This window comes from Dermacentor variabilis, chromosome 8 (assembly GCF_050947875.1).
Source record: "Dermacentor variabilis isolate Ectoservices chromosome 8, ASM5094787v1, whole genome shotgun sequence".
Lineage (NCBI taxonomy): Eukaryota > Metazoa > Arthropoda > Arachnida > Ixodida > Ixodidae > Dermacentor > Dermacentor variabilis.
In genome coordinates, this window is record NC_134575.1 from 123,012,087 (window position 1) to 123,084,175 (window position 72,089).

At 43.3% G+C, this 72,089-nt stretch overlaps 1 protein-coding gene across 3 annotated transcripts; it reads right to left on the minus strand.

Annotated features, from left to right (window-relative positions):
- Window positions 1-6,789: 6,789 nt before the first annotated feature.
- On the minus strand, window positions 6,790-55,618 carry LOC142590567 (uncharacterized). 3 transcript variants are annotated; one of them, XM_075702852.1, is made up of 4 exons: window positions 55,276-55,618; window positions 41,219-41,586; window positions 23,924-24,485; window positions 6,790-6,963 (listed from the first exon to the last, which is right to left on the minus strand). In XM_075702852.1, the coding sequence occupies exons 2-4, from the start codon at window positions 41,223-41,225 to the stop codon at window positions 6,924-6,926; spliced, it is 609 nt and encodes a 202-aa protein (XP_075558967.1). In that variant the 5' UTR covers window positions 41,226-41,586; window positions 55,276-55,618; the 3' UTR covers window positions 6,790-6,923. The 3 variants fall into 3 exon arrangements, with proteins under 3 accessions (XP_075558967.1, XP_075558968.1, XP_075558969.1); XM_075702853.1 differs by having other exon boundaries at window positions 41,219-41,597; XM_075702854.1 differs by lacking the exon at window positions 6,790-6,963 and adding an exon at window positions 7,647-10,268 and having other exon boundaries at window positions 55,276-55,613.
- Between the last annotated feature and the right edge of the window lie 16,471 nt (window positions 55,619-72,089).

The following is a 72,089-nucleotide window of genomic DNA, read 5'->3' on the forward strand; positions in this document are numbered from 1 at the left end:
ACACAGCTTGGTTGCTCGATCTGGCTCTGTGTAGCTGCACTATGGTAACATTGATTACACAAGCCTGTCATTGCTGGCTGTGGACATGCCACATTGCAGTAATTTGGCGGTCCTCCCAGAAAAAAATATCTAGGACTGTTTCCGGCTACACAGTGTCCGATATGGCATAGCCCCTATGAGGAGTTATTTCGAATGTTCGAAAGATGCCTCGGCAGCAGTTTTAAAGGAATCCAAGGATAAAATTTGTTTTAAAAAGTTTTTCTGAATTCAAGGGTTTTCAAGGATTTCAAGAATGTGTACAAACCCTGATTAAATAGTCAATACTTTTGTCACTAGAAAATGTTGTGTCATCAGCGTAAAGAATAGAATTAGTGTTAAGAAAAGCTGGCAGGTCATTCATATATATAAGAGGTAGGCCCACAATGGAACCTTGTGCAATGCCCTGGTTAGCTGTTACAAGCAGAGAGAAGAAATTCTGAAGTTTAACAACCTGAGTAGGATCAGTTAATTAACATCAAATAAAAGTTATGGCTGGTCCGCATAAGCTTAAGGATTCAAGTTTCCAGAAGAGAATCGAGTGGCTAACAGCATCAAAAGCTTTGGTAAGATCAATGAAAGAAAGCCTCAGGCTATAACCTGTTATTGTTTCATCCAATTGGCAAATTCCAGTAAGGGAGTTCTGAGGAAAAATTCGACTGAGAACGTTACTGCTTAGCTGTTAATGAATTCAATTTAGTTAAGCAATTCATTAGGAGAGTTACTAATAGTTTCTCAATTTTGCTAAGGGTCAGATAGCTTTGGGATGGTAATTAGAAAAGATTTTTCATTCATCATTTCTAAACACCAACATACATTAGGCTGTTTAAGCCACATAGGAGAAATGCTAGTAGGAAAAGTTGTGTTAAGATGGCAAGTACAGAAGATGTCACGATCACAATGTTTTAATTTTCAAGGACGAACTTCGTCAAGCCCACAACCAGTTGTCCTTAGACTGGGTAAAATGTTATCAAACACCTATTTTGCTTAAGTAGGCCGAAAGAAAAGTGTTGAGGTGTCTTGTTAGTTGGGGTAATTGGACATGATTTAGTGCCAGGCTTATACAAAATGATTAGTTAAATGTATTGGCTATTTCAGCGGGGTCAGTCAAAGCATGAGCGCCATCTAAAAGTTTAGTTGGAAAGGCATCTGGGTGGTAAAAGTTCCTTCACGAGTTTCCAGTTCATCCAGCTATTGTTTTTATTTCAAGTAAGTGAACCAGAGTGTCAGATTATTCCCTAAAAAGGTCCCATAAGGCTTGATGCTTCATTTTCTAATGAAGGTTATCTTTTTTTTACGTATACTGCATAATAATCCTCCTGAAATCCACGGGAGTCTAGGAGCAGAATACCATCACAGAGCAGCAGAGACAGAGCTAGACAAGTTTAAAGCTTTTAATATTTTTTTTTACAAAATTATTAAATGCTGCTTTTCCAATTTTTTTTTTTCTATTTGGTTCGGGATATTATCTTAACAAATTTGTTAGAACCAAATGCGTATCCGCTGCTTTTGTTTGACATTTTGACTGAGTACCCAAGACGAAAAATGCAGGGTAGTGGTTGATGAAATTGAAACTAACGACACCCACAATCTGTACAGAGAGAACATTCGTTAAGATATGACCAGGGTGTGGCAGCCCCAGATGGCGATCCCAGAGAGGCCCCGCACAGCAGACGCAACTGTTGTGTGTAGACCAGCTGGGCAAAAATGAAATAATATATTTTTGGGGATTGCAGACATACATATTTATTTCATTAGTTTACCTCAATATTGGCAATTATAGTACTACTAGTACTGAGAATGCTCTCACAATCGCAAAAGCAGCCGATAGCTGTTGGTGAATACAGCCGCTTGCGATGACGCTGCACGACGACATTGCGGAGGTTACAGCAAGCGATTTTTCACTGATTTTTGACACATTATAAATTCCCTGCTGCACGTAATGCACTAATGTTTGACTTATATGTTCACAGGAGCCTCTTCTACATATCGGCGTTTTCTTACTGTGTTCAAAAAGTGTTTGAGGGTCTCTTTTTAACACTTAATAAAAAAAAATGAAAGGGAAAAAATTGTTATCCACTGCACTGCAGCACGAAGCTCAAAGGACACCTATACAGTCGAACTCACTTCTAAAAATATTCAAGTGCGATGAAAATTCCGCTGTTATAACCGATAATTGTTATGACCGGGTTGCATGAGAAAAAAATATCAGAATGGAGGATGGCGTAGCTGTTCCGAGAAAACTATAATGGCGGGAAGGCCAGTTCTTCTCCCCACCACTTCCCTCGATCCGGCTCCTGATTGTGTGGACTTCTGTAAGTGTTTAACAGTCCTTACTGTGCGCTCCGATCGCATGTTGTTAACAAGCCGCGGCCGTCGGTGATCAAGAATGGCACTGGTATAACAAGTGCAAAGAGGGGTCACGGGCGGCAAGTTATATAGGAGTTCCACCGAGGTATTGCTTTGGTGGCCCCAAAAGACACCTTTTAAAGAATGCGGGAATGTTGCCGCGACAGCATCTCTGCTTGAGAAATCCAGAAGGCTGGGACGAGGTTGCCACAAGCATCATCCCCCGTACTCCGCATAGGCTTGCACGAGGAAACCCCATCTCTATCAGCCTAGCTTGCTTTATGCTAAGTTTGCCAACCTCTTTCTCCAAGACATCCAGGTGCTCCACGTAGTGCAGCAGAAGGTCCCTCGTGATAACAAGCCCCCAAGGGACTGAATCATGTACAAGGCCTCCCGCAGGAATAATGCTGAGGCAGACTGCCCTACCGCGTCAGTGCTGCCGTCGTGGCCGTCATTGTCACTATCTGATGCAAGCGAGTTTGTGATGATCACCTCATCGGTTAAAAGCACTTCCACTTCCAAATATATAGCAGTGCATTTTCTTTTCATCAACAACGTTGCACACTGCCGATGGCCAGTGGACACATCAGCCATCTTCCGTTTCGGTAGCGAGGCAAACGAGGCTGAAAAACCACGTGGCCAGGAATGAATTCGATGCAAAAAACAGACGAGCACAAGCGACTCAGTCCGTTAGCAGAATTGCACAGAATAAGAGCCCAGCCATGTCCAACTAGCAATCTGGGAGCAGCATTGTCAGCACAGTTGGCGCAGTCCATTAGTGTTCCGGAGAGTGGCGCGGCACAGAGCTATGGGCGCAGCGCAGAGCTATGAGTGCAGCCAATTCGTGTTCGGAGGCGTGTAAGGGCAACGAGAGAGATACGTGCGAGGCTGGCGTAGCAAAAAAGTGCATGGCGGCAGTTGGGGTGGCGAGCAATTGTGCAGGGGCCCGCATGTCTGTTTCTTTTCAATGATTTTGCGTTCCATTACATTTCCTCATGGACACCCAGCAGCCGACTTCATCTTTATAACCGACAATGCGGCATGGAGGCATTGTAGTAATCAGGTTATTTCCCCACAGAAAACATACAAAAGTTGATGGTGCAGCAGCTTTTCATTGTTATAACCGATATATTGTTAAAACCGGTATCATTATAAGTGGGTTCGACTGTATATGGGTTTCCCAAAGAAAGCTTCGAAGTTTAAGAAAAGTTTATCCAGGGCCGACGTAAAAACTACATGCAGTTAGGTGGACTGGTGCACGTGTGCGCCTCTTAAAACACCTCCCATTAGACCTTATCAGATATTTTGCTTAGACAGTGAACCACTGAAGCATTTCACCACAGTAAATTTTAGAACTGGTTCATGATTAGAGGAGATACAAGAAATTGAAATGCGAGGTTACCATGTTGCCAGAAGGCAAGCTTCATTGCTAACAAGGACACCCCTTTTACTTCTACTAGTGTCTGAAGTCGCGTTTCTAGCCTTCTCCGATATACAAGACGAGAAACCACATCACAGGTATATCAGGAGCCCCCAGCGTGCTTTCTTCCCTTGCTGCCATATATCTATAAAAACAATCCTCTATTGTTAGCAATGGTGCTAACTCCAGCTTCACCATCCTTGCCAATGGCTTCGTAGTGTGGAAAGCATAGCAAAAGTCTCGTTGCATAATGCCCCTTTCCCTAAAGTCGGCTTCGCCGCGGTACAGCAATGTTATGCAATCAAACATACGCAATGTACTGCAGTGAAGCATACTAAGAGCAGAAAGGGGCCACTGTCACAGGACAGATGTATGCGTTCCTTAATGATACACATGCGCACAAACACAATTTCGTGCCACAGTACGAGCGCCCAGACACTAAATAAGTATACTGGCAAGCGTTCAGAGCAATTCTGGATGTGGCCGTCAAAATTTGAGCCCTTGAGGGTAGTAGAAGCCAAGGATTTGTTTTTTCGAACCGCACTATCTTTTTACACTCTTGCAGTCCTTAAGAAATTTTTTAAAAATATTGGACTGTAATTGGCAAGGCCTTTATTTGTGTGACCTTGATTCACCAGCTTAAAGCAGGGCCCCCTTTATAAGAAGGGCACACAGGCTTTCACTTGATGTTTGAGGTTTTCCTGCTGTGGCATGCTTACATAGTTTGCTGAATAACTGTCATTGCGTGACCACTCCACCATGCTTGTTAGCTATACCCAAACGTGGTGAGAGGCCACTTACTTTACAATAATGTTCATTTACGCAGCAGTATATACGGAGGAGACCAACAAGTCTCGATGACTGCCCTAACATTCGAAATTTATCCCAACAATCCCGCTGCAAAAAGCAGTGTTGGAATGTCTAAATTTGTGTGCCTGCACACGAAGACAGAAATATGGGTAGTGCAATGAAAGGAATAACAGCACAGTCTCCCCGTAACTTGTTAGATTATGCCAAAACATCTTGCGTAGTCGCCTGGCAGCTTAACATATACCCTATCCACTCGCATAATGATCGATTTTTCTGTAAAAAAATTTGCTGCAAATTTAGAGTGCGATCATTACGTGGGTTAAATTCCCCGCGAAAACAAAAAAAAATTTTTCATCCTGCATTTTCTGCAGGATGACAACAGGTCAACAAACAGGCGGCTGCTGCTGTAACAGTGCGGGACACCAAAACAGAAATGGCAGCCAGCGGGGCAAACCGAACACGTTTTTTCTTTCCTTTCGTGAGTACATTACGCGCATTGAACCAGTTTCTTCCATATCAGTAATGAATAATATCGCTAATATCAGTAAGTCTTAAGTCTGTAGACAGACTTAAGTTTCCTTTTTTTGCTTTGGAAAGGGCATTTTAACATAAATACTACTCCCTATTTAGCACCAAAACAAGGCAGAACCTCAAGAGGTACACATGAACGCAATTTCCGGATATCTCAACTGCACATTAATGCATATGCCAATTCTTTCTTCCCGAGAACAATAAATGAATGGAACAGACTACCAATAACCATTATTCAATGTGATACCGTAACACAATTTGAAAACAATCTGAGGCAAATCATGTCCTAAATAAAATTATGTCCATTATGTTAGATTAACACATATTGTGTTTATTGTCTCTGCATATTGCTTTTGTATTTGTGCTGTTACTAGTTTCCTAGTTCTTTTTATGAACGTATGCTCAAAAAGAGTTTTTTTATGTATAATTTGCATGCATTGTGTATGATGTACATTATGTTTTTCATTTTCTGTGCTGTACCCCACCCCTGTAACGGCCTCCGGGCCAACAGTATGACTAAATAAACTAAATAAAATAAATAAAAGTCTGTGGCAATAGCACAGCCATGTCTACTTTTAGGGGACAGAAAACAAAGATGGGCGTGCTTAGCTGCCAGTGACATAGAAACACAGGGCGGGTATGCTGTGAAAACTGCGGAATTTGTCTTCACTACTATCCTAATACGGCAAGTTTCAGTTAAGGGTGGGCGAATATCTTTGCTGTGTTACAAGCGTCGGCGTTATGAATAGGGTACACTTCTAATGTATCAGTGTAAACCCGGCTACTATTGCTTCCGCTCGCGATTTGTCGTGTGCTCATGAGTGCAGACGAGAAGAATCGAAAGGCGCCTTTTTTTGTTGTTGTTGTTGACCACAACCATTATAAAGCCTACAAATAATAAAGCCAAGGCAAGTTTGGTTGTAGCTTTATTTTTTCACGGAAGTGTGGAAAGTGATGAAAGGAATAAAACGGGGCATCTGCTTAAAAATGTTTGGTGCGTGCAGACCATTTGGTATGTCTTGATGAGTTGTTCGCATAGCATTCGACAACATTCGACAGCTGGTAAGCACGATTATCATTAGCTAGACTTGGCACACGACATATCACTGCGGCAAGTTCGGCGTGCGATCATTACATGGAAAAGAAAAAAAAAAATCGGATTTTGACGACAAAATTCAGGGGTGCGATCATTATGCAAGTAAATATGGTAGAAACATATCAACATTTGCTTCCTGATGCACCACAACACCATGCAGCATACTGAGCAGGTATATAGATTCATAATTTTAGGCTGTTTAATACATAATGCAACCCTACAAAGCTGGTGACTTACTCAGTACTGTCATGGTGCTTTGTTTTCATATGTCTCTTCAAGTGAGTAACCAGCGCAAAGGACTTGGGACAGATGGTGCAGCAGTATGGTCGCTCACCTGAGTGGATGCGTAAATGAGTATTCAGGTTAGATCTATGCGAGAAGCTCTGAAGGCACAAATGACACCGAAACGGCCGCTCCCCAGTGTGGACACGCACGTGTGTGTCAAGATGGGCTTTTTGCGAGAAGCTCAGAGAGCAAGAAGTGCACTGAAATGGCTTCTCGCCTGAGTGAATGCGCAAATGCCTAATCAGGCTGGATCTGTGCGAGAAGTTTTGAGGGCACAAATGGCACTGAAATGGCCGCTCCTTTGTGTGGTCCCCGATGTGCGTTTTCAGATTGGACAGTTTTCCAGTTTCACCGTCACAGCTATCACCATGTTGGAATTGTCCTTGTTGGAACTCGTCATCCTTGGTAGTTGTCGGGCGGGATGAATGCTTTGATCCTGCACAATGAAAACCAAATTGCACTTAAAAAATGCCAAATCAGAGCACACGGATGCTAGTGCTAATGATGAGCCCTTTGTTTGTTCAGTAGTTCTTGAGGGTGAGCTCGAAACATATCAAGCAAGGAATTGTTCTGACTTGCTCAATATTTATATTCCCTTCAGGTGCCAATGAATTATCTCCACTGGAAATTGAGTTTCAGCACCTTTACTGCATCTTCCCAATTGTGAAAAAACGTAAAGCTAGAGACTGGTTCAAGAATTTTAAATTCAGCCAGTTTAATCCAAGTTTATGGAATACGGACTACGCGTGAGAACTCTCTACAGGAGTGCCAAGTGTGAGAGCACCAGCTATTTATTGTTTAGCATAATTGGAAAGCCCCTATCGAGCTAATTCAAAAATATGCCTGATGTAAAAGATTGTCAAAAACAATAAAAAAAGCAGGCACACACTACATGACATACTCTTACTGAAAGCAAGACCCAGCCATCTACCTCACTCTTCTCACTAAAATACTTTACACTTGAAACAATGTACATTCTACCCAATATTCAAACTTTCAGCACAGGGCAATCAGAAGCATATCATGGTGTATGCAACATGTTCTGCACATTACTTTCATCAGTGCTCTTGCCTTTTCATGAAATATCTTGGTGTTCAAGATTGTGCATACAGCACCCAATAGAATATGTTTCTTTATTGACCAGGTTTGTGAAATGTGAACATACCTTTACACACAAGCATACACACAAAGAAAGTTTTGTATTACAAAAATTATTCAACTGAAAGTAGGTAAAGTACAGCCCTTGTATGTGCTGCCGCTTTATTTAAATGAAATAGCAATGTTTTCGTGCTTTTTTAAAAGCTTAATGCTATCCTCAATATGTACCGCATATAAACAGTATACTACATGTACCAAAGTGCAGATAAATAATTATGTAACTGTCGGCTATTTAGGATGCTTTCTGTTTAAGTGACAAACTTGGTGCACAGCCATTTGTACACGGCAGTATTTGCCTGTGTCAACCATTGTGACCACGTTGGCCCTCTCATTTAAGTTTGTGCCTTTTTCCGCAGGCTATGCACCAGTAACATGTGCTACACAAGTGAGCATGCTATTACTGAAACAGCAGAAATGCTGAGCATGTGGTGTTAATACTATTGGAATGCCAAAATAACCCTTCTCTTGGACAAGCATGTCATGCTCAATCAAATAGTCTGTAGCAACACAAACCTAGGAACGCGAGGTCACCCCTTTGCACTGGTGGTACAAAAGTAATGCAGCCCCTCCCCCTCCTTTTTTAATGAATGCAATGCCACATGGTTCCCGAGATAACAAGGAACACACTTGAGCAATGAAGTGTTGAAATGACACCAGATTCCTTTTATCAAGCACGCTTCATTATTAAAGGTGTATTGTGATCTTACGCTGGTATTGCATTATCCGAGACATTTACTACATACATAATAACCACAACAAACAGCAACACAGAATGATTATCTCTGCATAGTGTTATCTCTGCTGCTTCAGCATTTACACCTGCTCATTTTATCACTCGAGTTGTTTTTATGTGTCACTCCTAGCAAGAGACATCAATACCAATAAACAATTACTAGATGAGTAAATAACACTGAAGAAAATAAATGGCACTGTCTAGCAATGCAAAAGCCACCTCAACAAAGAACAAGCAACACAGTCCATCAATGCACTTTATGGCCACATTCATCGTAGAAAACAACTAATGATGCACCATAGTAAACCACTGCTTTTACCACACGAAAGAATAGAAAACAGCAGGCATTGTACAGCATAAAATAAATTGCGTATGGTAACTGTCTAGTACTCCATACAATATCTTAATAGCATGGTATAAACATAGTAAGCAAAAGTAGAGCTAATTCTTCGAGATTAGAACGAAAGAACACATGCTATGAAATCAGTGATTTTAGCGCTTACAAACTCACCAATCAAAGGCTGGCACAAAGGCCATCATGGAGAATCTTTTCGAGAGATAGAGTACGGTACTGACGCATACTCTAACCACTTGTACAATGGCATTATGCACAGTATTTAGCAATGCATTGCTGTCAAAATACGACCTTATACAAACATAACTACAGAAACATGGCCCATCATTGAAAGCAGGACTGGTACCCTACCAATGACCAAAATGAATTTTAAAGATCTCTTGCGTGTTCCTGACTCATGCCAAAGAATGTAGGATGTTTTACTGGCCACCCTTTTAACTTTGTTGTACTTTCCCAACCAGTTATAGCACATAAATATGATTAATGTTTTGCAAGCAGTGTCCATACAACAAATTTCCTAGCAACTAGTTAAGCCATGCTCAAATAAACGTTACTAGGCAGTTCAGCATATACACAAACACAGCAAAACTTGTGCCCATTTCCTAATGCAAAAGAACATGACTCAGGACACAGCGCTTGTACAGTGCACGTCACTCTTCTGTAGAGCGAGTGAATGGCGGCCACCGGGGTTGCTCAGGAGCAAGCCAGAGGCGCCTAACAGTAGTTGCTGGGCCCTAGATTAGATGCGTCTGGGCGCGCTTTGCCAAACAAAGAAAAACCTTGCTCCTTCACTACCTACGAGAGCAGTCGCTTACGCAGTGCCTTTGTCTTGGTGCTGCTACATGCATCCAGGGTAGTTTCACTTTCACGTGAAGAGAACCCAGCACGAGCAGAGACCAGCATTAGTTTTAAGATAAGTGCCTTCATACTGACGCTCAGCTAATCGTCTGCTTCCGCGAGCAGTGAAAGAGCAAGGCTTGTCTGTAAGTGTGGCCATACATTCCCAGACGCATCTAATCCAGGGCCCAGCAACTACCGTCGGGCGTCGCTGGCTGGTTCCGGAAGCGCGCTGGCGGCCGCCATTCATACGCTCTACACAAGGGTGATGTGAACTGTGCAAGGTGTGTTCCACATTCAAACTACATTTATCCAAAAAGTGCACAAACATAACCACAGCCTCTTCTGCACCATCATAGTGTTGTGTTTTCATATGTGTCTGTCAATTTATCGGTCTGTACAAAGGACTTGGAGCAGATGTTGCAGTGATATCATGGCTCGCCTGTGTACATGTGCAAGTGTCTCTTGAGGTAGCTGCTTCTCACAAAGGTCTGAGGGCATGAGGGGCATTGAAAGGACTCCTCTCATGTTTGGACCCCTATGCATGTTTTCAAACAGAACAGTCGTCCAGTTTCAATGTCACAGAAGCCACAGGGGTGGAGGAGTCTCTGTTGCGACTTATCTTCACTAGTTGTTGGTTAGGATTGATGCCTATATCCTGCATAATGAAAACCAAAATCAGAACACACAGATGCTAGAGCTAATAATGAGCATCTCGCTAGTCGAGTACCTTGAGGGGGATCTCACAAAAATCAAACAAAAGCACAGCTAGTCGACCTGTTGGATTTCCTCAATATTAAGATATATATAACTGCTCAACGACCAGTTTTCTACAATCCGAACACACTTTGACAAATAAAAGGTTCCAACTCTAAAATTCATTAAAGCGAGGCAGCACAGAGAGTAGAGATTGCATGCCATGCCATGGGCTTCCGCTTCAGTCAAACAGCAAAGTTTTCAACAAGTTGTCATGGTGACAACAAAAGTTTCATAACTTTGAAAATAACAAACAACCATACACATACTACAGTGCAGCAAAAACATTTGTAAGGAATGGTTTCGAACCATGTTCCCTTAGTGCATCAGGCCAATTCACTATTTCTCGACGAACTACCTGGTGACCTGGATAGGAGGAAAAACAGTTAGATACAAACACACATAGATACACAGATGCTTGGCCCCCTAAAAAGGTGTGAAGTGCTGGAAGAATGCTAACGCATTAAAAGATGCGAACAAGACAATCACAAAAGGGCTTGTTCGAGTGCACCCACACTGTTCATGTTCACTACTCAACTCTTTCAGTGCCAGTGACATACAGATACTTTTTCGTCTTTCTGTCTCGCCATGTCACTGATGTTAGGAGTGGAAGCAGAATAACTGGAGAGTACTTGTCATTATCCGCATCATTTCTGTCCTTACGCAAAAACGAAAATAAACTGTTGTGTTCGTTTTACATCATCCAAGAGAAAAAAAGCCTTGATGCTGCAGGTGCGTGACCTCAGCAAAAAGAACGACAGTGAAAGGGTTAAAAATCCCGTTTGGTAAAAAAAAAAAGCATTCACATAATCATGTACCTCAACAAACAGGACTTTCCTACAAGTGAAGCCACCAAGAGCTTAGAAAGACAGCACAGGATTAGCATTTCTTATGCACTGTAAAGATTAATGAATTCAGAAGAATGCTTAAACTGGGAGAATTTCATTAGGGGCACACTGACATGCTTCAGCGAGACTTATCAAAACTTATCACGACTGAGCAATTTGCTGCATACACGTCGTCTGAAGGAATAGTTCATGGATTAGCTTTGTTTTGCCTTCACATAAAGGAATGCCGCATTAAGATGTTTACAGTAAAGCATGGAAATGTCCCTGCGAGTTGCTAGATTATGCAGAAGCATGCCTTGAAGTTAATGGACAGTTTCATATAATAGAGTATACTTTGTACTAGAGTATACGCTTGTACTACTGCATTTGACACAAATAGTACGTTGTCATAGCCAGTGGCCTACTCCAGCAGCATCACAGTGCTGCGCTTTCATATTTCTGCTCAAGTGAACGGTCTGCACAACGAACTTGTTGCACTGGTATGGCCACTCGCCCATGTGAATGCACAGGTTATCCTTCAGAATGGGCATGAGCAAAAATGTTTTAGGGCACAAATAGCATTTAAACCGACACCCTCCTGTGTGGACACTGCTGTGCACTTTCAACTCAAGCAGGATTTCAGTTGTCATGCCCTTTTATTTCCCATTTTCCTTCCTTCGTTCTTGCACGTCTATTTCACATCAGTTGTCACATACCAACTAGCCTGGCAGCTTTACGAGTATTTCAGTCTTCTTGTGGGAAGTATATTTCTTTTAGAAATCTCTTCACAGGCAGTGTGACCGGCAATATATGCTATACTAATTTTTTAAATGCTAACGAATGAAATGTATGTCCACTAAAGCATAGGTTAGGTCTTTCTTATTTTTACTATCTAGTAATTAAACTTAAGTAGCAAATTTAAGCAACAAAAGTAATCGGTTCGGAAGGCCTTGTAGCATGTATACTGTTTGGTAGCAAATGAATTATTCTTGACCATCTGGGGTTCTTTAATGTGCACCCAAAGCACAGTGTACAGGTTTCTTTTTCTATTTTGCCCCATAAACATGAAGACGCCGTGGTCCGGATTGGATCCCACGTCCTTGGGCTTAGAAGTGAAACTCCAAAGCCACCACTCCACCACAGCGGGTGAACTTTTTTTAATTTTCTCAATCATTAAGGGTGCGCAAATACCAGTTTTGGAATCCAAATTGAATTGAACATTGCTACAAATAGAATATTTCTAAATAGTTTTTGATTTACACAGGATAAGCTTTTCACTATATTGAAAGACAATTTTCAAGTCTTGGCATTCAGAACCTTATAATATTTGCCATTACAGTGCACAGTATGAGGCACACTTAATAAAAGTACAAAGGGAGCATTAGCAATAACTAAGGAATTCGTTAACAACCTCAAAAGCTCTTCGGGGCATATCTGGTCATGCCCCCATTATCAGATATATATATATATATATATATATATATATATATATATATATATATATATATATATATATATAGCAGTTTTGGCGAATTATCTGTGTATAACATTACGAGCAAATCAGAAATACTTGCAGTCTGCGTTGATGGCAAGGTAAAAAAATTGGAGGACGCTTAAGCTTCGCCTTCAAGAGTGAAACGCGACAGCGTTCCCGTCGACACGCCAAGGTGTGTAAGACAATGGGCTACGGCGCAGCGATCACTTACGAGGCGCACCGCATCGGACGCAGCAAGCGTCGAACAACGCAGCGTTCGGCGTGGCAACGAAACGTGCGCCTGAGCAAGCAGAACAAACCAAAGAACTCGGTGTCTCGGAGGGGGAAACGATGCACGCCAGCCAAACGTCGTGATCAGCACGGGCAGAGAGATAGACAGATAGTGATCTAAAGAAAGGAAGGATGCTTGATTCTGCAACCCGTGAGGGAGCAAGGTGAAGTGTCGTCAGGGGAGAGGGAGTCCGCGCTGCGACGCGCCTCGCACTGGTCCCCGCACAGCCCCAATGCGGGCGTGGCGCGCCACCTGTCGGGGCAGCGCCGTACTTCGAGAGGAGGGGATCTTCTGTGCTTGCCGCAAGATGGCTCTGCGTGTGCGGAAAGCGCAGAAGAAATGTAGCGGAAACGCACTTCGCTACTCGTGTAACTGCGACTTGTGTAAGTTACATGTTCATAATTACTGATATACACTGCAGTATAACTTTCTACAGCTCGTTTCTAAGGCAACACCGCATTCACTAGAGGCGGTTTCGTACCGCTTTGAAGCATCGAACTCATGGCTGAGTGGTAGCGTCTCCGTCTCACACTCTGGGGACCCTGGTTCGATTCCCACCCAGCCCACCTTGCATGTTGTTTTTTATTCCTGAAGTGCCTGCCGGGATTTATCGCTCACGGCCAACGCCACCGACACCGACGACACTGGCTTTTCTGCGACACGAGCCCCTTAACGCTGTTGCGTTAAAAAGGCACTTTAAAGCGAAGCTTTCCTTGCCTATTTCTTGGACTTTCCCACTGCTGCTGCTGCTGTCTGGCAGGCCACGTCGGGGAGTGGTTCAGAGTGTGTATACATGACAGGACTGTGGCAGAGAAGGTGACCCGTTTTGATCTCTGCACCCCCTCGCATTTGCACAATGCCTTCTGAAGCTCCTTGGGTGTCAGAGTGACATTAGCTATTTGACAACTGTACATGACCACTCACAAAAGCATTTAAGAAATTGCAGTGCTTACCTCTGTATGGGAAAAGGAGACATGAGAAGGCGAGGAAATGTTAATATACTATAGACACGACAGTGGTTGCAGGCAAACAGGATAAATTTGAATTCGAGGTACAGTACAGTTGAGCTCTGCTATTTCTGAAAAAAATATATATATACCCTACAAATTTGTTAAGCGGACAACGTATGAAATTCAATTAAGTTTAATACTTCTGCCATGATGCGATGTGCCATCTGAGGCACTGAATATGCTAAACCGTCTCGGAGGTTATAAACAATGGCGCACAACAACGCCTCAAGCAAACACCTACCCTTCTGTGTTCTGTATACCACGCAGACAAACAGCAGTGGTGTATGCTAGGTAACATTTAACGTCAACTCGCCACTCTCGTGTTGGACTAAACGCTGAAGAAATAAAACACTCACCATCAACATCACTGCTAATTATCATCAATCACAGCAAACAGCACAGAAAACTTCACCTACATCTATTTCCACAGTGCATTTATTTATTAATAGTACCAAACAATACCGAATGCCGAATGCCCTGTCTCAAGAACATTTTATTGCGAAGAATTCTACCCAGGCAGAAAAGTCTGGCCATCTGAGTGATGCTTCATGGTCTAGTATGTTATGTCAACTGTGGATGAGATCAAATTTTTTTGCATTTTTGCTTGGATTTCTGTTTGGTCATGCACCGCCAATAATGTGAAGTATTCAAAACCTACAAGAAAAATATTTGTTTTTGTCAGTAACAAGTATTCGATTCAATGGTCGAATAAGAAAGTGAGAAATGGATTCGAAGAACAAATTGAATACAACATTTCATTTGTTATAGAAAAAAATTCAGATAGTATTTGCACACCCTTATCAGTAATTCAATGTGACAGCTAGATATTAAGGTTCGTAAAACTCCCACATATTTTCACACAGAAAGAAACGATTCACTTGTGAGGAATGCTAAAGTGAGGGAAGGTTGACTATACTCGCAGACAACTTTCTGTGGCTATGAAGCGAAAGCTATGGAGGCAAAGTGTGCACATGTGAGAGAACTTCTGAAAGGAATCCTGCATTTTAATCCACGTTAGTTTATGCTGGAAAAAAGAAAAACATAAACGGCTTATTACGAGGGTGAATCAGGAAGTCTTTGCCCCTATCTTTTATAGACAAATTATGGCTGTAGATGTAAAGTCAACATATCCGTTCCCAGCAGTGGACCTTTCTTGGACCGGCCCGGTCTTATCTGCCAGTAGCTCCACGGCACGGTGCTGCGGTCAGTTGTTGAAGATGGCGGTTGTGCTTCACAACAATGCGCGGCCACATGTGGCAATCAGAAAGACCGACAGGCTTCGGTCATTTAACTACAAGAGTCTGGACCGTCAGTATGGACAGTCCGGACCTCGCTCTTACTGCCACGTTTTTGGTCTGCTAAAGAAGTTCCTGGCAGGACAGTGATTCACAAGCAACAATGAAGCCAAGACAGCAGTCCGACGGTGGTTCCACAGTCAGCCAGACGAATTCTATCAGATGGGCATCTCAAGTTTAGTGCTGCAATGGAACAAATGTCTTAACAAAATCTTGATGGGCTTCACAGTTAGAACTGAGGTGGAACAGCGCAAATAAAACAAGGACACAAAAGAACAGTGCTCGTCTGTGTGTGGTATATGCTTCTTCGTGTCCTTGTTTTATTCAGGCTGTTCAACCTCTGTTATAGGCTAATGTCTGAACTGGTGGGCAGACTATGTGAAAAAATAGTGTAAGGTACGTAGAATAGCACATATATTTGTAATTACCTGTATGTACCTTATATTAGCTGACAAGAGATAGGGGCAAAGACTTTCTGATTTTTCCTGTAACAACAGTTAGATAAGACAGAACGAACCACTGAGGGTAAAGGTTCACTTATTTGTGGCTTTTGCCTTCCACATCTGGGCAAACATGAAACCGTCATGCAGGGAAGCTGCGTCGATTCAGCGAGAAACTGGAAAGTATCTGAGAAGGAAGAGGGCACATGAAGAGATAGGGAGAAGGAAACAACAAGTAAAAGGAGGCAGACGCTGCTGAACTGGCATTGGTGACGGAGACCGGCATCAGTGTAGATACATCTCTACTTGTGCTTTGGTGACGTGAAGGAGAAGCACCAGGGAGCCGGACCAGGAATGGGCCAACCACGAGATGGCCAAACTAGTGCTAGCTCTACCGCCTCCAGCTACCCTGCCATGGCACTGCTCAAAGACCCCGGTTAAATCTATAGCAGCTGTCACCAGACACTATCTGAATGTGTCTTTTTCACCAAGCTCGAGGAGTGGTTCATGACCCCTTTAATATGTTAGATAGAAAGACGGTCAAGGGTGATTTCCTGGTATCATCTGCTGTTATAAATTTGTCACTATGGATATGAGAAGACTGTTCCCCAAGTGTTTCAGAGCTGTCACAAGAGTGAGCTTGACATGTCATCTACAACATAGCCATTGAATGAGGATTTCGTGCTATGAACTGCAAACATTTTTATGTTGAAATTGGGCAAAATACATTATGGAGTATCATGCACTAGGAATAGGTGCACATGGTCACGCAGTGACGAGTTTTTCCTGCAACTTGCTGAAAAATTGAGTATTTAGGTACACTAAGAATGATGCAGGCAAAAGCCTGCACACAAGACATTCATTAAGCTACTTGGACATCTCATTGGAATGCATTGTTACTTCCTACAACTTGTTTTCTCTTGTACTCTTTTTCAGCCATATTGATATCGCCACTGGTTCTGCGTGGTTAATGATGAGATGTTTTGAATATTTTGAAACTGGGAAAGGTGAGACCACTCTCACCGTGTTTTCAGGCTTATCAGAATTAATAAGATATATCAGGGAAAGCTTTGCTTTTGGTAACCAAAAAATTGGAAGATTTCTTCGGTGTGCCTTCGGTTGTGAAAGAGATCAGGGAGTTTAGGCAAATAACTGTCTATAAGAAAAATCGCAAATTTAAGCAGTAATGCCAGCCACCCACCATGGAGCTCAACAAGGGGATGTCCCAAACTCGTAAGGAACAGCTCCTGTGGACGTCAACCATACGTTTCTGCTATAACGAAATATGTACAGCCAAGACTGGCTGTTCCACACAAGGTTCACCCTTGGTGCCAGAAGATCAGAAGTAAAAGTGAGGCAAGACAGGACAGGTAAGCTGCAAAGTGAGAGAGAAAGGCAGACTGAAGAGATGGACAGGAAAAGGCAACTACCGATTTCAATCAGGTGGGTCAGTCCGGGGGTGTTGTTTACGTGAAGCAGAGGTCAAAGAGGTGTGTTGCCTTCTCCTAGGGGCCATAAGTGTCCAAAAGCCCAATCTTGGCTTAACGCCGAGGATCCCCTTTTCCCGGACACAGCTAAGCCATGCAGGGCTACACACAGGAGGATCCAACCTCCAGATGCTTGAGTCTGTGGTGTCGCAACACATGAAACGTCTGCTGACACAGACACCCCTGTGCGAAGTTTGCAGGAAAAATGATTTGACATTTCGCCCGCATCGAAATGCGGCCGCCATTGCCAGGATTCGATCTTGCGACCTTGTGCTTAGCAGTCCACCATGATAGCCATTAAGCAACCATGGCGGGTGGTAGACAACACTACAAAGCACACTGTTTCTATCTAGGAGTCCACATGCAGCAGGCACAGCTATGCAACTGTTATGTCAAGACCGGCAGTGGAAAGATGAAATCATTTTCCTGTCTTTTTGAGATCGCAGACATATACATTTACTTGATTTGTTTATTTCAATATTGGCAATTAAAGTATTAGTACTAAGAATTGTTAAAATACTATTAGTACTAGTACCTCTACTGATATGACTTCTATCACATTTTGACAAACTTTATCACTGCAGGTCGTCTTTCAGTGCATGCCACATCAGGCCTACCTATCGTATCTTCCCACGCCTCAATCATCCCTTTAAAGTGCAGCCCGTTCTTGCGTGCATTAACTTCTTGAGTAACTAGCCCCTCTTTTACGCAATACATACATGCAATATGTTACCAAATGAAATCGTATCCACTCTAAGTCATGACGATTTCCTAGCAGAACTAAAACAATATTCATATACCTACATAGGATTCTTTTGCTTGTTCACTATAGCATCATGGAGTTCCCGTGCTTCTTTTCTAATTTCTTTTCCCTCACCATAGTTTGATGTTCCTTGTGCAAATGGCTTTGTTTTAGGTAAGCACCGAGTTCCTCATACTGCATAAAATTTTCTCTGGTTGTGTTCTTTCATTGTTACATGCAGTATCTGCTGGTATGTATACCTATTTTGGCAAGCATTTTCCTTGTATGAAGTAACAAAGTAACGTTGATATTGTGTAACACCAATTTTAAAGCTATAGGCATCTTCAACAATTTTAAAGCTATAGGCATCTTCAACGTTTAAGGATGGGTTGTTGAAGCGTTATTAAGGTTGTATTTTCCTCCCTGTTTCTCCGCTTGTGTTCTTGTTTTTATTTTAACATGGATTATCCGTTTAAATGCATGTACTGTAACTATTGCCGATTTATTGTAGTACCCGTATGAGCCTTCAGTGTGCTTGAATAAATACTCTTGTGATCACAAAAGCAGCCAATAGCTGTTGGTGGGTACAGCTGCTTGCAATGACAATGCACGACGACATTACGGAGGCGAGAACAAATGATTTTTCACAGATTTTATTTTGGCAAGAGCTTGTAAACTTCTTGCTAGATGTGGTGCACTCATATTATTTGACTCATATGTTCACAGGAGCCTCTACGGATCTGGAAAGATTTCTATGTTCAAAAGGTGTTTGTGGGTCACTGTAACACTTAATAAAAATAAGGAAAAATTTTTTATCAACTTGACTGCAGGACAAAGCTCAAAGAAACCTTCGCAGTTGAAGAAAAAATTGTCCGAGTCCAATATAGTAACTCTAAGCAGCTGGCTTTTCCGGAGCACATATACACCTCTTAAAACGCCTCCCACAAGACCCTACTGGAAATTTGTCTTAGACACTGAAAACTGCAAGACTTGTCTGGGGAGCATTTCACTGCAATAATTTTTAAATCTGGTTAATGAGTAGAGGAGATAGCAGGAATTGAAATATGAGGTTATCATGTTACCAGGAGGGAAGCTTCACTGCTAACAAGGACACCACCTTTATCTCTACTAATGTCTACAAGTAACATTTCTTTCCTGCCTTCTTTGATACCACAGACGAGAAACCACATCACATGCATATCATGAGGCCCCAGCTTGCCTGCTTTTTATTCCCTTGTTTGCCATATTTTTATTGAGACTCCACCGCTGTCAGGAATGGCACTAACTTCCACTCGACCATCCTTGCCGGTGGCTTCGCAGCGTGGAAATGATGGCAAAAGTCTCCTTGCATAATTCCCATTCCCGAAAGCCAGTTTCGCCGCAGTACAGCACCATTATGTGATCAATCATACGAAATGTATTGCGGTGAAGCATACCAAGAGCAGAAAGGGGCCAGTGTCATAGGATGGATGTATGTGTTCCTTAACAATACATCTGCACACCCGCCATTTCCTGTCACAGTAAGATCACTCAAACACCAAATAAGCACAGTAAAGGTCATGGATTCAGAATACCCTGCTTCTTGGACATTTTTGTGGCCCCCAGGAAGTTAAAAAAAAATCTAATGTAGACTGTAACACGGTGAAGCGTTTATGTGTCTGACCTTCATTCCCCAGCTTAAAGCGGGGCCCCCTTCATAGGAAGGGCACACAGGCTTTCATATTATATTTCAGGTTTTCGTGCCATCGAATGGTTTCATAGTTTGCTGAATATTTGTCATTGCAGATCCAATGCACCATGCCTGTCTGTTGGCAGCGTCCAAACCTGGCGACGAACCATTTAACTTACAAGAATGTTCATCGTTGCGTGTTTCACATCGCGTGCTTCATGCTGTCACATTTTACATGAGGAAATTGTTATTGCTGGGGGGAGACACTGAATCGAACCATGGCCCTATGTCCGATATGACACAAATTTCAGAACAGCTCAAGGACATTGCAGCTGATATGAAAGATATAAAAGAGAACCAATCGGTGAATATGGACAAGAAATTGGGTGTATTAGCAAACCTGGAGAACAGAATAGCATTCTACCAGGATCACACTGACCACATAAGTGCTACAATTCAGACACTTGAGGCAAGAATAGATGACCTAGAAAATCATAGCAGAAGGTGAAATCTCATAATTTATGGCATTCCGGAAGGTGACGAGGAAGAAAGTGTCACAGGAAAATTCGTGAACAAGGAAATATTCCAAGACACTCTAGAACTCGATCCTATATTTATTGAGCACATTCATAGGCTAGGGAAGCAGAGCGATGACTACATGCGACCGGTTATTCTAAATCTTTTAAACACATGAAACAAAACTACAATACTAAAAAGAGGATCTAAACTGAAGGGCAAAAATGATTCAATAGGTGAGCACTTTTCTAGAAGAGTGCGTGATGTTAGGAGGAAACTGTGGGCAAGCGCGAAGGATAATCGTGATAAAGAAAGAGTTTCTCTGGCATTTGATCAGCTATGCGTTAATAATGTGGCCTATGTTTGGGACAGCAAAAGAAATGATAAAGTCCCGCTTAAAAAAAAAAAGACGACTCGATGGCAAACTGGGGAGTTACGCAATGCCAGATGCAGCCAGACCTTTGCAAGCCTGAGCAAACCGACCATAACTTCAGCTTCTTTGTGCAGCGATACGTTAAGCTCGCTAGGGAAAAATAATGTAGTGAAACGTAATGATCAATGCTTAAGAATTGTTAATATTAATGCAAGTAGTGTTCTGGACAAAGAAGATTTACTTGAAATTAAATTATTGGAATGTCACCCGCACATAACATTCCTCACTGAAACTTGGTTACAAAATAACATAAGTGATGATTTGGTATTTCCCTCTCATCATGAGTTGTTCGCAAGGACAGGGCTACAAGGGGCGGAGGCGTAGCAGTTCTCTTGAGACTTTATTGATTGTGTTCTCGTTCATGACGTCCCAGATTTCGAATGTGTTTGCATTATATTACCTTGCTGGGGTCATTATTTTATACTTTCTGCGTTTTATAGGCCTACGGGGGCTTCGCTTGACTGCCTGGTTCAACTAAAGAGCCATATGTGCCAATTTCAAAACAAAAAGGTTTTTTTCGTTGGAGATTTTTAATCTGCCAGGTATGAACTGGGATTGTTGCCAAAGATGTAATAAATCTAACAGCAGCTGGGATATTATGTTTAATATCATGCTCACACATGATCAAGGCTCACGCATGATCAATCCACTCATGTGCAAGGCTGTTCATCCTCTGTATTGGACTTGGTCTTCATAAACTGTGATTATCCTGTGCATAACGTATTTATTGAGGAAGGCGTCTCAGATCACCACCTAGTTAGTGTTACACTACCTCTTTCCAAGAATGCTTCTCGTAATAAAAAGCCAACCACTTGCGCTCTTTTAAATATTATTCTCGGGCTGCTGATACTACAATTACAGATTACATGAAAACATATTTATCCGATTGTGATGAAAGCAATGAGGTCAGCAACCTGTGCGCGCACTTCACTCACATGTGCTTTTATTGCATAAATGCCTTCATGCCAAAAAAGCACTACAAACTGCATAAACACACCCCTTGGATGACATGCAAGATTATTATCTTACATAATACATTAAATAAATAAAACATGCAAAGAAGGTTAACCGCCAGTCTTGTCTTAACCAAATGCTAAAAGAGGAACTTGAATGTGGTGTACATGAATCAAAAGACTACTACTTTAACACGACATTGCCTAGCTTTTTTAAAAGTGACCCCAGTAAGTTTTGGAATTACATGAGCGATGGCGAAAAAATCTGTTGCAAAAATATCGGTAGATGGGAACATAGTTACAGGTTCGGAAGTTATTGCGCAGAAATTCGATGACTATTTCCACAGTGTATTCTCTGAATCAAATTTAGCAGTGACGAGAAACACGGCGCATTTTCAACCCTCAGACACTAACTTTATTAGCTACAGTGGTGTGTTCTCTCTGCTTCTGGAATTGAAGACTAAAAAATCACCGGGGCCTGAGAATTTACCGAATGTCTTTCTTCGGTGCCATGCTGAAATCATTGCACAGTATCTTGTTGTGATCTTTCGTAAACCCATGTTGTCATCAAAACTTCCATCGGACTGGAAGACCACTCGAGTTATTCTTGTCTTTAAGAAAGGTGACCACTTACTAATACAAAACTGCCATCCTATATCTTTAACTTCTGCATGCTGTAAAATGCTGGAGCATATCATTGCAAAATACATAAATGAGTTCTTTGAACAACACCGTAATAAGTAATTTTCAGCATGGTTTTAGAAAAGGCTAATCGATAGTGACACAATTAGTTACATTAGTCCATACTTTTGCAAAAACTTTAGATAATAATGGTCAAATCGACGTCGTATTTATGAATTTTAGTAAAGCGTTTGATAGAGTTAGTCATCTAAAACTAATACAAAACTAAAAGACATTAACCTTTCCGATATTTTCATTTCCTGGATTGCCCATTATCTAACCAACAAAGTGCAGTTTGTTTCAGTGGATGGCAACAACTCGAATTGTCCTCCAGTGACCTCAGGAGTGCCCCAGGGAAATGTCCTGGGGCCATTGCTATTTCAGCTGTATACTAATGATATTGTTACCGCCATTACACCTGGAACACAAATTCAATTGTTTGCAGATGACTGTGCGTTATTTCGTCAAATTACGTGCACGGAAGATCAAAACGAACTTAATGCAAGTCTAGACAATGTGCTTGACTGGTGCAGTGAATTTGCTATGACTGTTAATACAGAAAAAAAAAACTGTTTTTATTCAGATAACCCATAAAAAGAATCTGCTAAACCATACTTATCAACTAGGGTCATCAACACTAAAACAAGTTCATATTTACAAGTATTTAGACGTAACATCAACTATTGATCTTACCTGGAACTTTCATATAGAAAACATATGCTCTTCTGCATTCCGTAAGCTATGTTTTATAAAGCATAAACTTAGAAATGCCCCTCCCCCCATATATTAAACTCCTAACATATTACACCTGCATCAGACTGGAACTAGAATATGCATCTATAGTGTGGGACCCTTTTACTAAAGAAAACAATAAACTTGAAAGAATTCAAACAAAGGCTGTCAGGTTTGTTTATTCCAAATTTAAAATAACGGATTCTCCTACTAATCTTATGGCGACAAACAATATTGAAGCACTTGAAGATTGAAGAAGTAAATCTCGCCTTTACGTCCTTCAGTTGCTACTGAATCGTAAAGTTACAATAGACTCCTCCTTATACTTATCTCCTCTATCTACCCGACATACCCGACACCATCACATGTAGTCACTAATGCCATATTCTGCGAAAACTAACAGCTATAAATTTTCTTTTTTCCCACGTACCATATCTGAATGGAACCATTTTACAATTTTGTCGCAATTTGAATAACTTTTTTCCCCGCCATCTGTAGTGTATTGTGTTCCGTATTCTTATTTTTATTCTTGTTGTACATTTACTATGCTGTGCCTGTCCTGCTTGGACCCTGTTGCGGTCTGCAGTATGCAATAAATAAATAAAATAAAATAAAAAATTTAGGCAGCAGTATATTTGGAGGAGACCAACAAGTCCCGATGACTACCCTAACATTTAGAATTTATCTCGACTATGTCCCTGCAAACAGCAGTGTCTTGAGGGTGAAGTTTAGCGATGATTCCTTGTAAATTTGTTTGGCTGCTCGTGAAGACATACCGCAGGAATATGGTTAGTGTAATGAAAGGAATATCTGCCCACTCTAGCTGCAAATTGTTAGGTTATGCCGGAACGCCTTGTGAAGTCGCCTGGCAGCTTAACATATAGAAACATACCAACACTTGCTTCTTGGTCAATCACAACGCCAGCAGCCTACTGCGCAGGTATGTAGATTCATATTTTAGACCTGGCCTAATATGCACTGCACCCCTAAAAAGCTGTTGACTTACTCAGGGTTGTCCTGGTGCTTTGTTTTCATATGTCTTTTCAAGCGACTGGCCAGAACAAAGGACTTGGAGCAGATGGTGCAGCAGTATGGTTGCTCGCCCGAGTGCTTGCGTAAATGAACACTCAGGGTGGATCTCCGTGAGAAGCTCCGAAGGCACATATGACACTGACATGGCCGTTCGCCAGTGTGGACACGCAGGTGATCCTTAAGAATGCTGTTCTGCGAGAAGCTCCGAGGGCACAAATGACAGTGAAACGGTCGCTTGCCGGTGTGGACAAGCAGGTGTCTGTCAAGATGGGCCTTCTGCGAGAAGCTCAGTGAGCAAGAAGGGCACTGAAATGGCTTCTCGCCTGAGTGAATGCGCAAATGCCTAATCAGGTTGGATCTGTGCGAAAAGCTCTGAGGGCACAAATGGCATTTGAACGGCCGCTCCTTTGTGTTGTCCCCGATGCGTGTTTTCAGATTGGACAGTTTTCCAGTTTCACAGTCACAGCCATCACCGTGGTGGTGTCCTTGTCGCGATTCATCCTCGCTGGTTGCTGGGCAGGATGAATGCTTTGATCCTGCATAATGAAAACCAAATTGCCCTTAAGGAATGCCAAAATCAGAACGCACAAATGCTAGTGCCAATGATGAGCTCTTTACTCAGTAGTTCTTGAGGGTCAGCTCAAGACATATCAAACAAAGCAAGGTTCTGATTTGCCCAATATTTACATCCCCTTCAGGTGCCAATGAATTCTTTCCACTGAAAATTGAGTTTCAGCACATTTATTGCATCTTCACAATCATGAAAAACGTAAAGCTAGGGGATGCACTGATAATATCCAATTCAGCAAGTTTTTATCAAGTTTATGAAATGTGGACTACACGTGAGAACTCGCCATAGGCACGTCAGGTATCAGGACATCAGCAATTTCATATATAACAAAATTGTGAAGCACCTACCTAACTACATAAAAAAATATGCCTGATGTAAAGGATTGCCAAAAACAGTTGACTAACCTCACTGAAAGCAGGACCCAGCCTTACTCATTTTGCTGAAACACTTCACACTTGAATCAATGCACGGGCATGGCCACTGCTAGTGGGAACACTGGAGCATCGCTCCGTGGAGCACCACCACCAGCACCTCGCGAAGTCTTGGCCGACGATTCATCATAGCAAACAACTTGCTGAGCTTTTCATCAATTGCTTTCATTGTGAATGCACCGCAAGAGTTCATGAGGGGCCGATGGTGTGGCTCTCTGTGAAGCGATGCCACAACTCCTGTGTTTCCACTAGCAGTGGCCATGCCTGTACATTCTACCTAAAATTCTAATTTTCAGCACAGGGCCAATCAGAAGCACATCATGGTGTATGCAACATGTTCTAAATATTTTCATCAATGCTTTTATTTTTCATAAAATATCCTGGCATTCAAAATTGTGCACACAGCACCAGAAGGGAATGTGTGCTTCTTTATTGACGAGGTTTGTGAAATTCAAACATAGGTACTTTCCCACACACACACAAAAAAAGAAAGTTTTGCACTATAAAAAATATTGAACTGAGAGACGCTAGAGTGCAGCCCTTTTATGTGCTGCCGCTTTAGTCAAATGAAATAGAAAAGTTTTCAAGCTATTTTCAAAACTTAATGCTATCCTCAATGCTTATCACATAGATACAGTACTAGATGCGTAACAGTGCAGATAAATAATTACATAACTATCAGCTATTTGAGATGCTTTCTGTTTTACTGACTCACTTCGAGCACAAACATTTCTACACCATAGTATTTGCTTGTGTTACCCATTGTGACCACGTTTCCCCCTCCTCCCCCATTAAAATTTGTGTCTTTTACCACAGCCTATGTACGAGTAACACATGCAACACAAGCGAACATGCAATTACCAAAACAGTAGAAATGATGATTGTCTGGCATTAATAGTGGAATGGCAAGGTAACCCTTCTCTTGGACAAGCACATCATCCTCAATGAAAAGTCTGTAGCAACACAAACCTAGGAACGCGAGGTCACCCCTTTGCACTGGTGGTACAAAAGTAATACAGCCCCTCCCCCTCCTTTTTTTTTAATGAATACAATGCCACATGGTTCCCAAGATAACAAGGAACACGCTTGAGCAATGAAGTGCTGAAATGAGACCAGATTCCTTTTATCAAGCACGCTTCATTATTAAAGGTGTATTGTGACCTTACGCTGGTATTGCATTATCCGAGACATTTACTACATACATAATAACCACAACAAACAGCAACACAGAATAACTATCTCTGCTGGTTCAGCATTTACACTTGCTCATTTTATCGCTCGAGTTGTTTTTATGTGTCACTCCTAGCAAGAGACATCAATACCAACAAACATTTACATAGATGAATAAATAACACTGAAGAATATAATGGTGCACACTCTGCAAATAAGGTAAACCAGGTAGGTTGTCTAGCAATGCAAGAGCCACCTCAACAAAGAACAAGCAACACAGTCCATCAATGCATTCCACAGTCATGTCTATTGTCGAGAATACAACTAAGAATGCACCAAAGTAAACCATTGCTTTTACTACACAAAATAATAGCAAACAACAGGCATTGCACAGCATAAAATAAATTGGGTATGGTATCCGTCTAGTACTACATACAATATTTTAATGGGCCACTATGCTGAAAGTGCTCATATACTCCTATGTTTATTTTATCAAAAACAGGTACATATTCCATGGTATAAACACAGTAACCAAAGCATAGGTAATGCTTGGAGAAAAGAACAAAAGAACATGTGCCATGAAATGATAACTGATTTTAGTGTTTAGGAACTCTCCAATTCTAGGCTGGCACAAAGGCGATTCTGGAGAATTCTTTAGAAATAGAAAATGGGAACTGGCCCACACTGTAACCACTTGTACAATGGCATTGTGCAAAGTGCATTCATCATCACATAGCAGTCAAAATACGACTTTATACAAATATAACTGTAGAAACATGGCCCACTGGCAAAAGCACGATTTCTGGTACTGTACTCGGAAAAATGGAGGAATCAAGTAGGCACGTGGATCATAACACTGTTGAATGCCTCATAAAAAGTGCATTCAATGGCAAAAATAAATGAACTTCCAAGTGCTATGACTCATCTTCTCTGGAGAACCCAACAGAGCGAAATGCAAAATGTAGGGGTATTAGCAGAGAGAAGAGTTGGGTTATTAACAAACAATTGCAAAGAAAGTTATTTCTATATACACACAAGCAACAAGAAAACAATGATAATGACCCCTAAGCCCAACAATCTATATGTTGCTCGAAAACAGACAATCGACTGATAATGAATACAGATCATTCAATTAAATTAAGCAGGCAATAAAAAATCTCAGTGCCCTTCCACTCTGTGGAGGATGACCAGCAAAGCTGTGTATGTGGGCCCTTTAATGGCAAATTGCACCTCCACCGCGGGTCAGCCCAGTATTGCACTATTTTTGGAATCGGCCCACATATGGGGAGTGCTTAACGCCTGCTTCACCTCTGCCGTAGGTTGGACCAGTATTGCACTATCTTTGGAATCGGCCCCCGTATGGGGAGTGCTTAACGCCTGCTTCACCTCTGTCACAGGTCGGGCCAGTACTGCACTATCTTCGGGATAGGCCCATGTATGGGGAGTGCTTAACGCTTGCTTCACCTCCGCGGCGGGTCGGCCTGGCATTGCACTATCTTTGGGATCGGCCCCCGTATGGGGAGTGCTGAATGCCTGCTTCACCTCTGCCGCGGGTCGGCCCACAATTGCACATCTTTGGAATCGGCCCCCGTATGGGCAGTGCTTAACGCCTGCTTCACCTTCGCCGCGGGTCGGCCCAGAATTGCACTATCTCCAGGATTGGCCCATGTATGGGGAGTTTTTTGCTTACCACGCCAACGACACGCAAATTTCCTAGGAAGGTAGAGGCATACAGCTTCACTGTAATATGTGAATAAATAATAATTGAATTCTGGGGTTTTATGTGCCAAAACCACGATTAAATTATGAAGCATGCCATAGTAGGGGACTGCGGATTAATTTTAGCCATCTGGGTATCTCTAAACGGCAACTCAGGCGATTCTTCAATGTCCACTTACATTAATAAAATTTTGAACATAAGTCCTCTTTTTCACTCTGATTACCTGTGCCAAATGATATGACTGCAATTAATTTAGTTTTCCTGAAAATGAACATTAAAGATCTCTTGCGTGTTCCCGACTCATGCCAAAGAATTTATGACATTTTACTGGCCATCGTGTTTTTGCGATGTCATAGGCTACACCGTGACCTCGCCGGGAAACAACAAAGCTGGCTTTGTTTTCAACAAGACGACACGCAACAATAATCGTTTTTACAGATGTGATAACTGGTGCTTCTTTTCATCTTGCCACAGCACAACGCAATGAGCTTGGGCCATGTCAACTGCCTCACACATCAGTGGCAGGCTAAAAGCAAACAGCAATTCTTCAGCGCTCATATCGTCGCTTAAATTGTAGTTGAAATCGCTCTGTTTAGTTCGAAAGAGCTGGAAAAAGCCCCTAGTGTCGTCAGAATACCTAGTTGGTTCCACTTTTGTGGCGTGAGCACCACGTCTACTGCTTGTTTATCATTATGGTAGTGCGGGATCTGAAGTCATCGGCTCATTGTAGATGTCAAATGAAACAACTACCTATTTTGGTTTCGGTACTACGTTTATCGGTTATTTATGCTTACTGACGAGTTTCTAATCCAAGTGAACCACCATGCTGGTAACAGGATTATTAATGTCATTTGAAAATTAAAATTTTTTTAATATGGTTGAAAAAATGCCGGAGCTGCCCTTATATGTGCACCCAATGCATTGAACGCAGGCATTATCACATTTCACTCTCATCGAAATGTGGCTGCCACGGCCAAGTTTTCATCCCACGACCTCGTTATTAGCAGGGCGATGTCATAGCTGCTAAGCCACCATGAAGAGGTTTGCGAGATCAATAGAAAAGACATCTTCTCATGCCCCAAGCAAAACTATGGAAGAAACCAGTCTAAAAAACCAAACCAACCTAAAAAAAGCCATCACACATTCTTCAAATGCTACATAGTGTGGACGAGAATACAGCATTGTACGTCCACAAGTGATAAACAAATAGGTAGAGAAAGTGGAAAACATTGTTGCCAGGAATGGACATCTTATGCAGTCCACATTGAACAACTAAATGAACAGCCTTTTTCAAAAATAAGAGCCGTTATGTTATTGATGACAGCTGAATACGAAATGCCTAGTCGGCTTCCTGTTGGGTTTGTTAAAGCATCGAGGAGTACTGATCACAGTATTCCTGCACTGGGAATTCCTCAAAGACAAAGAGCACTTGTGCTCCTATTGGCTTCATTTCTTAAGGCTGAGCATACAATATCTAAAGAAATTTTGCACAATATGATAAATATGATTCAACTAGCTAATACAATCTTATCACACAATCTACAGCAAGGAAGGGAGGATTGGATACCATGATAGTACAAATCTATGAATCTGCTGTTCTTCAGCTTGAGAGTATCTGAATTCATTTAATTATATATGACAGGATTACAGTACCCTGGTGCTGATGAACAGGAGAATCATTACAAAACCTGCAGAAGAAGTGACAAAGAAGAGATGCTGACTTTCCGCCAAAAGCAGTGCAAAGAATGAACACCCTGAGTAAGCCTTCTAAGTGACAAACTGATTAAATTCCAGGGGTAAATAATGAATGGAAAAAATATTATGGGTATTATCCAGAATAAAGTCTGGAATAAGCATTGCTATGAACAAAGTGCCTTCACAGTGTTGAACAAGAGGACATTCATTCTAGTTGATCTTTACTTATTAATTCGGATTCACTAGGTTGCATCTTATGGCATGATGCAACCTGACACAGATTAATTTGGGTTTCAAGAGGGGAAAAGAAGACAAGTACATAGTCAAGCTGAAGCAATAAATTAGTGCTTCAAGGTGTCTTATTTAGAAGATCCACTACTGACAAAATGATGACAAAACAACAAAAAGATTGCTGGTTGTCTCATTTTCAAATTATTGTGTGCAGCACATGAGTGATTGTCGCAGAGAAAAGATGCCAACAAAATGATGAATTACGTAATATGGCTGCACTTATAAAACCTGTCTTGACAACCTGGAAATATTGTTTAATTTCAAAAGGGTAAGGCACCCACATACTGGTCATAACTCAACATTACTGAAAGCATTACGAACTAATGATATGCAGTTAGCTTTTCTAATACACACATAAACGTCTCTAATAGGGCCCCTCACCAGGCTCAATAGAATGTCATGGTTGTATACCCGAAGTTGTGAAGTGCCAGAAGGACAACGTTTTGCTGCAAAAATTTTTCAAATTGGTCATTATTAGGGGAAGATAGAAGGAACTGAAATGTCAAGTTACTGTGTTGCCAGGAGGCATGCTTTACTGCCAGCATAGACACCCCACTTGAATCGACTAATGTCCACAAGTGACATTCGTTCCCTGATTTCTCCAATAATAAAGACGATCGACTGCATCACCAGTATCTTAGAAGCTCAGCCTACTGTTATTTTTCTTCTTACACTTTCACAGCATGATACACCTCCTGTTTAATGCATGCTGCATTCCCCGCTTTACCAGCCACAAGGTTTAATTGATGTTGCAGACAATGCATCCTACATAGAGGCGTTTATGTTTGCGACTGATTTTCCAGTAGGAAGCAGGATTCTCTTGAGGTTTGCTGAATAATTGTCATCGCGTGACCTATGTATTCCTCTTGCTCATTAGCAATGCCAAAACCTCGTGAGGGGCTTTTAAATTCACAAGAATGTTGATTTAGCAGCAGTAAATTTGGAGGAGACCAAGAATTCCCAATAATTGGTCATACATTCAGAACTTATCATGGCTATTTTAACTGCAATCACGACTGTTCTCAAGGCATAGTCGATGGAGGATTGCTATTAAATTTGTTGAGCTTTCCCATGCAGGCATAGCGCATAAATATGGTCACCGTAATGCAAGCAGTGTCACTACAACAAATATTTGTTAGACTGCAGTGAAATAAAAGTTACTCGGCAGTTCAAAATATGCCAAAAACAAAAATTGTGGCCCCTTTGCAATGCACAAGAACCTCATGCAGCCTACTGCGCATGTGCTATGTAGATTCTATATTCAGACTACATTTGTTCCAAAAAGTACACCAACACCACTGCTGCCAACTCTGCCGCATCATGGTGCTGTGTTTTCATGTGCCCTCAAGTTATCGGCCTGTACAAAGGACCTGGAGTGAATGATGCAGTGATATCGTCGCTTTCCTGTCTGGAAGCACGAGTGTCTCTCGAGGTGACTGCTCTTCACAAAAGTCTGAGGGCATTAGGGGCACCAAAATGGCTTCTCGCCTGTGTGAACCCTGATGTGTGTTTTCGGACCTAATAGTTTTCCAGTTTCAATGTCGCAGAAGCCACAGCGGTCAAGGCGTCTATGCTGCGACTTAGTTTCGGTAGTCGTTGGAGAGGATGGATGCCTTGATCCTGCATATTGAAAGCCAAATTGCAATTATGGAATGCCAAAAGCAGAACACACAGGTGCTAGTGCTAACAATGAGCATTTTGATAGTCCAGTATATTGAGGGGGATAAAAAAAAATCAAATAAAGCGCAGCTGTCGGATTTTCTCAATATTCACATATTTGATTGCCCAATGACCAGTATTCTAAAATCCGAACATACTTTAACAAACAAAAATTTTTAACTGTAAGATTTATTGATGATGATGAATTTGGCAATTTGTGGTGCAAAGGCCCAGTGTGGCCAAAGAACACCAGGCTACAGTTAGCGAGTTGACAATGGAGTAATGAGTTACAATAATGGGTTGAGACATTGCTGTAGAGGGGCCCAAAAAACAGCCACTTAATGTCCATAAAATGTATATGTGGTTAAAATTATGGAAATAACCAATGAAGTGTACTACTATAAACACAAAATACACATTAAGAAGGGATGATAGAACAAACTACAATATGTCACTGGCGAAAATTTTGAAGCACTACTACTGCATTTCTAGAGCCCTGGAAATGCAAGGGCCTATAATATTATTTGGGGTTTTACGTGCCAAAACCACTTTCTGATTATGAGGCACGCCATAGTGGAGGACTCCGGAAATTTTGACCACCTGGGGTTCTTTAACGTGCGCCTAAATCTAAGCACACGGGTGTTTTCGCATTTTGCCCCCATCGAAATGCGGCCACCGTGGCCGGGATTCGATCCCGCGACCTCGTGCTCAGCAGCCCAACACCATAGCCACTGAGCAACCACGGCGGGTTGCAAGGGCCTGGAAGCATATGCATTACAAAGCAATCCTATCGCAGCAGTAACCTCTTGCATGAGGATGCCTTATGGATATCTAGTGCTTATCACTTGCAATAGAATAAAAGCAATTAAAAAGTTTATAGAATTGATTTGCTATCGAAAGCGGCTCTTGTCCAAGGAACATTGCTAGATGGCGAGGAATATGCTCTCTGTAAGCTGAAGGGAAGTACTTTTTATGTGGAAGCCCTGCTCCCTGGCATTCTAGCTAAACATGAAGGACGGTGAACTGCTCACCCCATTTGCCACAGGTTGAAGGCTCACCGCCAGTCGGCAGACAATCGTGGATGCCGTATGTGTGCTCTATTCTAAGTCAACAGAACAAGACATCAACGTGCCATGTTTTTGTTGTGGAGGTACAAATGCCTAACTGCGGTTTCATTTCAGCATCCGACAAGCGTTGCCAATGGTTTTTCAGTTTTTTACATAAGAAAGGCTTAATACCTTCAGCGGCCAGAGCTGCGGTAGGATTACCAGCTTCTGATGCAACTGATGTAGTCGTTTTGTTAGCAAGCACATTACCCTCTTTTTCTATGCACAGGAACCCAGCATACTATCACATGTCGATGAGATGAATAAATAGTGCACAATAATGAATAAAGCTTAATAAAAACAGGAGTCTTGTGCTTTTTTTTTTAATACAGTAAAGCTTTTACAACACTTGAGCAAGTTGAATATTTATTGCCTTTTGTAGTTTGAGTTTCTTGATGTGTATTTACTGCAGACAGTACTGCATAGGTTTCTGCTGTAAGATACTTGTCTGAGGGTGCATAACGCGAAACTCAGAGAAAAAGGGGCCGAGAACTGCGTAAGATTCACCAGCATATGAATAACACATCCATGTAAAATTTGGAGCAAGAATACTTCGAAGTTATAAAAGGTGCATTTGAATGTGTGTATGCGGAGCATGTTTCCTGGCCTCAATAAACAATGCGTCACATTCTACCCGCCGCCACTGCCATGGAGGTAGCAGATTTGCTGGCCGCATTATGCAGGCGATGTTGAAGCAATGGGACACCCATTTCATTACTTAGCTTTCTAGCACACTGTGAGAAAGGCTCTCTTGCTGCAAGTCAATTACGAAACAGTGTGGCAGATATGGTATTGCGTACAGTCATGTAACAGAGGTGTTAAAAGTTCAAATGCACTTTTGGAAAATAAATAAAACTGGAGTATGCCTTAGTAAATTAAGAGACCATTCATTCAATTCCATGTAGAGCATTGTACAGGACTGGTTTTCAAAGCACCTGTGGCCAATTGGATGCCTAAATGGTGAATCGGATCCAGCATCTTCAATGTGGCTGATGCAGGGGAGTGATACACCATGGCTTATGACGCTGTAATATAAACATGGTCGCACTAGGCTTTTGTAAAAGTGCAATAAACATTTTCTGTCACTGCCCCATGTTGTAGGCGACAGTATTTTGAGAATGTTGATTGTTTCTAGGCATATAACTTTGAGATACCTAATGTGGGCAAGGAAGGATAGTTTAGTGTCAATTATCATGCCTAAAAACTAGTGCTCCGTGTTTAGAGGTAAGCACTGTCCATGGAGTTTGATAGTGGGCTCTGGCAAGAGGCCTCTCTTTCTTGGTAAAGGGGACACACGAGCTTTTCTGGGGATTTCACTTAAACCCAATTTCATCAGCCCATTTGGACACTGTTTAGGCAAAGCTGAACATGTTGTTCGCAGACTACGAGGTTACAGGACTTAAATCCAATTTGCACGTCATCGACATATGCAGAATAAAACATACTCTGCGGAATTGATGAATGCAACGAGTTCATTTTTGTAATATTAAGGGTACAACTAATCACGCCACCCTGTGGCACCCTCGTTTCCTGTATAAAGAACCTGGACAAATCATTACCAATTCGAACGCAGAATGTCCGCTTTGTTGAGTAGCTTTCAATAGTGTTTAAAATGTTCTTTCGTATACCCATACCTGACAGATCCCACAGATTTTTGTAGCGACATGTGGTGTCTTACGCTTTTTCCAGGTCAAGAAAAACTGACAAAAAGTACTCATTATGCAAAATAGAGGTGAGGCGTGCAGACAGGACACAAGAGTAGAGAAGTAATAATAATAATATTTGGTGTTTTACGTGCCAAAACCACTTTCTGATTATGAGGCACACCGTAGTGGAGGACTCCGGAAATTTTGACCACCTGGGGTTCTTTAACATGCACCTAAATCTAAGCACACGGGTGTTTTCGCATTTCGCCCCCATCGAAATGCGGCCGCCGTGGCCGGGATTCGATCCCGTGACCTCGTGTTCAGCAGCCCAACACCATAGCCACTGAGCAACCACGGCGGGTGAGTAGAGAAGTAGACAACACGTGTTGTCTACTTCTCTACTCTTGTGTCCTGTCTGCACGCCTCACTTCTATTTTGCATAATGAATCCTTACCAACTAGCTCAGCTTTCTGTCGTTCAAAAAGTACTGTTTGTGCGCAAATTTGTCAGAAATTAAAGCCTTGACACATACGCGGGGGTCTGTTTAGGCAGCCCTTCCATGAAATCAGATTGATGTGGGTCGAGCGACTTTTTGGATTTGAGAAAGTACAACAGACGGCGATTAATAATCTTTTCAAACAGCTTACATAGGCGGCTGGTCAATGCTATTGGGCAGTAACTTGATACTGAGGGTGGGTTTTTACCCTGTGTCAAAACTGGGACAATCATAGCTTCCTTCCATCTACCTGGAAGGTGTCCAGCAGCCCAAATTGTGTTAAAATGTGCAAGCATCATCATTTGCGTGTCAGTGTCAGCGCCATTTTGAGAAAAGCTCTTAGGGTAAGAAGGGCACTGAAATGGCCATTGCCTGTATGGAGGAGTAGGTTGTCCTTGAGATTAGACGTTGGCCCGAAGCTCTGCCGGCACAAATAGCATTTAAATTAATGCTCGCCCGAGTGGGCCCTGATGCGTTTTCACACAGAACAGTTCTCCAGTTTCACAGTCAGAAAAATCACAGCAGTGGAGGTGTCCTTGCTGCGACTTCACATCTTCGGCAGATGTTGGAGAGGACGAATACATTGACCCTGCACAATGAAAGCGAAACTGCATTTATGAAATGCCAAGGTCAGAAGACAGATGTTAGTGCTAATATTGAGCTCTTTGTTCATCAAATATTTCTTGAGGGTGATCTTAGAAAAGACAAAAATCACAGCTAGTCAACCTTTCTCAGTTGCACAACAATTATATATGTGATAGCTTAATCAACAGGTTGATAAAATTCGAACATACTTTCTTAAAAAATAAAGTGTTACAGTTGAACTTATTGAAGTGAGAGGAGGAGTATTGTGCTTGCATGTGCTTTCACTTTAATGAAATAAAATTGCAAGCTTTTATGCCAAGTTGCCATGGCGGAGAAGTTTTCATATTTTTGATAATAATCATATAAAAGCAATACACTCATATACTATGGTGCAGTGAGAATACTTATGCCCCCATGACCTATTTAACATATTTTCTTTCTGAAGGTTAACTTTGTACATGGATACCTGTGCACCACACTTGCATGTGTTACACATTGTGGCCGTGTTGATGTTCTCCTTTGGTTTGTATCTTTTACTACAGCCTATTCACCAGTAACAATTGCAATATAAGGGATGTTGCCACTATTTAAACAGTAGAAGCGTGGTATATCTGCTGCTCCCATTGGAATGCCAGAACAACCACTCTCCTGGACAAGCATAACCTCCTACATCACATGGTTGTTCACAATGCAAACACATGGATGGAAGCAGCGAAGGAAGTTTTGGAACAGCTCTGGGAGCAGCAAATTTAGCACTTTGGAGCAGGTTTGGAACATGAATTGTCAATTTTGGAGGATCTTGGTAAATGTAAATTTGAGTGAAATACAGGCATAAGAAGAAAAGGTGTTCCTTGTTTCCCTTTGCAGAAACACTATTAGGTTACGGCAGATCAGTTCTGTAGAAGCCCGCAAGGCGAGCAAAATTCATGACAGGGAAAAATTGTCCTCCACCCGACTGTAACATGAAGCTAGAAAGGAAACCCATACAGGTGTCTAAGAAACCACCATTAACTTGCATACAGCATCTTGCTACTAAATGTGGCCAAGAAAAAAATAACTGAGGGCTCTCCGTGAACAGCACCCATTCTATGTTGATAGGTTAGTGTTAATGATAGACAAGTTCTTTTATTTTCTTGTGAACAAGCAAGTGATATTCATTAAAATAGAACTAATATTTATTACCTTACTTATTCAATAAGGTGCCAATGTAAAGGTTGTGGAATGCGTCGAGAAATGACCAATAACAGCGTATATAGCAATCTAGGTCTTGCGTGATCCTTTTTCCGAAAAGTAAAGCGATATTTTTTTTAAAAATCCACATGACTACGCATCCCCACGTCAATAATATAAGTGTCTCAGACGTAAACGTCGTCATCAGTGCATTGTGTGTATACGAATGTGCAAACCTGGGCTACAGTCTTGCAATGGCTCGGGAAAGCGAACCGTTACAAGACCATGCTATTTCGCTTTTGATAGGGACCGATGTGCGCCAGAAACTGCGGGTGCGGCTCTAGCGCGGCGAGAAATAAGTATGGCCTCTCGTTCCTGGTGCCCCTATTTGACAAGTGTGAAATGGCAACCAATGTTTCGTTCGCCGAACAATAGTTTATTAAAATTTTCGAACTATCTCCACAAGTCGTGTCGTGAACATCATTGCCACAAATGCACTTTTGGAGGCTTACGGTTTTGGCGCATGTTTAATTGTGACCACAATTTGGCCACTAAAGTTGACTAAATATGAAACTTTACATACTTGGCTTGCTTCCTGCGGCGGTAAGAGCCAGATTTTGCGTTGTGTGGCCGGGCAGAAAATACCAAAGCCCCATTGCAAATTTGAGTGGCGATTGTGGTTGCCATTGAATATCTACAACCAAGAAGTTTCATGAAAGCAGGATGGTCATTTGTTGGCGTGCCGTACTATCAACCCAGTCACCGGATTAAATAGCTTTAATTCCTCCTATGCATGCCCACTTATCGATGCAGATGTACCAATAGGGCGCAAAATCGAGTGCTAAAATGTATAATGAATATGCTGAGCAGACTGTACGACCTTAATAATTCAGAGCGGCGTTTCCTCCCAACTGCCCCATGAAATGAGTGCCAGTTCAAGTGAACTTTAGCTGGTGCGCTAACGTGCAATTTTTATAAAACATTCGTAAAGCATTGTGCAGCACAAAACGGTTTTCTTCTTTTTTTGTGTGTGAGGTAATTACAATTATGCCACCAAACACACCCACACTCCAAGGACGCCAATGATGAGACAGATTGTTTTGGCTTTGATTTCAGGGCTAAGCACTAGCCAACGCATGTCTATGGCTGCGTGGTTGCCACTGGACGGGCGCATCCTGCTAAATTTGGCAACTTAATTCAAAATTAGTGTTTTGGCGCAGGTTGGCACAGCTCGGTCATTTGCCGCAAGTTGGCACAATTGGCGCAGCCCTTCCATCCCTGAAACATGTATGTCAGGTGTAGTATCCCATTTACAGTGAACATACGAAAGGAAGTCCCTTTTCTTCTTTGATAGAATGCACAACCCGAGATGACAACAAGAATGCTTGTGAAATTAAGCCTTGAATTAGGACCAGATGGCTTTGGTTGAACAAGCACTATTATTACAAGTATTTTGTGGTTTTATGATGGTATTTCGTCACCTGAGATATTTACTGCATTCTTAATAACTAGAACACACAGCAAAGCTCAATTATTATCATTTCTGAATAGTGTGGTGTGATGCTGCTTCAGCAGTTCCTCTTGCTCATTTCCATCACTCGAGTTGCTTTAATGTATCACCTTGTTTTGCTAAGCATAAAAGATAACAACCAAGAAACAAGCACGTGGATCAATAATGAACATTGAATGAAGGATGACGAACATTTTCAAAAAGGCAAACCAGCATTGTCATCTCACAATACAAGAGCTACCTTAGTTAAGAACAAGCAATGCACTCTATCAATGTACTCCACAGTCATGTCCACTGTAGAGAATGCAACTAGCAATGTGCCATATTATACCATTGTTTCTCCATGACAAAAGAATACAACACAACAGGCATTGCATAGCATAAAGTAAATTGTGTAAGCTATACATATAATACTCCATATAGTATCTAAATGCGCCACTTGGCTTATAATGCTATTGTGCTCCCCCGTTTATTTTACCCACACAGATGCATTGTTGCACGGTATAAACAGTAAGCAAAGCACAGCTAATTTGTGCGGTTCATGAAGAAAAAACATGCTCCAAGGCCATTTTAGTGTTTAGGAACTCTGCAATCAGAGGCTTGCACAAGTGCCATTCTGAAAGAACGTTTCTGAGAAATAGAAATTAGCATTGTCACATCCTCCAGTCAGTTGTACTGCCACCATGAAACTTAACCCAAACACGAGAGCGAGTGGTTTACATGACCACCTGCGTCCTGAAGTAGCAATGGCTCGAATTTCAACGAGAGTGCAGCTGGGAATGTGATACCTGTCAACAGTATGTGCAACAAGTTTCGCTCCACTGATCTAGATTCAGGCGGTGGGTGCGCATCCCCACATAATGGCAAGCTGCTCCACTTGTGGCACTCTGGCAGGCACTGTCTACGCCATTCAGATTGAACACATAGACTAAACTACATGGCCTCCCATTTCAAGCAGGAAGCAGTGTACGTATATGTCCGGATATCTCGTCACCTGCCTTTGTGTTGTCACAGCTATTGGGCTCACCTTGGCCAAGCGCCCACGCAGCCTCCGGCAAATGCGACTCCGAAATGAGGATGTGCGCCCGCCACCTGTCTCTGGGTCAGCGGAGCAACCATCAACAGGTATCGCCTACATGGCTACACTTTTGTCTCGATTGCAGCCAGCGCCCCTGCGCAGCACTGACGGTCACGTGGGTCGCTCGTTCCTGTTTGGGTTAAGTTAAATGGTGGCAGTAGTAACAATACCATTGTGTACAGTATATCATTGCAAGGCTCAGTCAAAATATGGCTTCATACAAATGTGACAGGAGAAATATGACACATCTGTGGTAACAGGGCTCTGGTATTCTAGTTGAAGCAGTGAAAGAATTGATTGATTGATTGATTGATTGATTCCTTATTGGTTTATCACATATACATGTGATGCAAGGCAAAGGGAAAAGTTATTCAAGGATGGCTTCCATACTGCATCCATACTGGCAAAGACAGCAGCAGAGGCACACATATTTTGTTCACATGGTCGCACACTTTCACAAAACCATCATATTAAAAAAAATTGTCATACACTCTGACAAAACCTTAAAATTAAACTTATCACCAATTACTGACTGTCCTACATAGGGCATCATGTGTTAACATACGTCACTTCTCAGTATCGAATGCCAGCACAATATTTAATAATGTACGTGTAGTAATAGTGCCATTAAAACAATATAATTAAATACAAATCATAAACAGCTCCAGAGGTCAATGTTAGGCTAGAAAGAATGTGTACAAGTCAGATATTCTTACTTCGCAAATATTTATGTTTTTCATTAGTCATTTAGTAGACATGGATGTTTGCTGTGAAGCATTTGCCGACCGTAGCCAGTGCAACAATACGAAACATTCCACATTTCTTATGAAAGAACATACATCAAAGATCCAGAGATCCAGCTCAAAAACTAATTCCTCATAAATATCAGCATCAATGGTAATAATTTAGTGGCACCACTAAATTCTCTTGAGGCATGCAACACAATTCATATGAGTTAATGATATCAAAAGAAGATTAGATGCTATTAGTGTGAGCATTTAAATATCAAAAACAATTAAGGTGCACATTTCCTATACACAATCATAAATATTGAACTGTGAAACACATAGTGATGACTAAATTCTAGTCTCACCTAAATACTTTATTGTTGCAAAGGAACATCCAAGAAGACAATGAGCAAGCTCGAACAGAATATAGCAAAATAAAATCTCAAACAAGTAGTACAAGTCCTAGAATTTAGAGACAAGAAAAAGATGAAACTTAAAAAGATCATACACCAAATAATAACATAGAAAGAACTAGTCACATGCGCTGGAAAACTTGCTAAGCCGTTAAAAGAACTAATACCCCAAGTTGTAGATACCTTGTATAGCAGGAGTGTAAATATATTATTTTTCAATACGAGTGACAGACACGCAAGTAGCAGAAGAGGAAAACAAGGGTGTTATCAACAATTAACTTGTCTGGCTAGCATTAAGGCACAACTCTTTGTGCACAGCCTTCGATGAATGGAAGAATAAAGAAGTGCAAAGTTGACAAGGACAGAAAAACAGGCCCATACACACATACTTCTTTGCCTGTTTTCTGTCTTTTTAACCCCCTGCTGTACTAGCATTGCTACATGAACATACCAAATGTGCATTCCGAGTTTGTGATGCCTTCACGTAAAGGAACACTACATGAACATAGTTTCATTAAACAGACATAATCTCATCAAAACAATGCCCATAACCTTCATTCAGCCAGTCTCAGCTAAATTCTAATGTGATGAGACCTCATTAAATACTCCTGGAATATCCTCTGAAGAGACTTTGCAGTGCAGTTTATGACACCACAAAGTCACATTTGTCCTCTTTTATGCACAAGAATGTAAACATGCTCGTGCAGCTTATTGCACATATATGTATGGCAGTATTCAATGTGAGCCGGATGTTAGAGCTCAATGTCAAATGGGCTGAAAACTGCACTGCACGGTGGCACAGACATACGAAAAATTGGTTTAATAAATACAAGTAATTGAGACAGCCTTTAGTTCAATACTTTATATGTCGCTGCTGCCATGCAGTCTTGAAATTCTAAAGACCACGGGCACCGTGATGCATCTCATTTGGAATGCGACTGCACAGTCCCAACTCCAACTGTTTATTCCTCGAGGTGCACCTAGGCTGCTAGTTACTTACCTTGCATGATTCCAAGTTCTCATGATGCCTATTCAGGTTAGCAACCCATCTAATACTGATGTAATTGCAGTGTGCAGTTGCTCAAGTGACTGCTCAAGTGGTCATCCTGCACAAAGAATGTCAACCAGTGTAGAGAAGAAGTTACTTGACGGTATGTGTGTCCAGGTGTAACTTGAAGTTGCTCTTGTGCAAAAAGCTCCAAAAGCAGTACTAATGGCAGCAAAGCGAATTCCCGCCTGTGTGGTTGCACTTGTGTGGGATGAGAGCACGCAGCCTGGTGGTTGCATAGTCACAACTCTCTCGACAACTGAGGCACTTCTGCTGCAACTACTGCTTCTTGACTGTTGCCGGGCAGCGATGACGTCCTCCTGTGACAAGACTTAAAAGAAACGTAACCAGATCAGCCACCTGCTCACTACATTGTTTACAATCGAGGTGTTCAAAAACTACAATTTTCAAATTTACTCAAACACAAATATTCTATAGAAACGACCTCGAAACATTGAATCAAACAGCAAATATTTCCAATTCTAAACACAGTTAAATATAAAAATTTTGGTGGAATCTGTTAACTAACAAAAGGCTCAGTTATGTTATTTGATCAATATAATGCCATTGTCAAATGGATTCCAGCTGAACTGAAGCTTGTAAGCTAGAAACAAAGGAAAGCTGGTCGTTTATAAAGCACCACGACAATGACAGTAATTAAAGAAATAGCATATGTCCAAATGCCTGTGGTACAGAGTAGTTCTTGCTGAAGGAGCCATGTGCAATACACTAATATGCCACTTTAGCATACTGAATCATGCTTAAGTTCAAAGGAACTTAAACATAGCAAAACATACAAAATGATGTCACTGAAACAGCACATTTGTAGGCTGTCTAAGGTGTGACGTGCTTATTTATTGACTGTTTACTATTGCACATAAGTTAGCCCTTTAATGTGTTTACACAAAAAGAGCTGTGTTAGCAAAACAACCACAGGTCTATTGCAGCACTCAATAGTCTTCACTTGCATCAGCATTTCTTCCTGTAAACTGCAAAAACTAGTTTGTCCCTTATAGTATTCAAAAAGATTGTACAATATTGAATAGGAAGGGCTATTCGAATGGTATTAAAAATTTTGTATGTTATCACACCCTTATGCACCACATTATAAGAGTTCACACTATACCAACGTCAGGCCATTATTCATTTATGACAAATAGGGGAAATTAACAGTGGCATGGCCAAGGAAAAGTTGTTTGCTAGAAGCGTGCATAGTTACAGTAAATCAATGTATTTTTCTTTGGTGGCATGACCTAAATAGAGACCATGACAGAGCAATATTTAGCTCTCTCTGCAGAGTCAACTTCTGGTACACTACTGTTAGTCATTCAATTTGCTTCCCTTTGATAACTGTTACGAGTGATCTTCCTTAGGTATGAGTTTTATTGTCCTTAGATTATTTCATTCTTTGTAAATAAACATTATTCCTTTACTTTTCATACCACAGCCTGTCGAACATTTTTCTTGCAGGGGGATGTGGGTTTGAAATGTCGACATTTGAACCTAAATGCCAATTTTAACAAAATTCAGCAGGAGGTTTTGTCTTCTTATCAGTAGAACATGTACTAAATTTGATGACCGTATCAAAAAAAGAAAAAAAGTTATGCATTTCCCACTGAGCAAATTGAACCACTGACCTGCTGTTTGGACCAGCCTCAGCAACGACATTGGAATTCGTGGTCAATTTAGACAGCTGGCGGCACACTCGCCTTTCCAGCGAGCGCTGGAGCAACACCATAAAAATAGCTAGACTATTTATCTTACATTTATCTATTTAAAAGGCGTGTAAACAATTTTCTGTGTATGCAAAGAAGGACAATGACCCATATCTATTGTTGCTCCCTAACCCGTCGTGGTGGCGCAGTGGCTTTGGTGTTGCACTGTTGCAATTTCACAACATTCCAAGAGTGTATGTTGTGTGACCAGATTGTGAGTGGGATCAAGAACGTGCCCATGCAAACATCTATGGATTTGAACTTCGAATTGGTGAAGGTCACTGTCATTAGAGCTGTTGAGTGTGTGGCTGAGTTTACTGAATAGTAAAAGGTGGCATTATTTTTTTTACCAAAGCCAACCAACTAACAAATTCAGTTCCATCACATTGACCTATCGCAATGAATTCCATCAATGCACATCAACTCACATCAATGGTAGTTTTTACACTCTAGTATATTACTTCATCTTAAACAACTAGGTTTTGCACATAGAATGAATGTGGCCCTCAACTTACGAGGGATGTTCCGAAAGTAAGTTCCATCATTTATTTTCACACAGAAATATTATTGCAAAAGAAAAAGAAAAGTAAACTGCACCATGGCATCACCTTTCACTATTTTTCCACATAGTCGTCACCAACACTGAGACATCTGTCGTAGCGCGCAATCAGTTTGAAGAAACCACACTGGCGAAACTAGGTGCCCTGTGATGCAAGGAATAGTTGCGCAGCCTGCTCCACCTCAGCATTGTTTTGGAAGTGATGTCCCAAGAGCGCGGCTTTCAATGCAGGAAACAGGTGCCGATTCATACTGGATAACAGCACACACTTCCATTGGCGACCACGTTACCAAAGCACAAGTCTGTCTACCATCGTGATTTGCACTTGAATGACCTCAGGCACGCCGGTCTGCTAATACTCTCTCTTCTTCGGCACTCTGTGCATGTGTCATTCCTCCTCCGCTAACGCTCATTCTGTCGTTGAACCAGCAACAGCCGTGGATTCCTATGGGGATTGTTTGTTTCACCTGGTGTACCATATTTTCTTAAAAAAAAAAAAAAGATTACGAAACTTACTTTTGGAACGTACCTCGTATATGCACTATGTAAAATACTCGATCGAATTAAAACTTCAAAGCTACATGTTTTACTAACCTATCTTTCCTCCTGTCAAGGTGCTTTAGACAGCGTTCGACAGCTCACAGTATCACACTTTGTCAGATTTCATATATGTTTGTAAAATTCCAGCAGAACCCATCTCGTGATGACCGTTGACATAATCGTGATTAGCATTCAAGCAATGTATTAACTTATTGTCCTGCGGAATACATTCATTTAGAAACTGTAGTGGTCATTGGGAATTTTTATAACTTCGACTATGTGTAACACTGTGGGCTGTGGCTATACACACTGTCCCTGGGATACGCCCATTTCGCTATAACACTTGCTCGCTAGGGTCAGCCATGACCATGGTGCAATGACGACAGTGGAGTCATGATGGTGCAATGATGTCGATGGAATGGCGAAGGCAGTATGATGATCACAGCATGATGAAAAAGACGATTCTGAAATGGTGATGGTATAATGACGATAGTGTGAAGATGACAGCATGAGGACAATAGGATGACGACAATGGTGTGACTACTATATGACAAGGACGGTAGGATGAGAATCAGACGAAACTGGAATGACGATGATGGAACAACCATGACAGCATCATGTTGTTGGTATGGCAACAAATGTATGACAAGAGTATGACAACGCACTGGTGCAATGACAATGCACAAAAATGGTGCATTATCACGACTGAATGATGACATGATCACAATAAGACGAATAAAGAATGACGGCGATGCAACAATGAAGGCGGTATACTATGAACGCATGACAACGATTGAATTAAATTTCTGAAATGATGACAATGGTACAAGAAGAGCGTGATGACGGCTGCACAACAACAATGGCATAACAAGAATCAGATGACAAAGCTGGTATGTTAGTGATGAAATGACCACGACAACATCATGACCATGAGCACATCCCTAGTGGCTTAAGCTGGACAATTTTCTTTTTACATCACCCTGCTTCATACAGAAGTGTATGCAAGAGAGTGGCTTCATGGCAAAATTGGTATTTAAACTGCTTAAGCTATCTGAGATGATCTGGAGAAAGCATTGCTGTTATCGTAAGAACTTTCTTGTGGCCATCAAATATATTCGATGGGAAAGTTTTTCTTTTTCTGAAGCTAGTAAACATCTTCAGCCACTGGGTCGGTGTACGAGGCTAGATAGTTCAACTTAAGCTGCCTCAAGTAGGCAAAGAACGCTTCTTGCATAAAAACCTTTATCAATTTTCCTCGAAAACCAAACTGTCATTTACCGCTCTAGCTCTGGCCAGGCATCCGCCACTCCTTCAAATGGAGGTCTCCAAGGTTAACCATTATCACTGTATGCGCTGTGCAAAGGTGTGCAGTCAACTATATCAATCGCTACATGAAGTGTACCACAGGAATGGAACACCAGGTTTTGCTAAGCTGGGGAAGAACCTACGTCAGCTACACTGGCCACAGCATCAATCAGCAAATGAGGGAACATGTGAACAGTTTAAAGCAGTATTTCTCAAACTGTGGATCGTGACTTCCAAATGGGTCATTAGCCTTTTTCTGTGGGTCATGGAAGTTCCAACTATCACCATCCCCAATGACGTCAATGCTTCTTTTACCAAACTTTGACATCAAGCTTTAAACTATCCACTTCCTTCTTCACACTAGTTTGTTTATTGGTGCTAGACGAGAAAATTTTGCGAGGGAGGTAGCCGAGGATATGCTATCACACTCAAAGTTTGGGCCTCAAGGGCTAAACTACATCTACTACTAAACATTCAGAAGGCTTATAAAGGTGGGGGTTCAGGTAGGTTTGGTACTACTAAAAGGGGTGACATACCAGAAAAGTTTACGAAACACTGGTTTAAAGGAAGATGTAAGTATGCATTGTTCTGCACACTGCCGATCTTGCATCTAGGAACTGCAATTATCTGATGTGAGGATCCTGGGCAGAACCAAAGATGAACCTGTGAACAATATCAAATTGAAATCTGTAGGAAGGTAAGTGTTAGCTAAAACTTAATTTATACAATGTGAAAATGACATTGCTAAGCAACTGCCATCGACGACTCTTCTCCAGCTCTTTGCTGCTTCTTGATGTTGTGTGTTTGCACAGTATTTGTAGCAAGATGTGGTTCCGAATAATCAGTTGCAGGTGTAGCATCTGTTTTTCTACTCTCTTCTTTCGCTGTTTCTTTTCTCCCATTTCCTCATTGTTTGAGCTTCAAAAACTATGCTGCATAGCTCACCATCATGTCTCTTACTATGAAATTACATTACTACTAGGCTTTTGTACCTCCCTTTCCTGCAGAGTTTGTCGACACAGTGTACAGATGAGAGGTGGTTGTCATTTCTGTGACCAACCACTTGAACCTAATAGCCAAGGCACATGAGGCACTCAGCATTATCTCCAGCTGGGCACATCATACAAAAATGACTATCAATGCAGAGAAGTCATGCACTTTGTGCTTTCCCAATGGTCATGCCAATACGTCTACCTATTTTTTTTTTAATGGCGTTACCTTGAAATGCTGATAAAAAATAAACAACATTGGCAGTATTTTTTACTCGAACTTGACCTTTGCTTTATAACTAAACAACCTCCAGACAGATTCAAAAATTATTTCCTTCTGTTATTTATATCCACCTTTAATATCATTGCATCAACCGTGTAGTGGCGAACATGTTCGACCTCCAAGTTTACTTCAAAACACCTCCATAAAGTGCATGGTTCTGGTGCATTCAGGTGCATTCTGTACAATGCAAGTGGAATGCACCTAGTTCTGAGTCAAGCAGCTGCCCACTCATCTCTTTTGTCCTGCCATGTTTTCATCCTCAGCTTTTAACTGAGACCGTGTACCAAATAGCATAGCAGCGGTTTTGTTATATTGCATGTTATCTTAGAAAAAGCTAGGTGCCTCCTTTCAAACTGAACACATACATGGGTTGTTAACAGTACTGACACGTGTACTTCTTTATCTTCTTCAATTGACCGCATTTCCCCGTCTAACAAATGTTACCGCTCAGCGTGGGACGCGCCCTCACGTATCAAAAGTTTCTCAAATGTTATCGATGTTTCTGCCTGTTTTTTGTTGTCGTTGAAGTATGTGTAATCTTGATTGCATGTGCGATGAGAATTGTGCAGAATTTTCTGGAAGACACACGGGCACCAGTGATTACTATGGAACCTTCAATGACCCATGTATAAAAGTCAATGCACTTCACCGACAGATCAAATTTTCGCCGATCACCGACTGTGTTCACAGCTATCGCCGTTCTTCGAATGTAGCCTGTTTTTGAGGGTCACCAGGTTCACCCAATAAAACACTAGTGTAGCCATTCCCAGTTTTGCTGCTTTCTTCACCGTCACTACTTCGTGACATCTGGTGGAGGTGCAGGGGATCGATCCCAGTACCTCTCGCAGAACAGAAAGCAAAGAACAGACGCCGACAAAGAAATCCACACTGACGCCAGTAGCCTAGGCCTCAGTGCCGTCCTAGTCCAGAGGAAAGACGGATTTGAACGAGTGATAGCTTATGCTAGCCAGTCGCTGTCAAAAGCGGAAGGCAATTATTCTACGAACAAAAAGAAATGCTTTGCCATCATTTGGGCTACAGCGAAATTCCGCCCTTACCTATATGGCAGTTCATATTTAAAACAGCGCAAATAACACCGATGATGCCGACTGCCTATCACATGCCCCCATTGACCTGCCGCTGCAAGACGAGGATGACGACGCCTTCCTTGGAATAATAAGCATGGAAGGCGTTGCTAAACAGCAACAAGGAGACACGGATCTAAAAAAGCCTCATCAAGTATTTGGAAGGGAACACCAATGTTGTCCCTAGGCCATGTAAGCAAGGATTGTCTTTGTTTTTGTTTCAAAACAACCTACTCATAAAGAACTCACCAGTCTGTGCCAACTACCTCTTTGTTGCAGAAGTGATAGTTGGGCGAATTGGTAAGTATTCATGGTGAAATTTGTAGCGCGCACAATAGACAAGGACGCAAAGAAGGTGGATGCACAAGCACTTTTTTGCAGATGCCTCTTCCTGGAATGGCACAAAATAGTGGACACGACAACAGAGTTCCTCTGGAACATGGTGAGACCGTTCCGGTGCAGTGTCAAGAAGGCACCTCCTACAAAAGGAAGAGTGGAATGGCTTGGGGAATATTTTATTCCAGAAGCAGACAAGATTCTCAAGCTTGGGCCAAAGTTCCTATTGGAACCGACGCTATGCCCACCCACAATGCTGGCAGCATCGAGAGCAGTCTCCTGATTGGTTCCTGAGGAAGAATGTGCAAGCGTGAATCCCAACTGGCTCAACCAAGTAGCAGGGGACTTGGCTTCTAGAGGGTTGCGTGTTCTTACGGCCAATAAAGAAGGATGTTTTGTTGTCCTACCTGATAGCATGTTTGGTCAAAATGCCTGTGAAGCTATCAATAACAATTTCAAGAATACATATGTTCAGCCCGCTAAAAAAAAAACAGCACGCTAATGGATTACTTCGGTCGCTCAATTTAGAAAGCCTTCGCCTCAGTCAAGAAGGCAAAGGGCCTACATATTGAAGTGTTTTTTTCATGCAAGACGCACAAACTTGGAGAGCCATTCAGAGGCACTGTCACTGAAAGAAACACGTGGCAGCAGCAGGCAGCATCTTTTATCAGAAAACAGCTTTCCATGTTAAGAATCTCCGACCCATAAGCAATCTGTAATTCTGAGCCGATTGTTCAATATTTGAGGGACGATAGAACAAAGGGATGTGGCACCTTCAGCATTGACATACACAATTTATTTTACTCAATTCCACACACAGTTGATAAAAAGTGTAAAAATGCATATTTGCAAACATAACGACAAAGTTAAATCTATAAATGCTAGTGGAATACCTGTGGAAATTTTTACCTTTCCTTTACCTTAATTCTACTTTTGTCGGTTGAAATGGACACAATGTATGTGCAAAAATCAGGCACATGCATAGGCTCATAGGTAACGCCTATACCAAGAAACATTTTTTTCAGCTTGTGTGGACAGAAATATTCACAGTGCATTAGAAAGTTTGGCAAAAAATTTACTGATTTGTTGATGATTTTTTGGTTATTTTCTATGGCGCAAGATCACGTAGTGGTAAATGTACTACAAGTGTTTTATGATTGTGGCCTGGGCCTCAAGTTTACACATGAGATAGCCAAAAAAACAAACTACAGTTTCTAGATTTGTCTTTGCGATTGCCACCCGACCACACATGCTGTATGTACTGCCCTAGATTGATAAAGCCCATACTACAGTACAAATCAGGACATTCTGTACAAATCAGGACATTCAAAGATTGCAAAATGTGGAATAGCAGTACCGTGTCTCTGGTAAAATCTTGTTGCCATGAAATGAAAGAAAGCTTTGCTAAGCAGGTAACAAGGCTAGCTTTAGTGGCATTAGCAAGGATTCTTCAATGGGTTAGCGACGCACGTCGACGTCAAACAAAAGATGTGGGATGACAAGCTTCCGTATGTTAGCTTTGCTTACAACAAGGCAGTGCACAAAACAACACAGATCCTGCTGTTCAAGCTGGTTTACAGAAGGACCCCAACGATGAGTCTAGATGCCATGCTGCCACATGTAATCGACAAAGAAAATGTTGACATCGCCGCTCATCTCCAATGCACTGAAGAAGCACGACAGATCGCCCACCTGCGCATCAAGAACCAGCAAAGGACCAACAACCGGCACTACAATCTTCGATGGCGCTACATGGAATACCAGCCTGGCAACCATGTTTGTGCTTAGACTCTGTTGACTGTATGCCGACGAGGACTGAGCGGGAAGTTTTACGCCGCTATTTCGGACCCTATAAAATCATCCAATGCATTGGTGCACTCAACTATGAGGTCGTGCCAGACTGCATTTCGCTATCATAGCGGTGCTGCTCATGGCCTGAAATAGTCCATGTTGTGTGCCAACAAACTTTGGGACTGGCATGGCTGAACTTCAGACTTTCTTTTTTTTGGGCGGTGTTACTTTGGAGTTTATTTCTTTTTTGTTTTGTTACTTTTGTTTAATAAGTGTCCTTTTCTTTTGCGCTCTCCTGTTTTGTATGTAGCATCGGAACTATGCTTTCTGAGAGGGGGGCATTGACAAATGTACTTGTTTATCTTTTTTGGATGACCGCTTTTCACCATCTAACAAATGCTGCCGCTCAGCGCGGGCCATGCCTGCAGGTATCGAAGTTTCTCAAATGCTATCGATGGTTGTGCCCACTGTCCATTGTCACCGATGCTTGTGTAATCTGATTGCATGTGGGATGCGAATTGTGCAGAATTTTCTGGAAGACACACGGGCACGAGCGATTACTCTGGCACTTTTGATGACCCATGTGTTAAAGCCGATGCGCTTGACCCCCATATCAGATTTTCAACGATCGCCGACTGTATTCGTCGCTATCTCCGTTCTTTGAATGTAGCCCGTTTTTGAGGGCACAGGTTCGCCCAATAAAGTGCTACTTTCGCATCCCTAGTCTTGCTATCGTCACTATGCATGACAGTATTTAAGTGCCTTAGTTCATATTGCGCAGTTTACCCAACGAGTGCATGGAACTTAAAAAATGCAATGCAGGAGAAAATTTGTATTTGGTCGAGGGGTAAATAGGTAAAGCATCACAAATGCACACAGCACTACGAAGCCCAGTGAATGCACAAGTTCTGACCCCTAGTACAACTGTACATGGCACATAATTTTTTAGATAACTTTTATTAAGGTAAATGCACATGAAAAGGGAAGCAGTCTGTCTACAGCAGCTTGACAAAGTTAGTACCTAAGAAACCTGTATGCTGCCCTAAAAGCATCATACCTTTTTCAACTGGAAGCATGCAAATTATTTTTTTTCTTTAACTCGTCTGAACCCATTAACCACACAGAAAGCTCTACACGGATTTGAACCATTATATTGACTGCAGAGCTGAACACGAATTGGAAAGCATGAATCTGAACCAAAACTGAACCCAAAAAGATTTCTGCTCCACACTTTGGTTTAGGCTACGTTGCACCAAGACAGTCATGGCCTTTCTGTGCAACTCGTAGCTTATAATCGTTCTGTCCAGGAAGCTTACAGGCAGACTTGGTAGCCGGCCAGTGATCAGTGGATATGAAAGCAGCCATCAGTGAGCTTGATCTCAACCCCAATCACCTTAATGACTGCCGGTGCAAATGTACTAGAAGCAAGTGTCCAGCTACTTGCCGCCTGGCACCCCTATGTCCAGCAGTGAATTTATGTGGCAACCACATTTTGCTACATTTAAGCACTGCTGTTTCGTGGGAAGTAGGCAACACTGAATATGGTTTGGCACCAAGAAAATGGATTTCTCTTTTCAGTACATGAATGTCATGCAAAAGGACAAGGAATTACTTCACCTATATTCTGGATAGTGCTAACTTTGTTCAAGACTACTACTGTTGCAATATCGCGAGCATGTATTATGTTTGAAAACTTCAGTGACGCACTGCATAAAGTTAGATATTCAGTTTAGTGTAGCACAAGAAAATTGAGCAGCTCCAAAAAATAAGGAGTTCCAATGATAATTTCATAGGTGCAATAGTAATGCACTAATTCTGACACAGCCATATATGATAAGAGCTCTTATCACTGAAATGAGAAATAAACAGCCAAACATGAAACAAGGTCAACAGAAGTGAATTTAAAGACATTTCACTTGCTACTGTTCAGCTTATGATCGACAAGAAGATATGTAAATACAGCTTCCTTTGTGCACTGCGGTAGATGATAAATTGCTGATGAATATTTGCATATAACAAGTGCAGTCAATGGGTGTGTTAAATTCATCCCCACAGCACCAATGAACTTCTCTTTAAGCATTCAACACAAGAAAAGATAAGTGACACTAAAGAAAGTTACATGGTATTATTACAAGCATTATATTATCAACAAGAATTAACAATGCACATTCACAAGACAGTCACTTAAGTAGTACACTGAAAATGAGTTATCAAAGTGATTTCTTAATGCCCAGTTAATTAGAGACCTCTTTTGGAGCATTCAACGCAATAAAAATATTGACGAGGGTAGCTTACACGGTATTATTGCAAGCATTAAAAGCGGATGGATAGAGCATGTTATACTAGAAATATTAGAATAATTTTGTCATGCTCTTTTTCTTGAAGAAGCATTATTAAAACTTCTGTATAGGCACTGAGTTCAACTTTTTCTGGTTGTTCTAAATGTACTGCGATTTGTTATGGATCAAAAGAATACCTGTGGCTACAACCATTGTTTAGTCATCATCCGAGTGTAAAAAAATTTACATACCAAAAACTCATATTTTAAGCCTTTCTTTATATAAACGTCCAGTGGCAACACATTTTACATAGTTCAGTAGATGCCACAAAGATTTAGGAACAATTTGCGCAAAATAAAATCTATTATGAAAATTCAGTGGTGGCAGAGAAAACTTTCCTTTTGGAAGCGAAAGTAGTGTTTTTGAGAAAAAATTGATATGAAGTTTTAGTCTCTTCCAAGTTCGCCTAAAAGGCTGCTGATCTGCAGTCTGCGAGATTATTTCCTTTGTATTGCCTTCTAATACTTTTTATTTCACTCATCCCAATCTTCCTCCGTATATTCTTTTTTTGCTTTCTGCAGAGGTGGTTTAGAAGTCAGCCTTTCTTAAAGGGCCCCTGAAACGGTTCGGACAAATTTTGTAGATGCACATGGTACAGCCAAAGTTAGTCATTCGCACCACAATTTGTGTGAAGCGTTTCATATTAAGAGAGCTACGGATGATTACAAGTTACCCTCCTCTATAGTCATACATTTTCTCCTCAACTTGTTTGCCGAGTGATCGGGGCTAAGCTCCGCCTTCACTGGCTCTGCGTCCGGATGGCACGTCGTGTTGTCGACTTCCAGTTATCTAGGAGCGAGCATGCGAACCCTCTTCAAGCTCTCCGTCAGCTGCTTGGCAGTCGACCCCAAGCGAGATCTATCAAAGCAGCATGGGTTGCGAGCATTCTGTCGAAGCGCCGAACGTGTCTGGTATTCCGGTAACCACAGGCGAGCTGGGCGTTTCGATGGATGGGTGGAGGCATAAACTCAAGCTGATGAAGGAACTTCAGTGCAGACATAAGTGAGCGGCCTGATCGGTCTCCACGGTCCAGCCACCTGTTAGCGCAGAGCTCAATCAGCCAAAAAAAGCACTAATATTGCTCTAACCAAGTGTAAAACATTTTAACATTAAAAAAAAAAAACAATGTGTTAACGATTACACTCCTGGGAAAAATTTACACCAGCAGCAAAGAAGAGTGCATTTCGTTAATGCTACTGTGTGTGGTTGAGCTCTGTGCTACTAGGTGGCTGCACTGTGCACACCATACGCATTTGCACTTCTGCTCATCCCGTTGAACGGCACGGTCAAACGGCCAGGCCCTGTCCCCTTGCTCTTGCGTTTACTGAAATACTGGACTCACAAAACGCTATTGTGGTAGTAATCCTCCGGTGTAAAGTGACGGCCGCAAACGCGCAAATCCTGGCGGCGATCGGATAGCGACAGTTTGATGCGCTGCAGCCAGTCCGCTCGTCTGCTGCCTTGCAGAGGGACACTATGTCGCAGCTTGATATATTGCCAGTCGCTATGCTTGCAGCCCACAACACAAGAATGTCAAATCATGGTGCTCACAAAAAGAATGAGACCAACTCTGACCGCAGAGCTCTCGTCAGAATGGAGCATGTTATAACACAAGCGAATGATGCTTGCTGTGTGCCGGAAGTGTTTAAGTGTAGTGAGAAATTGTTCTTGTGCATTCTCTTTCTGTTACTTTCTTATTATAGAAACAAATTAACTAACATTCCAACTATTACGAAAAGCATTTGTTCACCATAAAGTTGGAAAAATTATTGATGACGTGCCCTGGGCAGCCAATCGGATAGCTCGCCCTACTAACGTCATTAGGGTAAATGACGTCAAATGGGCAGGGGTGGCTTAAAATTTAGCCGAGCAGTGTGCTGCAATCGGCAGTGATGTACATTTTAAAACTCTTATAATAAATTACACGCTTTATGCGGAGCACTTAGCTGCGTCAATAATCAGAAGGACCTACTCTAATGACTCAGTACGTTTGTACAAGTTTGTCAATCATTTCAGGGTCCCCTTAAGAGATGGTTTACCTCGGAGGCTCTAATTACATGGCAATTCGGGAATCTGTTTTCTCTGCAACCACTGCTCCAAATTTGATGAGGCTTGTTGAATTCAAAACAAAACGTTAAAAGCTAGTGACTGCTGGATGCCAATTTTTTATTTAGGTCGTCCATTTTTCTGTAACAGTTGTCGGAAACTGAAAATTTTCAGAAAACGAAGCTAGCAAACTTACAACTGTAACTCAGCAATGCAAAATGGTATCACAGTTCTGTTAATTGCAACCAACAGGACATCGTCAGTGGACAAAACTTATGTATGAAACATGGCTCTTAAATACACCGCTAATATTTGAGTGAAACTTTTGCAATACCCCTGTAAACATTGTAACAAATTCACTTATGATATATTAATATCAAATTTATTTCCCTTGGACGTTCAACGGATGATGTTTACAGAACTGCGATACTTGTTCTTGGAGCAGAGTTACGAATTTGTAAACTTCGTGCTTCTATTTTTCAAGCATATTGATGTTCGGGAATATTTGCAGAATAATTCAGGCACTAAATCAAAGTACCGCTTCCAACAGTCACTGGGATTTTACTTTCTCTTTCAAATGCAACCCATTTCATTAAAATCGGCCAAGGGATTACTTCAGAAAAGCATTTTATTTTTTCGCGTATCTGGGTAGGCGGCATCGCAGTTGGCCCCAGCTGAAGTTTCCTCTTAATATCCCGGCGTGGTCCATCCTGCTCAGCACAGCGTCGCAAAACACGCCTGGTGTAACACCAAGGATCTCAAGGACTTTCATTCTGGCGTTGTTTCCACCAGTGCAGTAACTAAATGCATTATAAATGGAAGCTTTCACTATGCTACAGCAGATGCGGTTTTGGGGCACATAAACCAAGCCGAATGGTCCGCTCCTGGCACTCCTTGCAAGTCGCAACACGCATGAGGAACTCGTTCCCTAGGCTAATGTCTGTTGAGAGGATTCTGCATCCGCAATATCAAACGGGGAATCACGCGCAGCGCCTCCGAACTTTACAGCACTTGCACTCACCAGCGAGGGCTCGACACGTCGACGCTGCATTTACAGGTACTGGTTCCCGCAGGATTGGCGCTTCTTGCACGGTTTCATTGAAACGTGGGGTATTGCTACTGTAGCAGTACGTTTATGAAACAAACTACTGCTGGTAGTTCTACAGAAAGTGCGGAAATGTGCCGCGCACAAGCAACACCGACGAACTGACCACACGAACGCGGATGTACACAAATGTTCGCGCGGGCTCTATCGCGCATACTTTGACTCCTTTGGGGTGTATTCTGCACTAATGAAAACATTGAATTAACCACATACATCATGTTCCTAAATTACTGTACAAGTAAAGACTTTTGTACATTTATATAACAAGAATAATAAAGCAAACACCGCAGCGAATAGCCCGAACGCGTGTGAGTACGCGGGCTCACGGGAGAGGTGAGTGTTTGGCGCGATGTTTGAATACCTTCTGGTGCGCATCTGAGGGCCACATTGTGAAAAAAATTTGCGAAGTTTATAATATACATATCCTGCTATTAAAGAGTGATGCTACAGTGTACTAGAATATGAATATAATGCTAGAACTCTTCTAGTACACTGTAGCGATGCTATGCACGCTACTGAATGCACCCCTGCCAAAATTGCTGGGATGGAGGGATGGATGCTATGAGCGTTCCTTTTGGAACAAGGGGGTGGGTTGCGCCACCAAGCTATAGTTGATATATTGCCCAATGTCCTATTAGGTCACTCTAGTCCTATATATGGTAAAAAAAAGAAAGAAGAGAGGGACAAGATCCCCGAAGAATTCCCATCACCAAACTTTCCGAACCCCTATCGGGAAGTTTGTTTTTGTACGCTTCCATTGTTTGTCGTTTCCACAATTTTCTTCCACCAATCTTCCAATCGCCTCTTACTAATCTCTATTGCGGATATGTTTACTTTCTCCCTGCGCTCGCTGAACCCAAGAGTTTAAAGGAGGCCAGAGGAGCCTAAATCGACCACTGGGCAGACATTTCCACAATAAAACATGCTCCATCGTTTCCTTAGCTTTACCGCAGCAAGCATGTGCTTCTTGTTCCTTCTTATATCTCTCTTTATAGGTGTGTGTTCTAAGGCGTCCTGACCACTCTTCGAAAAGTAATGAGCTTCCATTTGAATTATCATCATTTGTTTCTTTCCTGATTTAGTTTTTCCTCTTAAATAGTTACTATGGCAGGTTTCTTTCCCACTGCCACCACCCATGAGATTATTTCAGCCTCTCTGACTTTCCGCTTGACGCTCTTTGTTGCCGTGTTGCTCACCTTACAGGCCGCATGCTTGCTGGTAAGCTTCCTAATTCTTTTCCGCCACTGTAAATCAATCTTATTCCTGTACAAATATCTTAACACCTTCTCAGCCCATTTCATTTCTTCCATATTCCTTAGTTATTCTCCACAATCAATTTTATTTTGAGGTTCCCTCTCTTCAAAACTCGTCCAGACCGTATCACCCTGCCTAGCTTCATTTGTAGTCTTCCCGTGAGCGCCCAATGCGAGGCGTCCCACTGACCATTGGTTGCCACGGAGTCCTGATTGTACCCCTGACTTCAAGCAAACAACAGCATTTCCAAAACTAAGTGCTTGAACCGTTACACCTTTCCACATACCCCGGAGCACCTCGTAACTATTGTGTCCCCATAGCACTCTCTCTGTGCTTCATTATGGCTGCATTTCTGTTCCCCTTTACTGTTATTGCTTTTCCCTGTGTTTCCATATATCTATTGCCTTCGTTTATCCATATACCAAGGTATTTATATTCTCTTACCCGAGGTATTTCCTGACCGTGTATTGACATTGCCTCTCCACTGTTTTCATTGAATATCATAGCACATGATTATTTAACGCTAAATTTCATACCTAAATTCTCGCCTTCCTGTTCACAGATATTTGGCCAGAGGTTGCATGCGCTACGCTGTACATATGCGTCTTAATTTGCACCCAGCCACTTCCGGCAGGGATGCACTTCGTAGTGCGCATAGCTTCATCCTTAAAATAAGCCGACAGCATCTTACAGCCAAGCCGTTTATGGCTATATGGTTCCGTAGATTTTTCGTGCCCGTCAACAAATCTGCATGTGCAAAAAGTCAGCTCCCGAATTCGATGCAAAATCACCTCATTATATTCAAAACCTCATACTTCTTTCTCATCACTTGGATGTGCATTTTCAGTCGATTATTTATCAATACGCCCAATTTTCAAGATCAGTAGACTCTTAGTAGATAATTTTTTTTTACTTGCTTACGGAGGTGTGAGCCATTCATTGTCTTACGTGACGCACCAATTTTTCGTTGGGTAGGCAGAGTATGAAAGCAGCACGTAAATGCACGCAAAATTGCCGTTACTGGCCAGTCGAGGCACGTTGCGCGTATTCGCGGGCTTCTTTCACGCTAGGGAAACACTTTTGTGTAGCAGGCATTGAGGCAAAGCTGTATCGAGAGTTTTTCATGTGGCTCCACAATTTTCTCATTGATACTTCTAATCTAATTATAATATTTGAGAAGTCGACTAAATAATTAAGACTAATTATTTAATTAGGCGGAATGGAAAGAATAGTTTGAATATATCCAAGCGACGGCAAACAACATTACCATTGTTCTGTCCAGCTACGTGGCATTTGCATATTTTTAAACTCTGGCTAGAGTTTGCTGCGATCCCCTGTATTGGCTGGCGCTGACAACCTGTCTCGTGCGGCACGTTTCAAACGGAGCGAAGTGTGACACGACTGCCTCGCTAATCTGGAGGTTGCGAGAACCAGCGCGTGGGTGACGCGTGGGCACGATTCACAGCAGCTGCGGCAGACAAACCTCCCAGGTGATGCGCGCTAATCTGGCGCCATCTCGTAGCCATCGTCGACGCACTACGCGTTTCTTACGCTTTAGTCATACCCTCCACCTCTGCTTTCCGCCTCTTGGTTCCGCTGCACGCCTTTTCTTTTCGCGTCTTTCACCACCGCTGCGCTCCGCGTTCGCTCTTTCATCCTGTGCTCGTTCGCTAGATTACGCCGACGCTAGCCGCAGGAACGTTCACCTAAAACCTGTTTCACATGCTGCGACTGGAGCGACGAAAATCGCCCCGATCGCACGCGTCGCAATGACATTTTTGAGGGGCCATTTCACATGATTGCGATTTCAACAATGCGACTGGTGCGATGACCAGGGTTGTTTGCTGCTAGGTTTTGTGGCCCACGCCGCATAATTCTTACATTGTAATGAATAACACGCGTGCATTATAAAATTATTGATTTATCTTTATTAGGAGCAAATAATACGCGTCTTTTTCAATTTAAGAACGCTTTGAAATTTCTCAAAACTTGGTTTTCGGCTTTCTCTTGTTGCCCTAACACTCATCACATTTATTTTCTGATACACATTTCTGTTTGTTGCTGGTTGCTCAGCTGGAGCAGTGCTCATAGTGGTAACCCCGAGATACCAGGACGCCTCGGACCTCGCTCCTGTTCAGGGGGGACCGGTTGGCACTGAGTCCGCACCATTGGGGCCTGAGGGGATTTCAGCGGCGTCCGATCTCATTGGCTGACAACCGCCATCTCTCGTCTCTCCACGATTGTCTTGCTAGCGCCCATTTTTGTGTACATGTGCCTTACGCGTGGTCTAATTACCGTACGCTACACGCTACGAGCACCACGAGGTCACCACTCCTTTGAAAACGTCACGCGTTAACTTGGCTAAATCATGATAGACCTCGTCACCCCACTTCATTCGTCGTCCTGCTGCTGTTTTAAGTTTGACGTGTTTTGCGCTGGGCTCCACCGAAAACTTGTCCCATGTACGTACGACACTCGATCATCATCGTGCAAATCCGGTAGATGGCGATACTTCGCGGTTTTCTTCCTGCCTAATGGCTATATATGCTTGCAAGCTAGGAAAATTAGAAAGGCTTCCTTATTAGAGGAACGGTGCCCTTGAGGTCGCCTATTTGTTGTAATTAGGATATCTAGGTATCATTTCTTTTGTCACTCAGTAATCCCATAGAAAAAAAAAGAGAGAATACCCGGCAGCCTGGGTAATAAAGATGGTACTGTAACTGCTCGGAAGTGTCGTGCAGCCTCCATCGGCGCCTACGGGCGGCAACGTCTCTGGCGTTCTTTTGGGGGTGATTTTCCGACAACCGTCACCACTCGGTGGCCCCACGGCGGCTCACCCAGCGAGACCCGTAGCTGGCGTCCACCTCCCAGGAGCGCTGGGATGGTAACAGGATGGAAGCATTAACCGATCAGATAACAGAGATGTTTGGAGTATCGGTGAAAAAAAAAGGAAGCAGGGAAGAGATTTATAGGACCGAATCCAATGCTGGCATAGGTAGGGTACAAAGTAGGTATAGAAGATCTGAGAAAGAGAAGGAAAATTAAGGAGATGTAGGCAAAATACTAGCCTAAGAAACATGTCTAGCATATCTGGTTAGCGCAAGCAGGATAAGTGAATATTTGACACCGAGCAGTTTCTGAGGGGTGGTAATCAATAATCATCATGGCCTGTTTAGCGCATCTGCTCACCTTTGGACACCTGAGGCACTCTAACGTAAAACTATTTTCCCTCGATTTCTTCAATCAGCCTTTCTTGACAAGCCTTCCATGCCGAAAGAAATTTCGGGCTGCCGCCGCTTCACCTGTCTGTCATGTACGGTGTCACGAATGCCGCGAAAACTTCCCATCCGATATGACGTGCGCACTCATTATTATGCGTGATTATAGCCAACAAAGGAAAACTAATTATTTCTGATTCCACACCTTTTCCCACCATTAGCACACGGCTATTGGTCAAAGGCTTCGGGCTGTGCCCACTTCTTTCTTTCAATCGACGTCACAAAATCACGAAAACTGCCCAAGCGACGTGTACGCATTAAAGATGCATTAATATGACGAACAAAACTGAACTTTTTTTCCGAATAATTTGAGACTGCCCCGTTCCGAAAGTAATAAAAGACATCTGCCTACCGACCACTGTGACACTGGTTACTCGGAGCTGCCGGGGAGAACGGATTTGTTTGCCTATAATAATAATAAAAAAAAATGTCGCTCTGACGCTGTCCAGCCCTTTCGGTGCGTATACGACATCACTCTACCAACTTTTCTTCGCCGAAGATCCCTTTTAGCGACATTTGTAACCTTCTGTTGCACGCCTCCACGATCTCCGATCAGCCACCACAAGCTACAGACCTTTGCATCTGGCGAGAAGGAAAGGGCGCGCGATGAGCCTTTCCTCCTCTCTGGCTTGGGCTATCCAGCGCTGATGATGATGATGATGATGTTTGAGGTTTAATGGCGCAAGGGCCAGGTATGGCCAAAGAGCGCCATGCTAGTGGTAATCAATATGTCGTGGTCTGATGGGATCTGTGAATTTAATGTGACGTGGCTGTAAAGGGTCCTAAAAGAGTTTATGTAAAGTGCATAAAAAATACACGTAATAAAATTATGGCAATGATTAATGACGTGTACTATGATCACTAAAATGCATTAAGAAAGAATGATGCTGTATATATAATATGTGATTATCCAGATGTATAAAATAGTCTAGAGCACTACTGCCTCCCCGGGGCCCTTGAAACCCAAAGGCCTAGAGGCATGTGCTATAAAGAGAATCTATCCTAGCGATATCCTCTGGAAAGAGGATGCGCTACGAGATGAATGGGCTTGTAACATGTAGTACAACATCTTTTAAAAAAGCGAGGACTGCTTTGGTCTTAAAAAGCGGTTCTTCACCAAAAAACATAGCCGGATGCAGGGGAATACAATGGCGGTATGCAAACGGTAAATGTTTCCTCCGGTCTCTTTCGGCTTGCCGGCACTCCAGGAAGACATGGAGGACGGTCAGCCGGTCGCCACATCTGCCACAGGTTGGAGGCTCGTTACCGGACAAGAGAAAGTTGTGAGAGCCAAATGTGTGTTCTATTCGCAGTCTAGTGAATAGGACATCTGTTTTTCGTATTTTCGTAGTTGGGTGCCAGGGACCTAACTTCGGCTTAATTAGGTGAAGCTTATTACTTGTTTCTGTGTCCCACAAGCGTTGCCAGTGGCTTCGGAGTTTGTGTCTTAGGAACGGCTTCATGTCTGTGGCAGGGACAGCAGCAGAACGAATACCTTGCGATGCTATTGATTTGGCGATCTCGTCGGCAAGCACATTTCCCTCGATTCCTCTATGGCCAGGAACCCAGCATATTACTACATGTCTATGTGACAAGTAGATGCTACATAAGAGTGAGTAGCGTTCATTGAAGACAGGATTCGTATGCTTTTGAGAAGAAATAAGTGCTTTTACAAGACTTGACGAGTCTGTGAATATGATGGCTTTGTCAAGTTTCAGTTTCTTTATATGTTTTACTGCACACAGTACCGCGTAGGCTTCTGCAGTGAAGATACTTGTTATGGGGTTCAACACGTCAGATTCAGTAAAAGAGGGACCCACAGCAGCGTAGGATACGCCAGCATGTGATTTTGATGCGTCTGTGTAAAACTCGGAGCAGGAGTACTTCAATTGAAGCTCCCGGAAATGCATGATAATTGCAAGCTCAGGAGCGTGCTTTGTGACCTTTACAAACGATACGTCACATTCTATCACCTGCCACTGCCAGGACGGTAATAGCTTAGCAGCAGGCATTAGGCGATGTTCGAGAAATGGGACGTCCATTTCTTCGCCAAGTTCTCTTACACGTATTGAGAAAGGTAATCTCAAAGAGGGTCTATTACGAAAAAGTGTTTCACACGTCAAGTCGTTCACGGTTGTGAAACACGGATGTTCCTTATTAGAACGCACTTTCAGAAAGTAGTTAAAGATGATGTATGTTCTCCGAAAATGGAGTGACCACTCATCGGACTCGACATACAGACTTTCAACAGGGCTTGTTCTAAATGCGCCAGTGGCCAGGCGGATTCCCAGATGATGAACGGGGTCTAACATCTTTAGTGCGCTCGGGGCGGCAGAGTGATATACTACGGCACCATTGTCTATTCGTGATCGAACTAGGCTCCTGTAAAGATTCAACAGGCACTTCCTGTCGCTACCCCATGTTGTGTGGGATAGGATTTTAAGTAGGTTCATTGTTTTTAGACATTTTGTTTTTTGACATTTTAGGTGTGGAATGAAAGTAAGCTTCGAGTCAAGTATAACACCTAGAAATTTGTGCTCTTTGTTAAAAGGAATTTGTTGCCCGCCCAGTTCTAGAAAAGGATCTGGGACCAGGCCTCTCTTTCTTGTGAAGAGAACGCAGGAACTTTTGTGGGGGTTGATTTTAAATCCATTTTGGTCTGCCCACATGGACACCTTGTTTAGGGCCTGCTGTACCCGTCTCTCGCAGACTGTGAGGTTGCAGGATTTGAAGGCTATTTGTATATCGTCTGCATAGACGGAATAAAAAATAGCTGGTGGTAATGATGCACGAAGCGTGTTCATCTTTACGACAAAGAGCGTGCAGCTGAGTACGCCACCCTGGGGTACCCCAGTTTCCTGTATGAATGTACGCGACAGTGCAGGACCTATTTTCACCCGAAATGTACGGTTCTCTAGGTAGCTCTCTATGATAGTTAACATATTGCCGCGGATGCCTAGCGCCGAAAGGTCACGCAGGATTCCGTACCGCCAGGTTGTGTCGTATGCTTTTTCCATATCCAGAAATACAGATAAGAAGGATTGTTTGTGTACGAAGGCATCGCGAATGCTCGCTTCGATGTGCACGAGATGGTCGGTTGTAGATCGCCCTTCCCTAAAACCGCATTGAAATGGGTCAAGCATTTTACTAGACTCTAGGAGGTGTATCAGACGGCGATTTATCATTTTTTCGAAAAGCTTACAGAGGCAGCTTGTACGCGCTATGGGACGGTAGCTAGTGAGCAATGAAGTGTCCTTACCATGCTTCAAAATAGGGATCACAATAGCCTCCTTCCACTTCGATGGGAGATAACCAGCAGCCCAGATAGCATTTAGAAGTGGAAGTAGTGTGATTTGTGTGTCGGAGTGCAGGTGTTTAAGCATATCATGCATGATTCTATCGGGGCCCGGTGCAGAGCTCCGACATACTGACAAGGAGGCTTTAAGTTCAGCAATGGTAAAATGGCGATTATAAGGATCGTTTGGCGTGCATTTCCGATTCAGAGGCTTGAGTTCTTCTATTTCTTTATATTTAAGGAAGTTCTCTGAATAGTGAGTGGAGCTAGACAATCGCTCAAAGTGTTCACCCAGAGCATCAGCCTGGTCTTGCAGGGTATCGCCTTGTGTGTTTACCAAAGGGAGGGAGTATGTTTGTCGCCCTCTTATGCTATTTACCTTGTTCCAGACTTTGGCCTCATCTGTATACGTGTTGATACCCGATAAAAACTTCTGCCAACTCTCTCTTCTGGCCTGTCGGCGGGTTCACCTGCCTTGTGATTTTACTTTTTTAAAGTTGATAAGATTCTCCGCACTGGGGGAGGCGCGTAGCAACCCCCACGCTTTGTTTTGTTTCTTTCGAGCGATCCTACAATCGTCGTTCCACCACGGGACACGCCGTTTACATGCCAAGCCATTTACTTGTGATATGCATTTATATGCGGCATCTATTATGAAGGCTGTGAAAAACTCCACTGCAGCATCAATTCCTAACGAAGACATGTCAGCCCATGGGATACTAGTAAGAGATCGAAATTTCCCCCAATCAGCTGTCTCAATCTTCCACCTAGGAGCGTGTGGTGGATATTCGTTTTCTTTAGGTGATCTTAGCAGTAAAGGGAAGTGGTCACTGCCGTAAGGGTTGTTGGCAACTTCCCATTCAAGTTCAAGCACTACAGACGGAGAGACTATGCTAAGATCTATTGAAGAGTAGGTTCTGTTTGCAAGAGAGTATACATGTGTGTTCCTTCTTATTCAACAGGCACGCACCAGAAGAGAGAAGGAACTGTTCAACAAGTCGTCCTCGCGCATCTATACGAGGGTCGCCCCACAGGTAGTTGTGTGCATTGAAATCGCCAAGAACAATATACGGTTCTGGCAATTCATCTATGAAGGACTGAAATTCATATTTAGTTAATTTGTAATGTGGGGGTATGTAGAGCGAGCACACAGTGATAAGTTTGTTTAGGAGAACAGCACGAACCGCCACTGCTTCAAGGGGCGTTTGTAGCTGCAAACGTTGACACGCTATGCCTTTCTGAATAACAATGGCAACACCGCCCGATGATGCGACAGCATCATCGCGATCTTTGCGATAAGTTATGTACTTTCGGAGGAAGTTTGGGTGTTTTGATTTTAGGTGTGTTTCCTGTAAACACAGCACTTTTGGATTGTGTTTGTGTATGAGTTCTTGTACGTCATCCAGGTTTCTAAGAAGACCTCCGACGTTCCATTGAATAATTTGTGTATCCATATTTAGAGTAAATTGGTGCTGTGTGTACGGAAACGGAAGTGATGCCTTAGGTTACAGAGCTCTTTCGAGGCCCTGTAACAGGGGTCTTGCCCTTTCTGGAGCGTTCGAGGGAGCCTCGCCGCTCCTTAGGCTCTTGGCGCGCCGTGAGGACCGGTGTAGTGTCCATTGCCTCTTGTGAGGCGCCGGACACATGCTCTTGCGAGCGAGAAGTTTTCTGTGAGGGTCCTGCCTCGGAAGGCAAGACCCCTGCGCCCACCAGCCCGGAGGTCGATGGGGCTCCCTGAGGGATTTGGCTGCGCCGGCTGTTGCCAGCGCTGGAAGGGGCCGGGGGGGGGCGCAGCCTCAGCTGCGCCCCCCCCCGAAGGTTAGCGCCCGAAGGTTAGCGCAGCCTCAGCTGCGCTAACCTTCGGGGTCGATGGCCCCGTCTGCTGTGTTGGCGTAGCAGCGTTAGCTGCAGCCGCCGAGGGGGCGGATGGCATCACTGCCGCCTCACTGGGTGTGGGTCGGGCAGCCGCCAGAGACCGTTGTGGCGCTGCCCCCTGACGCGCCACATCGGCAAAGGTGTGCTTTGGCAGGAAGGATACCCGCCTGCGTGCTTCTTTGAAACTTATGTTTTCTTTTACTTTAATCGTAACTATTTCCTTTTCTTTCTTCCAAGATCCAGCGCCGCGCTGCTTGAAAGTATTGCTGTTGCGTGCTGCGGAACGATTTCGAGATGTTTTAGATCGTACTTTGTGAAATTTACGAAATGTCCGTTCATATAAGATCGTCAGGGAAGCCTTTCTATGCATTTTACCGATGCATAATACGCGGAAATATCTCTTGGAGGCGCAAGCATGTGACGTGCATTATCAGCATTATCAGCCGCGGTGTGTGTATGTGTTGCGAACTATTTTGCTTATATCGGTTTTAATTCAACGAAGAGAAACGTTGTCTCTGTATTACCAGCATGAAATTGTAAATCTGCTCACTATTTGATCGCTTGGCGTAGGGACTAAAAACATGAAACATAAGAGCGCATGCTCGTGTACGGCCAACCTAAGGCAACCACTAAACATCTAAGCGGCAGGCGCTATCACATATTTGTGATATCTGCATCCTTCTGACGCATTTCAAGTCTAGTAGGCTTGAAATCACTATATGTCTGCGCTAGCCTCCTGCATGAGGCCGATGGCGCTGCTCAACACAGCGATCGCTGCGGTCGGTGAACCAGCATGATACATATATAGGCTATGTGCTCCGGCATTGCCGTTTTGTACTGTAAAGCCATATGAGAGGGATCGCATAAAAATAATGCGATGGCTATTTTTGAGGACAGAATTTCCGCAATACGTGTGAGTGTTTAGTAGAGAACGGAACGCACACAACCGAAAAAAAAACCTCGGTTATCATCCTCTTTCTCGAAAAAGAAAGAGGAAACGGGCTAACGCCGCAATTCGAGCTCGCATAGTCATACCGCACATCGTTTATAGATCTATAAACGTTGATGCCGTATGCTTGGACCATGCACTATATAAAACAAACATATTTTTAATCCAGAATCTACCACTGCTTAGGACGCTCGCGCAGTTCGTAAACGGTCGCTTTGCTGGACAAGTATAGTTCACACTGTAAGGTATGCTGTTTTTACTAACCAAAACTATTTTATTCATGGGTGGAAACTTCATCCACCGAACCAAGTAGTAACGCAATGTAATCTGCAGCTAGCAGTTTGAACGCGTGTCAAAGTATAACAGCACAGCTCCTATCGTAGCAGAACGGTACCCAGGCTGTTACGATCGTCGCGTATGTTTCATTGCTCCTAAACCGCAGCTTAGAACTAGAGGATAATACTGCAATAAGGTCACACTAGCGAATGGAACATTCAGAAATGTAGAATTGATCTCCGAGGCTGATTGTATAGGCTCAAACATTCGCGCCCACATGGCGCTGCGTGCTCCGTCCGCCTCAACGCCAGTAGAAACTTCGGCCATACCGACTTAAACCATTTGAGCATGTCTCACAGACCCGTTTACCACGTAGAAGACGCACGCCATACTAAATGAACCGCACGAGCGCGAGAAGAAACGCCAGAAACTGCCGCCGAGCGTATACCTGCCATGCAAAACGGAGTGCTCGCCCAAGCCAGCATGCCGACTGCCCATAGATAGCGCCACTGCGTAGCAATATGGTGGCGCCCATGAAAACAAACGGTCTATAAACAAGAGGAAGCGGGCCAATCGTAGATGCCGGCACAGTGAATCCATGGTGCACCCTGGTCGTCCAGTTATCTACTTTCTCTGCGGTAGCTCGGCACCACCGAAACCCCCTCCATTTTTGCGTGCTCCTCGCCTCTTTTCAGCAAATTAGGGGGGAAAAACTTGTAAATGCAGTTAATGAGAGCAAGCAAAAACAAAATAAAAGCGAAAAGTAGCCGCTTTGAGAGCAAACAAAAGTGACCTTGTTTATCTTGTGCTTGGCGCTTGCCGACGACTTCGGGGTCGGTCGACTCGTGCTCGGCCTGCCGCCGCTTGCGCTGCTGCTCCGTCCTCTCTCGGCACTCGGCCCCGATCGTCAGACGAACTCGGTATATCCATAGCGCACACAGAGTCCGTAGCAAATGCCAGAAAGGCAAATGCCAGAGGAGGTGAACCCAGCGTGCCTCCGCCTGCTCTCCTCCTTCCCAACGCTCCACTTCCTTCCTCCCTCGCGCGCTCCGCCGTTACTTCCCTGGCGCTCTCTCTACACCTATATACAGGCGCACTGCTTCGGCGCTCGCTTCCCTCTCACAGCTAAGCGGCCTCCGAATTAAGCGCCCAACAGCCAATTCCTACGGTACCAGTTTTAAATGCGGAAGAATATCTATGCCTACCCAACGAGAAACCTGTCCGTCACGCAAGACGAATGCAATAGCTCATACCCCCCGCAAGTAGGCAAATTAATTTAAATCAACCTTATAACACACAGAACAACACATGTTTGAATAAAGAACAAGCACTCAACAAGCATCCGAGCTATCAACGAAGCATGTCCTAATGTATAAGGGTCGAATGACGTTCGATACGGTTGATAATGACATCGCGCCTCATGGGTATGAGCGAGTGTCGCGTCACAGCAGTTCGCGTCGCCGCGGCGCTGTCACCTTTACCGTAATGGCGCCAAGACGACCGCCGCCACTTGCAGAAACTTATATCCATAGGCTAGGCCAAATCAGCCACTTTGACAAGATTTTTCGCACCAGGTCTTTCTGGAGTTATGGCGAGTCAGGCAGCCGGAGTACGGCAATCGTTTTGATGCCGAATTTCGACGGCCTTGTTCTTCGTCATGCCAGGGATGCCGAGGGCCGTATCTTGTCGGTGAATCTTGATTGTGGCATTCGAATTGTAGATGTTTATGCTCCAAACCAGTCTGGAGATCAGAGAGAGTTCTTCGCTGCATTAGAACCTTACTTGGTAGGTCTCTCTCGGCTAATCCTTGTAGGCGATTTCAACTGTATTGTAGAACAGGTTGATCGCGTCTCCTGAAAAGGGACTCTAAAAGTTAAAGATAAGCGTGGAAATGCTGTACTGCGAGAGCTCGTCGATGGGCTGGGACTGGTCGATGCTTGCACGTGCTTCGTCCTCGACAGTAAGGAATGACTTGGACAGGAAGGGGCTTGCAGAGCCGCATAGATCGTTTTTACATCTAGTCGTCACTTGCTCTCAGTATGCATTCTTCTTGGTTGATTCCTTCTACTCTCAGCGACCACAGCTTCCTAATTCTGCGGTTCGCCGATTCTAGCATAGTATCGCAAGGGAAGAGACCGTGGCGCCTAAATACACGTCTCCTAAAAGACAGGCAGGCAACCGCAGAGGTCTCATCCATTCTCTTTCGATCACTCCAAAACAAAGCAAATCGAAGTGGCACAGAATTGGATGACGTGAAGGTCAGAGTGCGTGAGTGCTTCAGATCTTGGGGCAAGCGTCGAGCTCGCGAGGAACGTGAGTAGATTAAAATCGTCTCCGACGCGATCCTCCTGCTCTCGAGGCCACTGTCCGGCGGGCCTGGTGTTGCTCCGGCGCTGGCCTCACTCCGAAAGGAACTTCGGATTCTCCTGCAGCGACGCTGGGATGGCTTGAGGGCCACAACCCGAGCAGAGCTGTGGGAAATGGAAGTGTGGTGCAGCAGAAACGTCCTACGTAGGCATCTTTCAAAGAAGAGCACAACTCTGTCTTCCCTAGTAGATCCAAGTGATAGTAGCATAGTCGATTCACCAGATGGAGTTCTTGCACTGGCGAGGCAGTTTTACATGACCTTGTATGCCGAATCAGCTGCCTCTCCAGCTGTCTTTCCTTTTGCTTCACCAGCTGATCCGCCGCAAGTATGTGACTCAGCCATAGATGAGGACGAGCTGTTTTCGGTTTTGAAGTCTATGAAGCGTAATCGCACTCCAGGATCCGATGGTCTGACAGCCGAATTTTATGTTAAATTTTGGACACTGTTAGGGAAGCCGTTCACATCACTGGTGAACAGGCTACTCAGTGAAGGGACCTTGTCAGCGTCTCAACAAGAGGGGCAAATCACTCCCCTTTGTAAGGACGAGTCGAGGAGCTCCGATCTGAGAGCATGGCGTCCAATCACGCCTATGAATGGCGATTATAAGCTCATAGCAAAGTGCCTGTGTATGCTACTCACGCCAGTACTCAACCCTGCTTTGGGTCCATACCAAGCATGTAGTGTCCAGGGGCGCTCTACTCAGCTTCACGGTTTAGCAGTAAGGGACCTTCTCTTGTGAGCAAATACTAGGAAACTTCTCGGTATCCTTTGCTCCTTGGATCAGGAGAAGGCTTTCGACATCATTAAATATAGGTATCTTTCCCGTGTTCTGGAAGAGGCTGGCTTTAGTGTGCGTTTTCGACAGATGGTCCAAGCTTTGTATTCTCGACTGACTTCTGCTGTTCTCATACGGGACCGCGTCTCGGAGGCGTTCATTGTGGGACGTGGTGTACGGCAGGGGGACCCTCTCTCACCTGCCCTCTACGTACTCGCTTTTGAACCGCGTCTGCAGAGGTTGTCCTGTGACAGCAGAATTGGCAGGTTCCGCCTCCCACCAGGTTCCCCTCCGGTTGCACTCTTTGCCTATGCGGATGACTTGTCCATTGTCGTCCCGGATGAGGCATCAGCTTGCGGCGTCTTGGAGGTCATGGACAGTTACTGCGGGGCGAGCGGTGCAAGGTTGAATAGGTCGAAAAGTGCAGCCATGTACTTGAACTCCACTCAGTCCAGTCTGCAGCCCGTTCATGAAAACGCGGCTGCGCATTCAAGGTTTCCAATTCGAACCAGACAGTCTCTCTCCTGAAAACTGGCAACAGCCTAAGGAGAAGCTTGAAACTAGGATTCAGGAATTCAGCGCGTTGTCATGCCCACTGACTGCTCGAGCGACAATCCTTCGCTCAGTTCTGTTTCCCTTCCTGACGTATGTGGCGTGTGCGTCTCCTGTTCCAACCCGAATCAAGCTTATCTTGTAGAGGGTCCTCTTTCGCTTCCTCTGGAACGGCACAACTGGTTGTGTAGCCAGGCAGGTGCTCAAGTTGCCCAGGGATTAGAGAGGACTCGGAATTCCCGACCTGGGCATCATGGCTACTGCACTACACGTCAGGTGGGCTCAGGTCGCTCTTAACTTGGATATGCTCCTGACTCGAAGCTTTACTTCCTTTTTTCTTAGCACCCGACTTCGATTGTTCTCACAGAGCACATTTTCCCACTGTGTGCCTCGCTCAGATTCCCCGTCCACCATTTATGCGGCGGCTGCCAACTCTTTGGCAAGCCTCCGCAAGGTTCACCCCAGCATCGACGTAGTTTCAACTCCACTCCAAGAATTAGAATATCCTCACCCCAGGTCTCCCACCGCATTGCCAAATGTATGATTTGTCCATTCACAGGCCAAACTGGAAGCTCGTCACGGCCAGTTTCCTCGACGCTAGGCGAGCTACGTTCATGTACCGCCTGGCGCGAGGGTGCCTGCCGTTGAGCTACAGGCCCTTCACAGCCGTCCCGGCTCGTGGAGTGTGGCCCTTCTGTGGCGCTCGTGAGGACTCGGTTCATGTCTTTGCGCAGCGTGTGCTTCCTGCAGCTGTTCTCCGAAGAATTGCTAGCCTCTTTAATCTCCCTGGCGTTTCCTGTCTGACAGTTCAATTTTTGCACCCCTTGCCTAATCAGGCGATCAACCAGTTTGTGCTTCTTCTCGCCGAGTGCTCATACCAAGTTTGGCGGGCACGCTGCGATGCAATTTTCGGGGGACGGGCGCCAGCTCTTCACGAAGTGCTTGCGGAAGCACGGAAAGAGGTCTGGTTCCGTCTCACCCGGGAGCGGCACCGCTTGGGGGAGAAGTTTCTCGAAGTGGTGGGCTCGTCCTGCCATGATTTTTGATGAGTCACGTGGAAAGCTATCCATTAAGTTATGATGCATGCTCACAAGCTCGCTCGACTCGGCCATGTGTGCCAGTCGATCTACGGAGCTTTGTTTGGCTCAGTGGAACCCAGAGCCGGAACCGGTGGTGGCGCACCCTCGGGTGGTCGCGCTGCCCCGCGGATGGCTTTGGTGCTCTCCAGGCTTGTATGCCTTGACCTCTTTCGCATCAAGACAGTCCGAGGGTTAGTCAGGCTTGTGTCCTGTAAGACCGACATGGCTGTTTGCGTGTTGAGGGCAGTTCCTCAGTTGTGCTGCACCACAACAGCCCCCTTGTCCGGGAAGGACTGTTGGCCCGAACCAAAGCACCCCGCCCAGTCAACCCGGGTAGAGGGGGCGTGCCGGGGTCAATGTATCGAATGATGCTGGGTTGATGAGCACATGAAAGCTCATGGACTCGGCGCCTCCGGGTGCCAAGTCCTCTTCCTATCTGACAACGGCACTGAAGAAGAATGGAAGCGCAGAAATGCAGAGTATCAGCGTCAATACACAAAACGCCAGAAGCAACTCAACGGCTCTGCCTAGAACCGGGGAACTACAGAAAGACGCTTACGAGCACAACCAACAAGAGGAAAGATGTTATGCCGCTGCCGCCCGACAACGACGTTCCAGGGAAGGCCGCAGCGCAGAACAAACGCGGGAAATACAAGCGCGCAGTACCTTTGGCAGTACTCGGCGTCATCGGGAAAAACGCGCCGACGCCCGACGCCACACAGAACACCCTCCATCAGCCAATGTAGTGGTGCTTTTGCAACAGCTTCGCTAAATTAACTCTAATTCACCCCAATTAACCCCAAAGACTGTGGGTTCGACTCCCACCAAAGGTTGAAGGTTCAAGTGCCTTTATTAGCTATGTCTTAACTGTGGCTAATTAATAAAACTCGCTTTATCATGTTCGCTATCGAACATGATGAGGCAGATTTTTTTAATAGTTCATTACGACACTCGAACCTACAATCATCGAAAGATTTTATAAAAAAGCGCTGAAGACGAAGACGAAGGAACACATACGACAGGACTGGT

Bases quoted from the DNA above. Each gene is read 5' to 3' on its own strand.
- LOC142590567 (XM_075702852.1), bottom strand. The intron at 6,964-23,923 runs GTAAGTCAACAG...TTCATTGTGCAG, and splicing joins AAGCACCAGGACAACCCTGA to GATCAAAGCATTCATCCCGC.